This window comes from Budorcas taxicolor, chromosome 22, assembly GCF_023091745.1.
Source record: "Budorcas taxicolor isolate Tak-1 chromosome 22, Takin1.1, whole genome shotgun sequence".
In the NCBI taxonomy this organism is placed as follows: Eukaryota; Metazoa; Chordata; class Mammalia; order Artiodactyla; family Bovidae; genus Budorcas; species Budorcas taxicolor.
In genome coordinates this window covers 570,612-642,700 of record NC_068931.1, presented here as the reverse complement: position 1 = coordinate 642,700, position 72,089 = coordinate 570,612, and the positions used below count along the sequence as shown (strand labels likewise).

The following is a 72,089-nucleotide window of genomic DNA, read 5'->3' as shown; positions in this document are numbered from 1 at the left end:
TAGTCTTTGCAGCCAAAGATGGAGAAGCTCTATACAGTCAGCTAAAACAAGACCAGGAGCTGACTGTGGCTCAGATCATGAACTCTTTATTGCCAAATTCAGGCTTAAATTGAAGAAAGTATGGAAAACCACTAAACCATTCAGGTATGACCCAAATATGACCTAAATCAAATCCCTTACGATTATACAGTGGAAGTGAGAAATAGATTTAAGGGACTAGATCTGATAGACAGGATGCCTGATGAACTATGGACAAAGGTTCATGACATTGTACAGGAGACAGGAATCAAGACCATCCCCAAGAAAAAGAAATGCAGAAAAAGGAAAATGGCTGTCAGAAGAGCTCTTAAAAATAGCTGTGAAGAGAGGCAAAAAGCAAAGGAGAGAAGGAAAGCTATACTCATTTGAATGCAAAGTTCCAAAGAATAACAAGGAGACTTGAAAGCCTTCCTCAGTGATCAGTGCAAAGAAATAGAGGAAAAGAGTAGAATGGGAAAGACTAGAAATCTCTTCAAGAAAATTAGAGATACCAAGGGAGCATTTCATGCAAAGATGGGCTCAATAAAGGACAGAAATGGTATGGACCTAACAGAAGAAGAAGATATTAAGAAAAGGTGGCAAGAAGACACAGAAGAACTATATAAAAAAGATCTTCATGACCCAGATAATCACAATGGTGTGATCACTCACCTAGAGCCAAACATCCTGGAATGCAAAGTCAAGTGGGCCTTAGGAAGCATCAGTATGAACAAAGCTAGGGGAGGTGATGAAATTCCAGTTGAGCTCTTTCAGATCCTGAAAGATGATGCTGTGAAAGTGCTGCACTCAGTATGCCAGCATATATGGAAAACTCAGCAGTGGCCACAGGACTGGAAAGGTCCGTTTTCATTCCAATCCCAAAGAAATGCAATGCCAAAGAATGCTCTAACTACCACACAATTGCACTCATCTCAGACGTCTCACATGCTAGTAAAGTAACAATCAAAATTCTCTAAGCCAGGCTTCAATAATATGTGAACCGTGAACTTCCAGATGTTCAAGCTGGTTTTAGAAAAGCCAGAGGAACCAGAAATCAAAATGCCAACATCCATTGAATCATCGAGAAAGCAAGAGAGTTCCAGAAAAACATCTGTTTTTGATTTATCGACTATGCCAAAGCCTTTGACTGTATGGATCACAACGAACTGTGGAATATTCTGAAAGAGATGGGAATACCAGACCACCTGACCTGCCTCTTGAGATATCTAAATGCAGGTCAGAAAGCAACAGTCTGAACTGGACATGGAACAACAGACTGGTTCCAAATAGGAAAAGGAGTATGTCAAGGCTGTATATTGTCAACCTGCTTATTTAACTTATATGCAGAGTACCTCATGAGAAACGCTGGGCTGGAAGAAGCACAATCTGGAATTAAGATTGCCGGCAAGAATATCAATAACTTCAGATATGCAGATGACACCATCCTTATGGCAGAAAGTGAAGAAGAACTAAAGAGCATCTTGATGGAAGTGAAAGAGGAGTGTGAAAAAGTTGGCTTAAAGCTCAACATTCAGAAAGCTAAGATCATGTCTTCTGGTTCCTTCACTTCATGGGAAATAGATGGGGAAACAGTGGAAACTGTCAGACTTTATTTTTTGGGGTTCCAAAATCATTGCAGATGGTGATTGCAGCCATGAAAATAAGAGACTTACTCTTGGAAGAAAATATGACCAACTTGGCATATTAAAAAGCAGAGACATTACTTTGCCAACAAAGGTCTGTCTAGTCAAGGCTATGGTTTTTCCAGTCGTCATGTATGGTTGTGAGAGTTGGACTATAAAGAAAGCTGAGTGTCGAAGAATTGATGTTTTTGAACTGTGGTGTTGGAGAAGCCTCTTGAGAGTCCCTTTGACTGCAAGGAGATCCAATCAGTCCATCCTAAAGGAAATCATTCCTGAATATTCATTGGATGGACTGATGCTGAAGCTGAAACTTCAATACTTTGGCCACCTCATGCGAAGAGCTGACTCATTTGAAAAGACCCTGATGCTGGGAAAGAGTGAGGGCAGGAGGAGAAGGGGATGACAGAGGATGAGATGGTTGGATGGCACCACCGACTGACTGGACATGGGTTTGGGTTAACTCTGGGAACTGGTGATGGACAGGGAGGCCTCGTGTGCTGTGGTTCATGGGGTTGCAAAGAGTCGGACATGACTGAGCAACTGAACTGGAACTGGAACAAAGCAAAAATAGAATCACACACGTTGCAAACAAACTTAAAGTTACAAAGAGGGAAAGATGGAAGGGAGGGGTAAACTAAGAGACTGGGGTTGAAATATACAAACTAACCTGCCTAAATAGATAGCTAGTAAGAATCTACTGTGTGAAGAAGGAAATGGAAACCCACTCTAGTACTCTTGCTGGAAAATCCCATGGACAGAGGAGCCTGGTAGGCTACAGTCCATGGGGTCGCAAAGAGTTGGACACAACTGAATGACTTCATTAACTAACTAAGAACCTACTGTATAGCACAGGAACCCTCCTCAATACTCTGCAATAATCTATATGGGAATATAATCTTAAAAAGAGTCAAAGTATGCTTATGCATCACTGATTCACTCTACTGTATAGCAGAAGCTATATAACATTGGAAATCAACTGTATTCTCATAAAAATTAATTTAAAAAGAGTAAGTGTAAAGCAATAATACAAAACAAAAGATAAGATTGTCCAAATAGGAGTATTTTATTTTCAGGATCTCAACATTTTGCATATGAAAGTATATAATTTATTTAATGATAAAGATTGTATTAGGCAGATATTTATTTTGCAAACTCTACAGTTACAGCTAAAAATTAATAAGGAACATTGGATTAAAAAAATGGTTCAGTTCAGTCGCTCAGTTGTATCCAATTCTTTGCAACCCCATGTTCTGAAGCATGCCAGGCCTCCCTGTCCATCACCAACTCCCAGAGTTTACTGAAACTAATGTCCATTGAATCGGTGATGCCATCCAACCAGCTCATCCTCTGTCGTCCCCTTCTCCTCCCGCCTTCAATCTTTCCCAGCATCAGGGTCTCTTCAAATGAGTCAGTTCTTTGCGTCAGGTGGCCAAAGTATTAGAGTTTCAACTTCAGCATCAGTCCTTCCAATGAATGTTCAGGACTGATCTTCTTTAGGATGGATTAGTTGGATCTCCTTGCAGTGCAAGGGACTCTCAAGAGTCTTCTCCAACACTATAATTCAAAAGCATCAGTTCTTCAGTGCTCAGATTTCTTTATAGTCCGGCTCTCACACCCATACATGACTACAGGAAAAACCATAGCTTTGACTAGATGGACCTTTGTTGGCAAAGTAATGTCTCTTCTTTTTAATATGATGGCGAAGTGATACATAAATACTAAAAATATATTAAAATCACAAAAAATAATAAGAAAATCAATGAAAATATATATGTATAAGAGAAAATATATGTATAAGAGGAACAAAACACAAACAGCAAGGCAGTAAATTTAAATTTAGTCATATTTATAAAACCGCTATTAAAATGTATAGCAATCCAATCAATGTACAGCATGGTGTTGATGTTGTTCAGTGGCTAAGTCTCATCTGACTCTGCAACCCCATGAACTACAGCACATCAGGCTTCCCTGTCCTTCTCTATCTCCTGGAGTTTGTTCAAACTCAAGTCCATTGAGTCAGTGACACCATCTCATCCTCCATCGTCCCCTTCTCCTTTTGTCAGTGAGCTGGCTCTTCTCATGATGTGACCAGAGTATTGAAGCTTCAGCTCCAGCACCAATCCCCCCAGTGAATGTTCAGGGTTTACTTCCTTTAGGATTAATCAGTTTGATTTCCTTCCTGTTCAAGGGACCCCCCAAAATATTCTCCAACACCACAGTTGGAAGCAGCAATTCTTTGGCACTCAGTCTTCTTTATATTCTAACTCTCATATCCATATGTGACTACTGGAAAAACCATAGCTTTAACTATAAGGAGCTTTGTCAGCAAAGCGATGTCTTTGCTTTTTAATATCCACTCTAGTTTTGTCATAGCTTTTCTTCCAAGAAACAAACGCCTTTTGATTTCATGGCTGCTCACCGTCCACACTGATTTTGGTGCCCAAGAAAATAATATAGAGCATGGTGACTATAGTTAAATAATTTTGCATATTTGAAAGTTGCTAAGAGAAATTTGTAAAAATTCACATCACAAGAAAAAAATGTGTAACTTTGGGTGGTGATGGATATTAACATTGATGGATATTAACATTATACATTGTGACGATTGTTTAAAATATATTTATGTTGTTCAGCAGAAGTTAATATACTGCTATAAGTCAAGTATATCTCAACTAATCACTGAATTTTAACAGTTGTGCTTTATGTTATGTAAATTATGCCTCACCACTGTTGCTAATTTAAGCATCAAAGCCTAATGAAAATAATGATGTTGTATTGTTAGGATCAAATATATCTATAAAACAAATTAATATGCATAAATATGTACCATGAACACTTATTCTGTTATGTGTCATGTTAAGTCATCAGTCTAAAGGTATTCATGTTGCAGCATGCTATAACACCCTTTTTGTGACAAAAAGTGAACTGTGACAGAGTCCTCTTTATGCTTTATGCTCTTCAAATACATCTGTTTTATTGACATACAATGAACATCATTCCTTAACCTTCTCAGAACTACATTGGACCAGGTGATTAGTTTCTGCAATGACATATGGGTAGAAGTAACATGTTTATTACGTATAGAGGCTCTGAATAGTGTATTTGTTTCCTTATGTTCTGTCTGTCTGGTGTCTCAGGTTCCTGTATGCTGAAGATACAGTAGGAAACTTCAAAGAAGTAGAAAGACTGGGACTCCTAGATGGAAACAACCAGAGTTTCTTCTTCACTGACTGCAAACTTGTGCTGTAATATGATTGCAAGATGTTTCTTTATTTTGTTACACTGGTATATTTGAGGTATTGTCTCAGAGTGTAGATGTGTTTTCAGGTGATGATGATATTGAACTGAACACAGAAACAGTCAATTCACTATCTGAACTATAGGATTAGATTCACTATCCTTACTGTAGATTTAAGGATTAGATCAGTTTACTCACATAGGTGATGGGTGACAGACATTCATTTTTTTCCATCCTGTAAGTAAAACTTAGTTGAAACAAATCATCAGTGCAATTCTCATTTGTAAATAAACCTGACACTAAATGACATGGATACAACATCAATTCTAGAAGAGAGTACATAAGTCCAATTTATGAGGAGCATGCTGTAATAAAGAGAACCGAATTTAAAATACAAAAAGGAAACCCAATTTTAGAAACATGAATAGTGTTTCAAATTGTCAAAGAATCTCTAAACAGAAAGAAAAAAGTGTGCTTATCAGCAGAGGTGGATATTGGCCTTGTAAACTCATTCCTGATAATTTTAGCTACATACCTGCCTGGAAGTAGTTGAAATAGAAAAAGCATTTTGTAGGAGGTTTTTTTTTTTTCTGTCTTAAATAATTGGGTGTAAATTTTTGGGTGTAAATTAATTGGAGGATAATTGCTTTACAGTGTTGCATTGGTTTTGCCGTACTACACAGTCATAGGTGTACATACATCCCCTCTGTCTTTAACCTCCCTCCCACACCCCATCCCGTCCCCCACCAGGTTGTCACAGAGCTTCAGGTTGAGCCTCTGTTTTATATATTTAGAAACTTCCCACTAGCTATCTGCTTTACATGTGGTGGTGTGTATGTCTCAATGTTAATCTTCAAATTTGTCCCACTCTCTCCTTCCCTCGCAAGTTTGTTCTCTATGTCTGTGTCTATATTTCTGCCTTGCAAATAGGTTTATCAGTATCATTTTTCTCGAACATATATATGTATATATATATAGTGTTAATATATGATATCTGTCTTTCTCTTTCTGACTTACTTCACTCTGCGTAACAGGCTCTAGGCTATTTTTAAGGTGCCTTTCATTTTGAATCTGCTAAATACCTACGCTGATGACCAACTAGATATCCTAACATGAATAAAACTACCCAGATTTTTGTAAGCAGATACAACATGCTTTAATTTCCCCCAAAGTTGATCTAGGAACAGTGTTCCACTTCTGAAAAGGGATCTAATCCTCTCTGCAGTGTATTGGAAAAAACAACAATATCACATTTGTGTATTAGTAAGTGACACACTTTCCTAAAGATGTGAAAGATGAGATGTGAATGAATTATGGGAATAAAATTAAGGAAGGCAAACTTACAGCCATTACTAATGGTCTGAAATGCAATAAATTGAAAGTTTTAAATTTTTTTTCCAGAAAGTACTATTGATACTAGATAATTGTCATTTTCCCATTATTGATACTAGATAATTAAGTGTCATTTTCCCACAATTGATACTAGATAATTAAGACCATCCCCATGGAAAAGAAATGCAAAAAAGCAAAATGGCTGTCTGGGGAAGCCTTACAAATAGCTGTGAAAAGGAGAGAAGCGAAAAGCCAAGGAGAAAAGGAAAGATATAAGCATCTGAATGCAGAGTTCCAAAGAATAGCAAGAAGAGATAAGGAAGCCTTCTTCAGCGATCAATGCAAAGAAATAGAGGAAAAGAACAGAATGGGAAAGACTAGAGATCTCTTCAAGAAAATTAGAGATACCAAGGGAACATTTCATGCAAAGGTGGGCTCGATAAAGGACAGAAATGGTATGGACGTAACAGAAGCAGAAGATACTAAGAAGAGATGGCAAGAATACACAGAAGAACTGTACAAAAAGGATCTTCACGACCTGGATAATCACGATGGTGTGATCACTCATCTAGAGCCAGACATCTTGGAATGTGAAGTCAAGTGGGCCTTAGAAAGCATCACTACAAACAAAGCCAGTGGTGGTGATGGAATTCCAGTAGAGCTGTTTCAAATCCTGAAAGATGATGCTGTGAAAGTGCAGCACTCAATATGCCAGCAAATTTGGGAAAACTCAGCAGTGGCCACAGGACTGGAAAAGGTCAGTTTTCATTCCAATCCTAAAGAAAGGCAATGCCAAAGAATGCTCAAACTACCACACAATTGCACTCATCTCACACGCTAGTAAAGTAATGCTCAAAATTCTCCAAGCCAGGCTTCAGCAATACGTGAACCGTGAACTTCCTGATGTTCAAGCTGATTTTACAAAAGGCAGAGGAACCAGAGATCAAATTGCCAACATCCGCTGGATCATGGAAAAAGTAAGAGAGTTCCAGAAAGACATCTATTTCTGCTTTATTGACTATGCCAAAACCTTTGACTGTGTGGATCACAATAAACTGTGGAAAATTCTGCAAGAGATGGGAATACCAGACCACCTGACCTGCCTCTTGAGAAATCTGTATGCAGGTCAGGAAGCAACAGTTAGAACTGGACATGGAACAACAGACTGGTTCCAAATAGGAAAAGGAGTACGTCAAGGCTGTATGTTGTCACCCTGCTTATTTAACTTCTATGCAGAGTACATCATGAGAAACGCTGGACTGGAAGAAACAAGCTGAAATCAAGGCTGCTGGGAGAAATATCAATAATCTCAGATATGCAGATGACACCACCCTTATGGCAGGAAGTGAAGAGGAACTAAAAAGCCTCTTGATGAAAGTAAAAGAGGAGAGTGAAAAAGTTGGCTTAAAGCTCAACATTCAGAAAGCGAAGATTATGGCATCCGGTTCCGTCACTCCATGAGAAATAGATGGAGAAACAGTGGAAACAGTGTCAGACTTTATTTTTTGGGGCTCCAAAATCACTGCAGATGGTGATTGCAGCCATGAAATTAAAAGACACTAATTCCTTGGAAGAAAAGTTTTGACCAACCTAGATAGCATATTCAAAAGCAGAGACATTACCTTGCCAACTAAGGTCCGTCTAGTCAAGACTATGTTTTTTCCAGTAGTCATGTATGGATGTGAGAGTTGGCCTGTGAAGAAGGCTGAGCACCGCAGAATTGATGCTTTTGAACTGTGGTGTTGGAGAAGACTCTTGAGAGTCCCTTGGACTGCAAGGAGATCAAACCAGTCCATTCTGAAGGAGATCAGCCCTGGGATTTCTTTGGAAGGGATGATGCTAAAGCTGAAACTCCAGTACTTTGGCCACCTCATGTGAAGAATTGACTCATTGGAAAAGACTCTGATGCTGGGAGGGATTGGGGGCAGGAGAAGAAGGGGACGACTGAGGATGAGATGGCTGGATGACATCACTGACTCGATGAACATGAGTCTGAGTGAACTCCGGGAGTTGGTGATGGACAGGGAAGCCTGGCGTGCTGCAATTCATGGGGTCGCAAAGAGTCGGACACGACTGAGTGACTGAACTGAACTGAACTGAACTGAATTGTCATTTTTCCACCGACACAGAGGGGAACATTTATTCCAAGAAGGAGCTTCAGAAGATAAATCATCTACAGAAAAAGTAGTCTTAAAACATAAACCCAGATGATCACCAAACAGAAACAGTTTTGTAGAAATTAAACTGATATTCAAGAGAAAATGTCCCCCAGCGTGGGCATGACTACTTCCTACATAAGAGGAGCTGATCTTTGAAGAAGACTTCAGAATGACAGTGACTTCCTCATTCAAAAGAATTATAAAAATTTACAGGGTCAAAACATCTATATTCTCATAGATAACTTCATGTAAATTCATGAAGGTAAGATGTTAGACGATTTTATTTAAAAGTAGTTCTGATTTGAGGTTTAAGATAAAAAGGATAAAACAGAAAAATGTGAAATTCTGAGATCTTTATCTGAAAATTAGTTAGCAACTTAAATTAACCAATGTATTTCTTAACTTTTTAAATGATAAAATTAGAAATAAGTGAAATAGCAATAGTAATAATAGTATTTATAATAAAACTTTCACTTAAGGTAATTTTGAAAACTAATTCTAGTGGAAATAGAGAAATATGAGAGAACATTTGTGGACTCAGTTTTTTAAAAAGTCCAAGTATTAATGCAAAAACAATAGTCTGTGGAGCTTGAAGACAGGGACAGACATAGTAGATTTAATGAAATATGAAAACACAGTTAGAAAACAAACATTAATAAAGTGTTATGGAAATTGTCACACAGTGGTGACTGCCTTATAACTGATTACATGATCTTGAAGTGAAGCAAGATAACTGGCCTCTGTGTGTGTGTGTGTGCATTCCTAAAGTAAATAATCATAGGGTTTAAATAAAGTTACATTTATTAGATAAAATTACAAAAGAATTATATAGGAAGTATTTTATTTGGTTGTAAGAGAAGTAGATGACAATGGATCAGAGAATCACATAGGTTAAGAACAGACTATATTAAAATATCATGAAAGTGAAAATCAATCAGTCATGTCTGACTCTTTGTGACCACATGGACAGGCCATAGAATTCTCCAGGCCAGAATACTAGAGTGGGTAGCCTTTACATTCTCCAGGGGATCTTCCCAACCCAGGTATCGAACCCAGGTCTCCCGCTGTGCAGGCAGATTCTTTACCAGCTGAGTCACAAGGGAAGCCAGAGAATACTGGGGTGGGTAGCCTATCCCTTCTCCATTGGATCTTCCCGACCCAGGAATCCAACCAGGGTCTCCTGCATTGCAGGTGGATTCTTTACCAACTGAGCTATCAGGGAACTCCAAATATCATGAAGAATGGGTCATATTTATGGACTGAGTTAAAGGTTAATTGGTATTTGTAATGCAGTATACATTGGGTATTAATAGGGAACATTATTGGGCCCTATGATGTAACATGCTTTCCATGTGTAGCATAACTGATGGGTGAGGTACACAGTAGAGAACAATACGTTTATATGTATCTGTTCCCCCAGTAATAAGGACTGAGTTTAAGAAAGTCAGTTCTCATTGGAGTAGAAATGGGAGGGCTTAAAATGTTATGAATAAAAATTAGGCAAAAGTTTTAAGTGAAAAGCTTTGAATTGAAAGGAAATGGAATAAGTCACTAGGTACAGAAAAAGAAATTGATGAACCCAAAGGAAAACAATAGCAAGCCTGTGTCATATATAATTTCACTTTTAAAAGGGGTGAAATAATTTAATACTATTCCTGTACAATCAGCTCTAAATAAAAATGCATACATCTTATTGTTTCTGGTGTCATTACTGCTGCTGCGCAGTCACTTCTGTCATGTCTGACTCTTTGTGACCCCATGGGCCATAGCCCGCCAGGCTCCTCTGTCCATGGAATTCTCTAGGCAAGAATACTGGAGTGGGTTGCCATCCCCTCCTCCACTGGATCTTCGTTGCCCACAAATCAAACCTACATCTCCTGTATCTCCTGCATTTCAAGCAAATTCTTTTACTGCTGAGATATCAGGGAAGCCCTCTGGTATCACTACATCCAAGTATAAGAAAATGGAGATTTTATTTCTCTAATTGATTTTAACTGCACATCAGTTCGTTGCTGAGGTTTCAAATCTCATTTCTTGGAAACTGAGCAAGGCAAAGGCAGAAATACTTGCATGGATTATGCAAATAGGTTCACGCATCTAATCCAGTTAACTGAAGGGAAATGTTCCTCAAAATCATTAATGAATTAACCACCTTGAATTTATCATATCTACAGATGGAGTACAAATTAAGAACAGAAAAACCAAATATCACTACAATGATGGAATTTATCCTTTTGGGGTTTTCTGATATTCTCAATTTCCAATGGATTCTTTTGGGGATATTTTTAGTCCTCTATCTGACCATTCTGATGTGTAATAGTGTCATTGTACTGATAACAAGAATTGACCCTATTCTCCAGACTCCCATGTACTTTTTCCTCAACCACTTTTCCATTTTAGAAATCTGTTATGTAACTGCCACTATCTCAAGAATGCTCATGGACCTTCTGAACCAGAAAGGGCACATTTCTTTCATTGCCTGCGCTACACAAATGTATTTGGTCCTTCTGTTTGGAGGTTTAGAGTGTCTCCTCCTGGCTGTGATGGCCTATGACAGCTACGTGGCCATTTGTAACCCTCTTCACTATGGTCTGATCAAGAGCCCTCAGGTCTGTGTCCAGCTGGTCACTGCCTCCTGGGTCAGTGGAGTTCCTGTTGTAATTGGGCAAACATGGCCAGTTTTCTCTCTGCCCTTTTGTGGACCTACCACAATTAATCTTTTTTTCTGTGACCCCTCCCCAATATTCAAGCTTGCTTGTGGGGACGCATTTGTGAATGAGATAGCAGTCTATGCAGTTGCAGTGGTGTTCGTCATGGTTCCATTTCTGTTGACTGTAGTCTCCTATGGCAAGATCATCTCCAACATTCTGAAATCACCATCTGCCAGAGGGAGGGCTAAAGTGTTCTCCACTTGCTCGTCTCACCTCACAGTGGTGGTCTTATTCTATGGCACAGCCTCTACCACCTATTTACAGCCCAAACAAAATCCATCTGAAGACACTGGGGAGCTGATCTCTCCTTTCTACACAGTTTGGATCTCAACGTTGAATCCCAGCATATTTACTCTGAGGAACAAAGATATCACTGTAGCACTGAGAAAACTACTAAGTAAATTATCAGCTTGACTCAAAGGCTTGAAATTACAGAAGCAATTTGTTTCTACGTTTCTCATGTAAATACACCAGAAAATATCATCTAGTTTATTTCTATGTTCCTATAAACTGATAGTTAATATCATTACTGCCATCTCACATTATGTGAAAGAACCTCAGTTTCAAAGAGTTAAGGGTTTCCGGGTTATCAAAGCACAAATTATCTCCATGGCAATGATCTATTCTGAAGACCTATCTTTTCTCTCACTGGGAAAGACTGAGGTAAGACATTTCCTGAGCAATAAAATGATAGTTAAATGCGATATAACAAATGATCATGGTCATGTCCTGTAAGAAATTTGCTTGAAACTTTCCATTCCTTCAGGCATATTCACTGTCCTTTTCTGTTCTTACGATTGGATTTAGACGATGAGAAAATAACAACCACATCCAAGTTGGTGGGAGTAGGAGAATCCAAGTGTTTTCTTGCAATTTCTCCTTCTTTCTCTGTTTTGTAACTGTCCATATCCCTTTCAGAGTACAAACCCTGAAAGGATCCTTTGTTACCTCAATGCTGACTGTTCTATAGTGACGTCATTTCCTCTGGCTTGTAGCTTCATGTTTTGCTTTTGTAGTGTCTCCTTAGTATTAGGAATATTAGGAATTTATAAACTGCATCGGGTTGAATGTTGATCCCTTTAAATATATGTCAGGTTACAACCTGCAAACCTGAGTCCAGCTCCAGCCGCCAGGGATTCAACCTGAAGGGAGGGACGGTGTCAGTGAGTAATGACACAGCCTCTCAGTTTTCTTGGACTGCACATTTATTTCAAGTTTAAGATTTTCTTTTTATACTTTTATAAAAGCATTAGGTCAGAGGTTTGACATTTTCAGTTCCTCCTCATCCAGATTTATTATCTCCATAAATCATTTTTGCCCTTCAAACATAGTTCCTGCTTCAGCGATTCTCTTAGAATCAGCTTTACCATCTATTATCTACTTCCTCTTATGTGTCCTATAGTTAACTTGTGATTACATTGTAACTCATGCTACATTCCTCAGTTTATTTCTTATCTTTCTAAATCCTGTTTGCCCCTAACATCCTGAGCTCACTATCTCTTAAAAAGGCTTCTAGCTATTAGTATCTCTAAAATTTCTAACCTATATAAGCTATAGTAAAATATGCTAGCATTACAACATTCCTTAAATCTTTAACTTCTAACTATTTTAATTATTTTGAAGCCCTAAATTCAGTAAACTCCTTTGCCATAAACATTCTCCTCACAGATAGGCTTGAGATATCAATCCCTCCCATGGCCTCAAGCTGCAGCCCATGTGTTCATCCTGGAACACTCTTTTGTAAAAGTCCTTAAACAAATGTCAATGATTAACTATATGAATTATTCTCTGAGCAATGCTGCAGAAGGCTTTGTGCCTTCTCATGCTCCTCTCAAGAACAATAATCACCTTAATATTCCTTTTCAGTCAACTCAGCCTAGGAGAGGAAAAAACAAGTCAGAATCACAAGGCCTAACTCCTTCATCCTGGGTCCGTGCCTGTGGGACAAAGAGAGGGGGGGTTGGGGCCATGCCTCCATTTTGTCAGTAATGCCTAACACTGCTCCCAACACAAACCTGAACTTATTAGGAAACTAAAAGCCTTTGCAAATGTAATTCAGTTAAGGACTTTGAAATAAGATTATCTTAATTTATGGGAAGGGCACTATATCCTATGATCATTGTTCTTAGTTCTTATAAGGTGGGAAGAGAGATTAAGTTAAAAATAGAGATACAGTGACACATAGAAGAATATCATGTGAAGACGGAGGAAGCAACCGGGAGTGATGCAGCCATGAAGCAATGCAGACCAGGGACCACGAAAAGCAGAAAGAGGCAAGGAGTGACTATCCCTTCAGAGCCTGTGGAGGAGAACCCTGCCAGCACTGTGATTTGGGACACTGGCTTTTGAAGATATGAGAAAGTCAACTTTTGTTCCTTAAACCACTCAATTTGTGATAATTTGTTACAATAGATCTAGGAAAGCAATACACTGTGTTAGCAGTCTTTTTATTATGGTGTTTTTATTCTAGTCATCTGGAATAAATTCTGTATCTTTTGGGAACAGTGATTTAAAAAAATATGTAGAATTTTTTTTTTTTTTACTTTAAAAACTATATCTATGCAGCCTCATAAAAATATTTGCCCAAGAATGATGGTTAATTGTGTTTGTTCAGGATGTTTATTAAAAGCTTTTTCAGTACTGCAAAAAATAACACTTGCAAAGCCAAGGTAAGCTGTTCTTATTTGGAACATAGTAGACATGGGCACCCGTTTCCCATGTGATGCTGCCCAGTCTCTCAGGACAATGTTTTAGAGCCACACCAGTGAGGAAATCCCAAGCTTTCCAGGCATGTAAGTAAGTACATAAATACATGTATAAAACATAACTTTTTTTTGTAAAACAAAGGGAGATAGCATCCATATATTCATATATCACTTCACATGTGCATCTTTCTAGTTGGTGTCTATATATGTCAGTGCATTAGAAGAGAGAAAGAACTGCTTTACAGTGACAGGAGTTCAGATAATGTCTGACTTATTTATTTGTTTATACTTTTTTGTAGTATGGATTTATTACAAAGAGAATAATATTCACATCACAAAAATGATAAATTTTATTCAGAAAATAAAAATGACATGTGGAAGAAAATTACTGCATTTCTTCTTTTCTTATTGCCTCCCAACATTTTACAGAATATTCAGTAGCTAACAGAGAAATTTAAATATCAGTCAAATAATATTTGATATTTGAAAGAAATAGCACATTTTTTATGAACTAAACAGAGCCAGAATATATAATGTTTGGTCATGTCATCAAAAAAGGACTAAAATGGCTGTAATAATAGTTACAAACAGAGATAAATTTAAAATTATGATACATATGTATCCTAATATATGTATGGGATACATATGTACATAGGCACTTTTACATATTTATAATATATACTTTATATAATATAAACATATATATTTCAATATTCATTGGAAGGACTGATGCTGGAGCTGAAGCTCCAATACTTTGACCACCTGATGCAAACAGCCGACTCATTAGAAAAGACCCTGATGCTGGGAAACATTGAGGGCAGAAGAGGGCATCAGAAGATGAAATGGTTGAATGGTATCATGGATGCAATGGACATGAACTTGGGCAAACTCTGGAAGATGGTGAGAGACAGGGAGGCCTGGAGTGCTGCAGTCCATAAGGTTGCGAAGAGTCGGACATGACTGAAAGACTGAACAGCAACAATAAATACATATTTATATATAGCTATACTATATAAAATAAAATTACTATAGAAAATAAAAATAAAAATTACTGATTTCACTCTTTTCACAGAGAGAACATTAAACACACCCTCACAGAACCAAGAAGCACATCTTACTTCAGTGATAACACAGGTACTTTTTGATTTTTCTGTGTTCCCAATGTCTCTGTATTCCCAGTGTTTCTCTTTGTAATATTTTCCTTTTTTATGTGATTATCCTGGTGAGAAGCAACAACAATACTCTTATAATCAGAGTAGACTAGGCTGTCAGATTCCTATGTGTTTTTTCCTCAGTAACTTTTCCTTCCTGGAAATCTGTTATGTCACTCTTTCTAGAATATCCATAAACCTTCAGTCAGAATATATATATATTTGCCTGCACTACAAAGATGTATTTTATTTGTATTCTTGGGGACACAGAATACTTGGTCTTGACAGTTATGGCCCGTGACGGCTATGCGGCCATCTGTAACTGCTGCAACTTCCTCTGGTTATAAACTGGGAGCTCTGTGTTCAGCTGATGACGCTTGGCTCTTGGATCAGTGGTGTTACAGCCAGGATAAGGCAAACATGCCAGATTTCCCCTCTGTCATTTTTGGATCTAACTGCAAGGTGGCCTGTGGTGATGTTTTTCTGAATGAGATGTCAGTCTCTACAGCTGTACCATTAGTGAATCATTTGTCATGACCCCTTTTCAGTTGATACTTGGCTCCTACAGTAAAATCCCTTCTCCATCCTATGTTGCCATCAGCAACGGGATGAGCCAAAGTTTTCTCCACCTGCTCACCTCACATCACGTGTGTGCACTAAGTTGCTTCAGTTGTGTCCGACTGTCTGCAACCCTGTGGGCCGTAGCCCAGCTGGCTCCTCTGTCCATGGGATTCTCCAGGCAAGAACACTGGCATGGGCTGCTGTGCCCTTCTCCAGGGGATCTTCCCTACCCAGGGATCGAACCTGCGTCTCTTATGTCTCCTGCATTGACAGGTGGGTTCTTTACCATTAGTGCCACCTGGGAAGCCCCATAGTTGTGCCTTTATTTTGTGGACCCAGAACCATTCCATATTTATGACATGATTCCAAACATTTTTACAGGAAATGTTTTTAATCTTCTTTCTGTACCGTTACCCTGATATTTAATCCCATGATATATACCCTGAGGAATGAGGCTGTTACAACAGCCTTGAGAAAATGACTGCCTTAATGTTTAATGTCTTATCCACTGCTTTGAGCTAGTGATCTTTTTCCCCACTTAGTTCTGCTCTTGTCTTAATCAGACATTATTTCAAATTTTGCTTCCTGTATTAATATTAAATTGATTACCTTCATGAACTTGCCATTTTATGCTTGACTTTCTGATATCAGGATTATCTCCCTAGTGTTTGTATTTATAAGAAATTAATTTTTTTGCTGATCTCATATTTAATGGGCTAGTCTCTGTCAGCAAAAATTCACTGCTTATTTGATTTGTTGTTGTTGTTCAGTTGGTAAGTCATGTCTAACTCTGTGTCTTCATGGACTGTAGCATGCCAGGCTCCTCAGTCACTCACTGTCTCTCAGAATTTGCTCAGATTCATGTCCATTGAGTCAGTGACACTATTAATATCCAGCCGTCTCATCCTCTGCTGTCTCCTCCATTTTGCCTTCATCTTTGCTAGCATCAAGGTCTTTTACATTGAGGTGGCTCTCTGCATCAGGTGATTTGCTCTCAGCAAATTACTAAAACAATATAGCATATTTTATCTACCAATTGGCCTCCCAGTATTTTTATCCAAAATTCATAATGTATATTCTATTTTGTCTCCCTCTGTATTGTTATAACTAAAAAGGAAAAGATTTCAGCTAGCAAAGATTACTGCATATGGAAAGCTTTAGAGAATACTTGTTGAATGACTATAGAACATGGGCACACTTTAATAAGCAAAAGTTCATATTGCAGAAAATGTAGAAAAGATGGCCTTTTAATAAATTATATTAATTTAATTATATATAATGGTGCAAAAAAAAGAGAGTTGACTCTCACTTCACAAAATTTATTTTAAAATGTAATCTCAGATAATTTGTAAACTTAAGTAAAAATGCATGTCTTTTCCAAGATAATGTTTATTAACTTCATGACGTTGGTGCAAGAAAAGTGTTTTTGATAAAATTATTAGACATAATGTAGACAAGCAGAGACATTACTTTGCCAACAAAGGTCCATCTAGTCAAGGCTATGGTTTTTCCAGTAGTCATGTATGGATGTGAGAGTTGGACTGTAAAGAAAGCTAAGCACCGAAGAATTGATGCTTTTGAACTGTGGTGTTGGAGAAGACTCTTGAGAGTCCCTTGGACTTCAAGGAGATCCAACCAGTCCATTCTAAAGGAGATCAGTCCTGGGTGTTCATTGGAAAGACTGATGCTAAAGCTGAAACTCCAATACTTTGGCCACCTCATGCAAAGAGTTGACTCATTGGAAAAGACCCTGAAGCTGGGAAGGATTGGGGGCAGGAGAAGAAGGGACGACAGAGGATGAGATGGCTGGATGGCATCACTGACTCGATGGACATGAATTTGAGTAAACTCCGGGAGTTGGTGATGGACAGGGAGGCCTGGTGTGCTGCAATTCATGGGGTCGCAAAGAGTTGGACACTGATCGACTGAAATGAACTGAACTGAACTGAAGTGAAACATTAATCAGTTGCACTTCCTGGACTAAGAAATACTGCTATTCAGAGTGAAAATTTTCAACATAAAAATTTTAAATACGCTATACTTAAAGGAGTGCTCTAAATAAAAAGCATCAAAAATTCAGGAGAAAAATTGACAACAGACTTAAAGGTGCATTTCACAAGATAGAGTAATCTAAATGCCCAGAAAAAAGAAGAAAATAACTCATTAGAAACCAGTAAATGCAGACTAAAACCAAATGAAATCTATGACACATTCATTACAAGGATGAAATAAACAAAAAGACTCACCCTATCACATACATAAAGGATGTGGAGTAATGGAAGCTCTCACCTGATGCTGTTGTGTGAATTGTACAGCATATTAGCACACAGCCTTCCTTCATCAAGAAAAGCTTACCCTTAGCCACGTACCAGAAGAAATGTATGCACATGTGTGCCAAGGGATGCATCTAAAAATGCTCATTTCACATCATTCATAATGTCAAATCTTTATCAAACTAGAATTGACTGTAATTGTGATAATTTCACACAGAGGAAAACCAAGGAGTTATAGAAATGAATAAAATGCAATTACATACAGCATGGATTAAGCATGTTTTTAAGCAAACCAAATCATAATCATACTGTACATATACTTTTTGTTAAGGTGAAAAGCAGTATTTAGAACACCATTTATCATATGTATATGTATATAATTCCCTCTATTTCTTAAATTTTATTTAATGAGCATATTCTATCATGGAAAAAAGCATAATACTCTCTATTACTTTTGGCTATGCTTCTATTTTTTTTCTGAAACTAATTTAGAAAAATGAATTATCTTTTATTATAAAAAAGTAGTAATCAAGCAACAAAAATATGATTCAAGACTGATGACGCTACAGAATTGCTTTGAAAAATAAATCAACATCTTTATAAAAGGACATACTTAAAGCCAAGTTTAATTTTCCAACCTCTAAAACAATTAAAAACAAATAACTTTCATTTGTGGTTAAGAGGCACTGGGTCACAATAAGCCAGTCTACTTTTAAGCACTAGAAATTTTTGATAAATTATAGAACATATTTTAAAGATATATAACTGTGGCAGAAAAAAAGAATAGATGACAATATAAAAATCAAGGCTCATTAAGTCATAAAATAGTCATACTTTTTCAAGCAAAAATTTGTTGCAATATCATGCTACTGCATATCTTAGTATGTGTGCATGCTTACTGATTAATTCAAAGAGTGAGTACAACTGTGATATTGGTCAATTGGATATTCCTCTCCACACATACACAATGCATAGGAAAATGTGTCAGATTTTTAAACACTGTATCATTGTTCAGATTACAATTTACTTATTGTTATTATTTTAATAAACGAAGCTGTTGTCTGTGTGTTGAAGGAATATTTTTCTTCTGTGAATTGTTAATTCATCTGATTTACCCATTTAAAAAATTTATACTTTGGGCTTTTCCTCTGTATTAAAGAAGGAGGCAAGATCATTTTATTTGAAATCAGTTGTAACAATTTTTTCCATTATATTAATTATATTTGATACTTTTGGGGCTTGCTACTTTTTATCATCTAGAATCATTTACTTTTACACAGTATTTTTGTTTGTGTGTGTGTGTGTGTGTGTGTCCTGCATTCTAAATTTTAATGAGTTAAACTTTCCTTACTCCAAAATTATAAAACCCATTTCTTAGAATACTGTCATCATTTTACTCTAAAATATACAAACTTGTGTATCATTTAGGGTTTATCCTTCTGTGGGATAGTTATCAAAAATACATATACTGTCTTTTTCCCCTCTAAGGCTGCCCAGTTGTCCGAATAACAATTATTTTAAATGCCCACGCTTTACCAATTTGGTAGGCTATTTTTAGTCAATGACAAATTTTCATGTATATTTGAGCCTTTTCTGGAATTTCTGTTCTATTCCAGCAGAAGGCTTCTTTATTTATGCATGATACTGCGCTGAGCTGTGCTCCGTCGCTCAGCTGTGTCGGACTCGTCAGACGCCATGGACGATAGCCACCAGGCTGCCCTGGCCTCTCCTGCCTTGGTAGGCAGATTCTTTACCACTGAGCCACCTGAGAAGCCCATGCATAGTACTGCACTCTGCGAATCACGGGGTCTTGTAACTCCTTCCCAGCACCAGCTATTTCTTGGATGAGCCCCTGCAGGAGCTCAGCCTGGCTGGCCTCTCACTCCCTTTCTGTCCTTTATCACATCCGGTCCCCATGAGAAGCCTGTCCCACCACCGTGATCTTTGCGTGAGGCTCCTGATACTTTTTAAATTAACCTTCCAAATCACTCACACTGCCACATTACTATATGTGTTCCCTCTCGTGTTTTCTCTTCATAATCATAAGCCTTAAGAAATCACTATTTACTAAATAACAGGAAACAATATCCAATTTTTTTGGTTATGAGAAACTGGCTTTAAGCCAAGATATTTAAACACGTCTGAAGTCAGGGACAGCGGCCCAGAGTGCCAGGCTGCGACGGTGCAGGAATGGCCGGGAGGAGCCAGCCTGCGTCCGAGGTCAGGGCGGCGGCCAGGAGGAGCTACCCAGTGTCCAAGGCCAGTGGCGGCCGGGAGGAGACACCCCACATCTGAGGCCAGGGGCAGTGACGCTGAGGAGCCACCCCAAGCCTGAGGCCAGGGGCAGCAGCTGGGAGGAGCCACCCACGCCCGAAGCCAGGGCCGGTGGCTGGAGGAGCAACCCGAGGAGCGGTGGCTGAGCAGGCACAGGAGGGCCTAGAGGAGCTATCCCACGTTGAAGGTCAGGAATGGGGGCGGTAAGGAGATACCACTCGTCCAAGGTAAGGAGCAGTGGCTGTGCTTTGCTGGAGCAGCCGTGAAGAGATACCCCACACCCAAGGTAAGAGGAACCCAAGTAAGATGGTAGGTGTTGCAAGAAGGCATCAGAGGGCAGACACACTGAAACCATACTCACAGAAAACTAGTCAATCTAATCACACTAGGACCACAGCCTTGTCTAACTCAATGAAACCAAGCCATGCCTGTGGGGCAACCCAAGATGGGTGGGTCATGGTGGAGAGGTCTGACAGAATGTGGTCCACTGGAGAAGGGAATGGCAAGCCACTTCAGTATTCTTGCCTTGAGAACCCCATGAACAGCATGAAAAGGCAAAATGATAGGATACTGAAAGAGGAACGCCCCAGGTCATTAGGTGCCCAATATGCTACTGGAGATCAGTGGAGAAATAACTCCACAAAGAATGAAGGGATGGAGCCAAAGCAAAAACAATACCCAGTTGTGGATGTGATTGGTGATAGAACCAAGATCTGATGCTGTAAAGAGCAATATTTCAAAGGAACCTGGAATGTCACGTCCATGAATCAACGCAAATTGGAAGTGGTCAAACAAGAGATGGCAAGGGTGAACATCGACATTCTAGGAATCAGCAAACTAAAATGGACTGGAATGGGTGAATTTAACTCAGATGACCATTATATCTACTACTGTGGGCAGGAATCTCTCAGAAGAAATGGAGTAGCCATGATGGTCAACAAAAGAGTCCAAAATGCAGTATTTGGATGCAATCTCAAAAATGACAGAATGATCTCTGTTCATTTCCAAGGCAAACCATTCAATATCACAGTTATCCAAGTCTATGCCCCAACCAGTAACACTGAAGAAACTGAAGTTAAACGGTTTTCTGAAGACCTACAAGACCTTTTAGACCTAACACCCCCAAAAGATGTCCTTTTCATTATAGGGGACTGGAATGCAAAAGTAGGAAGTCAAGAAACACCTGAAGTAACAGGCAAACTTGGCCTTGGAATGCAGAATGAAGCAGGGCAAAGACTAATAGTTTCGCCAAGAAAATGCACTGGTCATAACAAACACCCTCTTCCAACAACACAAGAGAAGACTCTACACTTGGACATCACCAGATGGTCAACACTGAAATCAGATTGATTATATTCTATGCAGCCAAAGATGGAGAAGCTCTATACAGGCAACAAAAACAAGACCAGGAGCTGACTGTGGCTCAGATCATGAGCTCCTTATTACCAAATTCAGACTCAAATTGAAGAAAGTAGGGAAAACCGCTAGACCATTCAGGTATGACCTAAATCAAATCCCTTATGATATACAGTGGAAGTGAGAAATAGATTTAAGGGCCTAGATCTGATAGATAGAGTGCCTGATGAACTATGGAATGAGGTTTGTGACATTGTACAGGAGACAGGGATCAAGACCATCCCCATGGAAAAGAAATACAAAAAAGCAAAATAGCTGTCTGGGGAGGCCTTACAAATACCTGTGAAAAGAGGAGAGGCGAAAAGCAAAGGAGAAAAGGAAAGATATAAGCATCTGAATGCAGAGTTCCAAAGAATAGCAAGAAGAGATAAGAAAGCCTTTTTCAGCGATCAGTGCAAAGAAATAGAGGACAAGAACAGAATGAGAAAGACTAGAGATCTCTTTAAGAAAATTAGAGATACCAAGGGAACATTTCATGCAAAGATGGGCTCGATAAAGGACAGAAATGGTATGGACCTAACAGAAGCAGAAGATATTAAGAAGAGGTGGCAAGAATACACAGAAGAACTGTACAAAAGAGAGCTTCACGACCCAGATAATCATGATAATGTGATCACTAATCTAGAGCCAGACATCCTGGAATGTGAAGTCAAGTGGGCCTTAGAAAGCATCACTACAAACAAAGCCAGTGGAGGTGATGGAATTCCAGTTGAGCTGTTTCAAATCCTGAAAGATGATGCTGTGAAAGTGCTGCACGCAATATGCCAGCAAATTTGGAAAACTCAGCAGTGGCCACAGGACTGGAAAAGGTCAGTTTTCATTCCAATCCCAAAGAAAGGCAATGCCAAAGAATGCTCAAACTACTGCACAATTGCACTCATCTCACACGCTAGTAAAGTAATGCTCAGAATTCTCCAAGCCAGGTTTCAGCAGTTCGTGAACCGTGAACTCCCTGATGTTCAAGCTGGTTTTCGAAAAGGCAGAGGAACCAGAGATCAAATTGCCAACATCCGCTGGATCATGGAAAAAGTAAGAGAGTTCCAGAAAAACATCCATTTCTGCTTTATTGACTATGCCAAATCCCTTGACTGTGTGGATCACAATAAACTGTGGAAAATTCTGCAAGAGATGGCAATACCAGACCACCTGACCTGCCTCTTGAGAAATCTGTATGCAGGTCAGGAAGCAACAGTTAGAACTGGACATGGAACAACAGACTGGTTCCAAATAGGAAAAGGAGTATGGCAAGGCTGTATATTTTCACCCTGCTTATTTAACTTCTATGCAGAGTACATCATGAGAAAGGCTGGACTGGAAGAAACACAAGCTGGAATCAAGATTGCTGGGAGAAATATCAATAACCTCAGATATGCAGATGACACCACCCTTATGGCAGAGAGTGAAGAGGAACTAAAAAGCCTCTTGATGAAAGTGGAAGAGGAGAGAGAAAAGGTTCACTTAAAGCTCAACATTCAGAAAATGAAGATCATGGCATCCGGTCCCATCACTTCACGGGAAATAGATGGGGAAACAGTGGAAACAGTGTCAGACTTTATTTCTTTGGGCTCCAAAATCACTGCAGATGGTGACTGCAGCCATGAAATGAAAAGACTCTTATTCCTTTTAAGAAAAGTTATGACCAACCTAGATAGTATATTCAAAAGCAGAGACGTTACTTTGCCAACTATGGTCTGTCTAGTCAAGGCTATGGTTTTTCCAGTAGTCATGTATGGATGTGAGAGTTGGCCTGTGAAGAAGGCTGAGCACCGAAGAACTGATTCTTTTGAACTGTGGTTGTTGGAGAAGACTCTTGAGAGTCTCTTGGACTGCAAGGAGATCCAACCAGTCCATTTTGAAGGAGATCAGCCCTGGGATTTCTTTGGAAGGAATGATGCTAAAGCTGAAACTCCAGTACTTTGGCCACCTCATGCGAAGAGTTGACTCATTGGAAAAGACTCTGATGCTGGGAGGGATTGGGGGCAGGAGGAGAAGGGGATGACAGAGGATGAGATGGCTGGATGGCATCATGGACTCGATGGACGTGAGTCTGAGTGAATTCTGGGAGATGGTGAGGGACATGGAGGCCTGGCGTGCTGTGATTCATGGGGTCGCAAAGAGTCGGACACGACTGAGGGACTGAACTGAACTATGTTGGAGAAATTTCTCTACATTTGAAACGTGTAACTCACAAGCTTTTGCTTAGCATCTTTCCCATGATCTCAGCAGAAAAGGCAATTGCTCCCCACTCCAGTACTCTTGCCGGTAGAATCCCATGTACAGAGGAGTGTGGTAGGCTGCAGTCCATGGATTCTCATAGAGTTGGACACGTCTGAGCGACTTCACTTTCACTTTTCACTTTCATGCATTGGAGAAGGAAATGGCAACCCACTCCAATGTTCTTGTCAGGAACGGCGGATCCTGGTGAGCCCCCGTCTACGGGGTCGCACAGAGTCGGATACAACTGAAGTGACTTAGTAGCAGCAGCAGCAGCAGCAGCAAGATCTCAGCTGGACTTATTCCAGAGTCTCATTTTATTGTAACTAGAGTCTGAAAGTATTCATATCTTGAACATATAAAATAAATTTGTGAAAAATTGGTGGTAGGCTGCAAAGGAGAGGAAAAATTTTCTCCCACTATGATTAACCTTGGGTTAAATTTTTAAATTTTGATGTATGTTTAATACATTCATCAGCTAAATCTCAGGTTGCTGAAGAAATCAATAACACACTAATTTTTCACATAAAATCTTTGCCATCAGAATATGTATTATAACTATTACACAGATCTGTCCTCTAACTAGGAATCAAGGAACATATCATACAGAGACTCTATATAATGTCTTCATAATAGTTAAGGTAAGAATTGGATGCATGTCTGTTTTGGATCAACCCAAATAATACTGTGTGAGTGTACGTGCTCAGTCATGTCTGACTCTGTAGCCCACCAGGCTCCTCTGTCCATGGAATTCTCCCGGCAAGGATTCTGGAGTGGGTTGCCATTTCCTACTGCAGGTGAATTTCCTGACCCAGGAATCAAACATGTGTCTCTTGCATCTCCTGCATTGGCCTCTTGCATCTACTGCATTGAAAGGCCAATTCTTTACCCACTATACCATCTGGGTAGCCCACAAATAATATTGCTTAGCACCCTGTTCACATCTAAGGAATAAAATGCACTGTGTCCTCTTCCTGGAGAGGCTGAAGAAAAACATTTTCTGAGTAGAATGAGAGCTATCTGGGAAAATTTTTAAAAAATATAACAAGTCAGAAAATTCATGAAGTGATGATTTTGATTGGAAATTTAAATGTGCCAGGTGGCAGAGATCCCTTGGGTAGAGATAACTACTTTTAAAGAGCACTTTATGTTTAGAAAGAACAGAATATTTAAAAGCCAGTTGAATTACTTTGATGAAACAAGTAATTTCACTTATAGGAACTTAAATATTCTGACTTTCTCTAGTGAGAAAAATCAGCAATGTCTCAAGTAAGAAAGGTAAATATGAAAATAATTATAGTAAGGTTTAATTCTTATTTTAAATTTAAAATTAATAATTTACACATGTTTTAATGTGTAAATTATAAATTTTAACATGGTAGCAAATGCTTTGGCTTATTTAAGCAACTTACATATATTTCTTATTCTATTAAATAAAATTTGCAATTCAATAATAATAATGAATAATGGTACTAAGTCACTTTGAAATGTCAAAAAAAATGTGATAATTAAAGTCTAGGTATAGATAATATTAAAGAAAACTTTATTTGAGTCAACACATTGCAACAAAAAGTTATATGTGTTTATTCAGTTTGATATTATAATAAGAGATTTAAAATGACATAGCACATGAAGTTACAACCGTTGGGGAATTCAAAGAACAATTATTTTGAAGAAAGAAACTGATAAAATTCATAAAATAATAAAAATAGCTTCAAGTCCAGCATTGTTTTAAAATTATTTTCAAGGATTACATTGCTAATTTTTATCAGATATACAAATATACTTGAAATATACCTTGTTCAACTCTTGAAAAATTTGAACTCCAATCTTACCTATTTCATGTCATACAAGATTTGATCACCAAATGTTGTATCTGTACAATTAAAAACTATATTTTATATAGCACTGGAAATAATTTTATTCAAGTAATGAGTGAAATTGCTCATACTAAATGTTTTTACTCATAAAATGATAAAGATTAAAATTCTATTCTTTTGTATATTAATCTTTTCTTCCTTTTCAGATTGACAATTTTAAAAGTGTCTGTTCCTTTTCTCAATTTCAGAATCAAATAATGAACACTATATTAAGTAAACAAGCATTTTCTAGGTTCTATATTGTTCCCAAGTATGAAAATAGTCTCAGTCCTTCGATTCCAGATCATGTAATATCAGTGGGAAAATAAAAGGTAGATGAAAGGAATTAGCCAAATTGCAACACTATATGCTACAAAGTCGTGCGTGTTCTCCCTATTAGTTCTACAGAGTAGAGGTGATAATATTATTGAAATTATTGGCAGAAAATTCTTGGAGAATTCACATCTAAGAGTCAGGGATTTTTATATCACTGTGATGATTGTTTTAATATCTTATTTCATTCCCTCATTAACCATGTGATACAAAGTTAAGGTAAATTAGAGAGCAGTTTTTCATAGTGGTAAAACAGTGAAATTTAGAAGAATAATATTTAGCTTTTAATAGCTAGCTTTCAAATAGATTTTCTATGAATGCCAAAACAACTTTAAGTTTCTTTACATGTGTCAAATGAATTAATTCATGCAGCAGTCCTAACTGTTGGTACAAGCGATATACGGCACAGGGAGTTTAAGTACTTTGCATTGTCACACAGCTGGCAAGTGAACCCATGACTTGATTGCAGGCCATCTTGTCAGGATTGTAGTTTTTGTCCATGACACTATATTTAGACTATGCTTGCATGGAAAAACTCGAAACATAAAGGATGGGGAAATGAGAAGCAGGGCTGGGAGTCATGTTGAGTCAAGTGATGCCTGGAGTGTAATATTTAAGGAGGAAGTCACTTTAACAATGGTGCAATGCAGAGTCAGCCCCAAAACTGAGTGAGTGCTCTGAGATTCTATAGTAGAGGAGTCTCATTCCTTATTTAGGTAAGACTGTATTCTACTCCTGGTTCTAATGATAGGAAAAAAATGAAAAATGAAATCATCAACAAGTAACTCAATAACTCTACCGAAAACAATTTTTCTAGGGAGTGTGTTACAACCCTGGCAACTAAAGATTTAAGAACATTATACCATATTAATAATTATAATTATAGGACCATAACTTAAACATATTAAGAGTGATAGGTAATTTTATCAACAATATCATATTTAATTATATCAAATAAGAAAGCAAACAGAAAATTTAAACAGTTACTAAATATAACAGATGATAAATAGTGGAGTTAGGATTCAAACTTAAGTATGATTTAAAAAATAGGCATTGATTTGCAATCACAGAGCCAATGTGCAAATGATCAATGTATCCGTCATTGCTAAATCTCAATATCCTAGCTCAAGAAAAGTGAGTTTAGAAACTGTTATCTGAATTATTATTATTATTATTTTTGAGGAACAGCAAAGACGTCAGAGAGGCACACAGAGCACAGGGTAAAGCATGACAGGAAGTGTTGAGCACAGCTAGTGAACACAGTCCGGTGACCCCTGTTTTCCCAGAGTGACCCTCTTAATTGCTTCTATCTGTATCTATTCCCACACAACTTTTCCAGAATAAAACCCTCTGATAGCCCCCACATAGTATCTTACTGAAATATATGTATTTTATTCCCCTATGTACAATAAAAAAATAAACTTCCTAATAATGTGAATTGTATATAAGAAAGTGTATGATCAAGATCATCAAATGATGGGAGAGAAATGAAGAGTTGAAATATGTAGCTGAAAATATATAAGGAAGAGAATTTCTGTTATATTAATAGTTCTACTCAAGTATGTAAAGAAAAGCTATAGAGAAATACAATAAAATTCCCCCAAAATGTAAATATTTAAGGGAGTTCCGTAGAAGTCCAGTGATTAAGATTCTATACTTTCACTGCCATGAGCCTGAGGTTCAGTCTCTGGTTGGGGTACTAAGCTCCCATAAGCCATGAGACACGGCCACAGAATAATGTAAGTATTTAAAACTGAGATCATGTGGCAACACTGTGGGTCTCTCTTCAGTGATTGTCAATTGTCCATTACCTGTGCTGATCAGGGGATTTGGGGCTTCCCTGGTGGCTCAGCTGATAAACAATCCACCTGCAATGAGGGAGACCTGGGTTTGATCCCTGGGTGGGGAAGATCCCCTGCAGAAGGGAATGACAACCCACTCCAGTATTCTTGCCTAGGAAATCCTATGGGCAGTGAAGTCTGGTGGGCTACAGTCCATGGGATCAGAGAGTCAGACACGACTGAACGACTAACACTTTAACTTTTTGACTTTGGACTGTATTTGAAAAGAATGCCCTAAAAGATATTTCAAGGGAGAGTGTGTGGTGATAACACGTGGATTATAAACTGAGAAGGGAAGAATGCATAAATAATAAAATTCTTAAATTAGAAACAATTGCATTGATCATGGAAATCAATCTGGATATCCTGATACAATTTATAAAACAGGCACTGATCCCTGATGGTAAAAATAAAAAACAGATAATATATTTCTGCTTTTTCACAAATGGTACACCAAGAAAAAGCACCAGAAGGTAATCTCACCAAACTGATGGAATTTGATTTCTTGGACTTTGTTGGTGTTCCTCATCTCCAGAGGTTTTTATCTGGACTGTTCTTACTCATCTATATAATTATCTTGATGAGCAATGGCATCATATTTCTGATAACAAAACTAGACCCTAGTCTCCAGACCCCCATATATTTTTTCCTTGGCAATTTTTACCTTTTGGAAATCTGCTATGTGTCTGTTACACTCCCCAGAATGCTCACCAGTCTTTGGACACAAAGAAGAACAGTTTTTGTAGTTGCTTGTGCCACACAAATATGCTTCATTCTTATACTTGGGGCCACCGAGTGCTTCCTTCTGGCTGTGATGGCCTAACCGCTACGTGGCCATTTGTAGCCCTCTACTATCCTCTAGTCATGAACTTCAAGGTGTGTATCCAGCTAGTGGCTGGCTCCCGAATCAGTGGAATCCCAATCCAAATAGGCCAGACATGCCACATTTTCTCTCTGCCCTTTTGTGTTTCTAACCCCATCAACCATTTCTTCTGTGACATCCCTCCCATACTCAAGCTGGCCTGTGGGGACACTTTTCTGAATGAAATGTTGGTCTTCACAGTTGCTGTGGTGTTTGTTTTGGTTCCATTTCTGCTGATACTTGTCTCATGGCAAAACCATCTCCACAATCCTTAAACTGCCATCAGCCACAAGTCGGGGCAAAGCATTTTCCACCTGCTTATCTCTTCTTATGGTTGTGGCATTATTCTTCGGATCAGGCCTTGTCACATATTTAAGACCCAAGACCCAAGGCTCCTACACGATTGTGACACCTGTGTTTAACCCCCTGATATAGGATGTCTAAGGAACAAGGATGTCATGATGGCACTGAGAAAATGGCCATGCAAATACCTTAGTTCATTGAAAAAATAAGTTGTATTTCAGAACTTGATGTCTTATATATTTGTTACAAATTTTAAATATTTATTTTAAACTCAATTTATCTGTCTATAAAGTCGTAGTTATTACCAAAATAAAAATTACTTGTAACACTGCAAAACCTTTCTGTCTCCAGTTATATAGTTGTGTATGGGTCAACAAATAGCAAATCATTCACTTGGGAATTCTGTAACCTTATTGTGAAATGTTCTCTTGTAGTAATAACTTTAGACAAGAATTGCTATAATAGATCCAGTTGTAATACAGACTCAGGTATATCACTTATTTGAAAGCACATTATTCAGTTCCATAGAGTTGTCACAGAAATTTTTAAAACTAAGTTAGTAATGGGCATTAATTAAAATGTTATGTATAGTTTGGCCTAGCAATTATTCTACAGAGAAATAATTTCTTGGAGTGAAAAGTACCTCTCATTGGGAATGTAGTTTAATAAATGATGTTGTACAATGATATTAGTAATTATTAGGCATCATTTATGTGTATATCAGATTAAACCCATAATATAATTTTTTGAGTTGAAAAAAGATATTATTGAAACCATTACATATATTAAGATGGACTTGGAAAAAGTGATGGGAACATTCACAAGTCATGGTTTTTTTAAATGTCTTTTCCTAGAGATGATAGTGGGGATAGGAAAGTTAGGGGAAAAGGGAAAGGATTTAAATTTTTGTAAAAGTAAGTATCTGCTATAAAAGCACAAGTATTGTACACCTTAAACTTTACATACATTCACATATTAGAAATGGTCAATACAAAAATAATCATTGTTGTTAATTATGGAAATCACAGAGTAAATCATTCTATTTTCCCTTTGTTTTATTGAAATTGTGCAGTTTATTACAATAAACTTGTGCTATTCAGGTAATCAAAATAACAAAAAATAAATTTGTATTCATTCTGGACAAGGAAAATCACAATTATTAGTTGTGTGTGCTATTTCTGTAGTTATATAATTTTCAAAATTCCATGTATGTGTAATAATCCTTCATATAGACAGGCAACAGATCATTGCAGAAATATGACCTGTCACTGGTACTCAAAGTTAAAAAATATGATGAAGCTTGAACCGTTGCTTTTAAAGTTTATTCCCATAAAAATATATGTCAGTTTTGTTCACATTTATATGGAGCTGGCTATTTCCATATGGATAGGGAGATGAAGTACCACTTTCTCCTTGGGAGAAAACAGATGACATGTGACCAATTCTGATAATAAACTGAAGAAGGAAAAACCAACTCTTCTTGAGAACAAAACAAACAGTGAATCACCAAGATTCTCAGATAATACAGCCATCAAAACCTAGTAAAATCTAATGGAAACAATTGAATACAGGGGAGGTTAAAAGAAAGAGAACTATAATAACAGCAATAACAAAATTCCAGGAAAATTTCTAGGCAGAAGTTGGATAAATCCTGAAACTCTTGTATGTTGAAAAGATTGAGACAGAAATCCTTTCTTTTTTCTCTCCCTCCTGCCTAATTAAAAACAACAACAACAACAACTTTTTAGAGAGAAGAGCTAACTAACGAGTGGGGGGGCAACATTTAAAAATACTGATAGATCGAACAGATGTGACTGGATCTCTCTCCTTTTATAGAGAAGGGCAAATAAGAGTGATATCTTGAAGCATTATGACTTCTTTGGGTACATACTGACGTTCCACAAGCTAAAAATGTCAGTGGACAGCTTCAGAAATTATTTTCTCTTTGGCTTGGCAACTAACAAACCATATCTAAACTAGTTACCACATTCAGTGGTAATAGCTTGCCAAAAATCTGTATCTGTATCACTTGTTTTTAAAACACAATGAATGTGAGCAAATACTACCACTGCTTTGTAAATTATGAATATCTTTATGAGTAAGATAATCCTCTGTTACTACTTTGCATTGTACTGTTTCCAGAACAAGTCACTTATAATTCTGAGAAACTAAGCACACACAATTTTATTGTTTAGAAACACAAAAACAGACATTCATTGATGTAGGTATACATGCGTGTCTGTGTGTGTCCGTGTGTGTACCTTAGGAGAATATTGCTCTTGTGGACTGAAGTCAACTGACAACGAAGGATGGAAAGGTCAATAAATAATATGTGCAGAATCTTTCCAAGATTAATAGCCTGATTCGGGGAAAGTGAAAAGTGAATATGTCTTCATTGTGCATCTGGGTTGTATTAGTAGTTTGGATTCTTTGCTGGAAAAGAATATTCAGGGAATAATGGTAGACATCATCTCTTTCTTTCTTTCTTTTAAAGGTATCTGCATATTTATATAGGTATCATATGTATAATTGTTTCTTGGAATAGTGTTTTTCTATATGTGACCTTTATATCGATAAACTATTTCTTTAGCTGTGACATGAAAGCATGTAAGCTTATTTCACTATCATATAATTATTACAGAGAACATATATGGAAATAGAATAATAGAATTGGAAGATACAGAGAAGGTGAACATATGGTCTAAGGGAAGAGTTGGAAAAAATATAAATTATGAAACAAACTTTTAGAGAGATGATGTTGAAATTTCAAAAAGGAAGATGATTGAGCTTTGCCATAATAAACTTTACACACAAAAGATATACATATTTATATATGTACATTTATATTTTGTGTTTAAAGCATTTAGAGAGATGATAGATACGTAGATAAAAAGTTTGTATATGTGCATGCAATAACACAGATGTGAACTTTTCTAGGTGGATTCATTGAAGTAATTATATTTAGAATGATTAAGGTGGTCATATATGGCCTTCCCCAGTGGCTCAGCTGTAAAGCATCTGCCTGGAGTGCAGGAGCTGCAGGAGACATGGGTTTGATCCCTGGATTGGGAAGACACCCTGGAGAAGGGCATGGCAACCCATTCCAGTATTCTTGCCAGGAGAATCCCATGGATAGAGGAGCCTGGCTGGTTTCAGTCCATAGGGTGGCACAATCAGACACAACTGAAGTGACTTAGCATGCACAAACAAGGTTGTCACATATATATATTGTTGTTGCTATTCAGTCACTCAGTTGTGTCCGACTCTTTGTGAGCCCATGGACTGTAGCATGCCAGGCTTCCCTGTCCTTCACCATCTCCCGGAGCTTGCTTCATTCAAACTCATGTCCATAGAATTGGTGATGCCATCCAACCATCTCATCCTCTGTCGTCCCCTTCTCCTCCTGCCCTCAATCTTTCCCAGCATCAGGGTCTTTTCTAATGAGTCAACTCTTCTCATTAGCTAGCCAAAGTATTGGAGCTTAAGCTTCAGCATCAGTCCCTCCAATGAATATTCAGGACTGATTTCCTTTAGGATTGACTGGTTTGATCTTCTTACAGTCCAAGGTACTCTCAAGACTCTTCTCCAACACCACAGTTTAAAAGCATCAATTCTTCGGCACTCAGCCTTCCTTATAAAATGTGTCTTTGAGGGTCATTATTCTGTGACAGCCAACATACTTGACAATACAGAGAATCAATTAATAACTGCCTCATATATTGGATTCCCATACTGAAAGTATGTGTAAACGTTAGCAAACCAATGAATATCTTAGACCAAATAAAAAGAGAAAGAGCCTTGAGATAATCTCTGTCCTTTTCTTTCAAGTGGGGTCTCATTTAGAATTGTAAGTAAAATCAAATGACTAACAAAAAACTATCTACTCTGTTTCATTGTGATAAAGAATGATAGATGACAATGAAAAACATATTTGGAAAAAATAGTTAATGAATTAAAGAATGTTTCTAGAATCTTGAAAATCAATTGATGAGAATCAAGAAAGGAAAGGAGATAGAAGAATATGTGTTCTATGGAAATTCAGTGCAAAATTAACTGTTCCATGTTAGCAAATAGTGGCAGGTGCTATAAGCCAAGGATAAGAGCAAGTATTTATTCATGCATACATATCATGAGACACCAAGGCAGAATGAACTCTGCCTTAAGGTTTAAGAAGGCAGGGAAGTGTGAACGTTGTTGTAAGAGAATTTGTATTAATAATATTGTTAAAATAATTTCAATATTTAAATGAGTAGCTTTCATTCTATGGAAAACAGATGTTGGCAAATGCTTCCTTCTCCAAGATTTTTAAAATTTCCGAAACTACTCCTTGAATCCAAGATATTATGTTCATTGCTTTGACATAATTAATGATAGTAGGCATTATTGCTATTTTATAGACAGAGAAATTGATACAAAAAGAACAGTTGAGATACTGAGAATGCACAGATTATAATAAATTCAAAACAAAAATCAGTTATCTTAATTATAGGACTGATACTGTTTCATTTCATTACAATTTGCTTATCTAAGAGTTAAGGGAAAGAATTACTATTGTTATTCAGTCTCAAAGTCATGTCCAACTGTTTGTGACCCCATGGACTGTAGTATGCCAGGCTCCTTTGTCCTCCACTGTCTCCCAGAGTTTGCTCAAGTTCATGCCCATTAAGTCCATCATACTATCTAATTATCTCATCCTCAGCCACTTCCTTTTCCTTTTGCCTTCAATCTTCCCCAGCATCAGGGTCTTTTCCAATGAGTTGGTTCTTTGCATCAGGTGGCCAGTATTGGAGCTTCAAATTTAGCATCAGTCCTTCTAATGAATATTGATTTCCCTTAGGACTGACTGGTTTGACCTCCTTGCATCCAAGAGACTTCTTTAGCATCACAGTTTGAAAGGGAAAGACTAGCACTCCCATAACTATTATATCTTCACTTTCTTTATCACCATCAGTAATGTATTTAATTTTTGACACATACGAAAAATAGATGAGGTAAGTTAAGATATTTACACTCATGTGTGCCATGTGTGTGTACTCAGTCACTCAGTCATGTCTGACTCCTGCTAACCCATTGGCTATATAGCCCACCAGGCTCCTCTGTCCATGGAACTTTTCATGCAAGAATATTGCAGTGAGTTGCCATTTACTTCTCCAGGAAATCTTCCCAACCCAGGAACTGAACCTGCATCTCCTTCATTGGTAGGCAAATTCTATGCCAATGCACCACCTAGGAATCCCCACAAGCCCTAAAAAAATAAAAATCCAAATTTATAAATCAAATGTTATAATTAAACTGTTAACTCTTTTAAAGAGAAGTTAACCTGAAGAAACAAAATCTACAAAAGAAATTAAATCTATAAAGTGACATTATCATTAGATAAATAAATGATGTTGCCTATAAGTATTAGCAATAATTTTTAGCTATAGAGACTGAGTATCCCTTGAGTTACACATTCGAAAGAGAGAAGCAGGTGTGTAATGAAGTGCTGATAAATTCTTTTTTCTTTCCTGTTAGGATATTTATGATGGATTAATTCTTGATTTTATCTGTACACTCTGGTTAATTTCATATACATTACTGAAAGATCAACTGGTAAAGATTAGTTATATTTATACTAATTTAAATACAGCAGAAGCAGAAGATATTAAGAAGAGGTGGCAAGAATACACAGAAGAACTGTATAAAAAAGATCATAACGACCCAGATAATCATGATGGTGTGATCACTCACCTAGAGCCATACATCCTGGAATGTGAAGTCAAGTGGACCGTAGAAAGCATCACTTCGAACAAAGCTAGGGGAGGTGATAGAATTCCAGTTGAGCTACTTCAAATCCTGAATGATGATGCTGTGAAAGTGCTGCACTCAATATGCCAGCAAATTTGGAAAGCTCAGCAGTGGCCACAGGACTGGAAAAGGTCAGTTTTCATTCCAATCCCAAAGAAAGGCAATGCCAAAGAATGCTCAAACTACCACACAATTGCACTCATCTCACACGCTAGTAAAGTAATGCTCAAAATTCTCCAAGCCAGGCTTCAGCAATACGTGAACCATGTACTTCCAGATGTTTTAGAAAAAGCAGAGGAACCAGAGATCAAATTGCCAACATCCACTGGATCATGGAAAAAGCAAGAAAGTTCCAGAAAAACATCTATTTCTGCTTTATTGACTATGCCAAAACCTTTGACTGTGTGGATCACAATAAACTGTGGAAAATTCTGCAAGAGATGGGAATATCAGACCATCTGACCTGTCTCTTGAGAAACCTATATGCAGGTGATGAAGCAACAGTTAGAACTGGACATGCGACAACAGACTGGTTCCAAATAGGAAAAGGAGTACGTCAAGGCTGTATATTGTCACCTTGCTTATTTAACTTCTATGCAGAGTACATCATGAGAAACACTGGACTGGAAGAAGCACAAGCTGAAATCAAGATTGCCAGGAGAAATATCAATAACCTCATATACACAGACAACACCACCCTATGGCAGAGAGTGAAGAGGAGCTAAAAAGCCTCTTGATGAAAGTGAAGGAGGAGAGTGAAAAAGTTGGCTTAAAGCTCAACATTCAGGAAACGAAGATCATGGCATCTGGTCCTATCACTTCATGGGAAATAGATGGGGAGACAGCGGAAACAGTGTCAGACTTTATTTTATTTTGGGCTCCAAAATCACTGCAGATGGTGATTGCAGCCATGAGATTAAAAGATGCTTACTCCTTGGAAGGAAAGTTATGACCAACCTAGATAGTATATTTAAAAGCAGAGATGTTACTTTGCCAACAAAGGTCCATCTAGTCAAGGCTATGGTTTTTCCTGTGGTCATGTATGGATGTGAAAGTTGGACTGTGAAGAAAGCTGAGCGCCAAAGAATTGATGCTTTTGAACTGTGGTGTTGGAGAAGACTCTTGAGAGTCCCTTGGACTGCGAGAAGATCCAACCAGTCTATTCTAAAGGAGATCAGTCCTGGGAGTTCATTGGAGAGACTGACACTAAAGCTGAAACTCCAATACTTTGGCCACCTCATGCCAAGAATTTACTCATTGGAAAAGATCCTAATGCTGGGAAGTACTGGGGGCAGGAGGAGAAGGGGACGACAGAGGATAAGATGGCTGGATGGCATCACTAACTCAATGGACATGGGTTTGGGTGGACTCCAGGAGTTGGCGATGGACAGGGAGGCCTGGTGTGCTGCGATTTTTGGGGTTGCAAAGAGTCGGACACGAGTGAGCAACTGAACTGAACTGAACTGAGCTATCGGCAAGCAGTGTCAGGCATTTTTAATGTATATATTCCTATTTGTGATATTAAGTAATTGTGTATGAATCTTTGCTTGGAAAGTGAAAGTCGCTCAGTCGTGTCGTATTCTTTGCAACCCCAAAGACTGTACAGTCCATGGAATTCTCCAGGCCAGAATACTGGATTGGGTTGCTCTTGAGGGGGTAACAGGCAGGAAGTCCAGGGGTCTCCAAATGGAGGAAATAGGGTGCAAGTGTCAGACATTTTTTATCTCTCTTAAGCAGCAGGAGGAAACAAACTAGTGATATTTTTTCCCCTTCTCTATACAAATTTAATAGGAGGTTTCTCTTAAAATACTGTGTTGCCATAATGACACCTGATTTCACCTGAAGTTAACTATTCTCAAACCTTGAGTTAACCAGTGCATTTTTCTTATGGAAATGTTTGTCTTAAGCTATGTTAATGTACTATGCATTTACCCCAGACTTTGTCTTCAAGCCAGTTCCGCCTAATGGCTCAGAACCTACTTGACAAACCAGTCTCAGATATTATTCCCTAATCTATGTAAATGAAACAATTTGTATGGTAATCTGCCCTTCTACAAGATTCAAGTCAATCGTTTTATGGCCCAGGATGAATCATCTGGTGCCAAGATTATCCCAAAATGCATCTTATTATGTGTGAGGGGCCTGGTGCCATTCTAAGTTTTGAGACGTTCCTTTCTTTCATTGACAGACTGCTAGTGACTATATAACTTCCAGCTGAAGACTAGCACGGGGTACTCTTTCTGCCCCCTTCTTATGACTATGTCAGAAGCTTTCTCTATCTCTTTTACACTTTAATAAAACTTTATTACACAAAAGCTCTGAGCGAATCAAGCCTCGTCTCTGGCCCTGGATTGAATTCTTCTCCTCTAGAGGCCAAGAATCCTGGTGTCTTTTTGTTCACCAACAACCTTTCACCCTTCTCTTCATCAGGGGATATTCCCAATGCAGGGATTGAACCCAGGTCTCCCACATTGCGGGCAGATTCTTTATCAGTTGAACCATAAGGGAAGCCCAGGAATACTCGAGTGGGTAGCCTATCCCTTCTCCAGGGTATCTTCCCAACTCTGGAATTGAACTGGGGTCTCCTGAATTGCAGGTGAATTCTTTAACAACTGAGCTATAAGGGAAGCTCCAAATTTTCATCTAAATTACTAATCTGTTCCTTTATATTAAGTGTAAAAAAATAATCCATACATAGACTTTTTTTTCATTGCAACTTTCTTAATTCAAGTAAGTTCTAGCAAAGATTCTAAGTAGGAAATGCATTTTGGAAATTGGTATGAAGCACAGTTATGTCAGACTTTATTTTTTGGAGCCCCAAAATCACTGTATATGGGGATTGCAGCCATGAAATTAAAAGACACTTACTTCTTGGAAGGAAAGTTATGACCAACCTAGATAGCATATTCAAAAGCAGAGATATTACTTTGCCAACAAAGGTCCATCTAGTCAAGGCTATGGCTTTTCCAGTACTCATGTATGGATGTGAGAGTTGGACTGTGAAGAAACCTGAGCACCGAAGAATTGATGCTTTTGAACTGTGGTGTTGGAGAAGACTCTTGAGAGTGCCTTGGACTGCAAGGAGATCCAACTAGTCCATTCTAAAGGAGACCAATCCTGGGTGTTCATTGGAAGGACTGATGTTGAAGCTGAAACTCCAATACTTTGGCTACCTCATGTGAAGAACTGACTCATTGGAAAAGACCCTGAAGCTGGGAGGGATTGGGGGCAGGAGGAGAAGGGGACGACAGAGGATGAGATGGCTGGATAGCATCACTGACTCGATGCACATGAGTTTGAGTGAACTCCAGGAGTTGATGATGGACAGGGAGGCCTGGCATGCTGCGATTCATAGGGTCGCAAAGAGTCAGACATGACTGAGCGACTGAACTGAACTGAACTGAACAGTAATGAAAGCAGTATGACAGTGCTGTGTCAGATGTTTGCTATTCAATTTTTATCACTCTTGGAAGAAGTGGGAACAAAAGATCCAGAAATTCAGCTCCCTCTGTTTACACATGGAACAGTTCAGTTCAGTCGCTCAGTCGTGTCCGACTCTTTGCCACTCCATGAATCGCAGCACACCAGGCCTCCCTGTCCATCAGCAACTCCCAGAGTTCACTCAGACTCATGTCCATCGAGTCGGTGATGCCATCCAGCCATCTCATCCTTTGCTGTCCCCTTCTACTCCTGTCCCCAATCCCTACCAGCATCAGAGTCTTTTCCAATGAGTCAACTCTTAGCATGAGGTGGCCAAAGTACTGGAGCTTCAGCTTTAGCATCATTCCTTCCAAAGAACACCAGGGCTGATCTCCTTTAGAATGGACTGGTTGGATCTCCTTGCAGTCCAAAGGACTCTCAAGAGTCTTCTCTAATACCACAGTTCAAAAGCATCAATTCTTTGGCACTCAGCTTTCTTCACAGTCCAACTCTCACATCCGTACATGACTACTGGAAAAAACATAGCCTTGACTAGATGGACCTTTGTTGGCAAAGTAATGTCTCTGCTTTTGAATAGATGGACCTTTGTTGGCAAAGTAATGTCTCTGCTTTTGAATATGCTGTCTATGTTGGTCATAACTTCCTTCCAAGGAGTACGCGTCTTTTAATTTCATGGCCACAGTCACCATCTGCCTTGATTTTGGAGCCCCCCAAAATAAAGTCTGTCACTGTATCCACTGTTTCCCCATCTATTTCCCATGAAGTGATGGGCCCGGATGCCATGGTCTTCGTTTTCTGAATGTTGAGCTTTAAGCGAACTTTTTCACTCTCCTCTTTCACTTTCATCAAGAGGCTTTTTAGTTCCTCTTCACTTTCTGCCATAAGGGTGGTGTCATCTGCATATCTGAGGTTATTAATATTTCTCCCAGCTATCTTGATTCCAGCTTGTGTTTCTTCCAGTCCAGCGTTTCTCATGATGTACTCTGCATAGAAGTTAAATAAGCAGAGTGACAATAAACAGCCTTGACGTACTCCTTTTCCTATTCAGAACCAGTCTGTTGTTCCATGTCCAGTTCTAACTGTTGCTTCCTGACCTGCATACAGGTTTCTCAAGAGACAGATCAGGTTGTCTGGTATTCCTATCTCTTTCAGAATTTTCCACAGTTTATTGTGATCCACACAGTCAAAGGGTTTGGCATAGTTAATAAAGCCTAAGGACTAATGGCATAGTCCACTGTACACATGGAACAGTTTTCTTAATTTATACTGAGAAAGTGGATGCAATGAAAGGTTTTCATTCTATTTTTAAATTATGATTCACAGACATATGACTTATAATTTACTCTTGTGTTCATTCCTCATCACCTATGTAATAAAAATTCTCCCATGAGAAATGAGTGTGTTGCAAATAGAAATGACAGTACCAGCATATTTGAAAATAATTTACCAGTTATCAAGGCAAAGTTTTTTTTTTCTACACATTTTAAACAAAATTCTAGCAGTTTAGTTATCTGAAAGTGTTAGAGTTGGGTAAATTTAAAATGGCTATGAAAAAGTGAATTTGCCCTAAAGAATAAAACACAATTAATTAATTTTCTTACATAAAATGTAGTCAAACTGGCTTCAGGCAGAAAGCCTCAAAATATGTAATAATAGTAAATGACAACATACTAAGTGGGAATAATTACACTATCAGTCATGTATCTTAGTTCATCAGGCGCTCTATCTATCAATCTAGTCCCTTAAATATATTTCTCACTTCTGCTATATAATCATAAGGGATTTGATTTAGGTCATACATGAGTGGTCTAGTGGTTTTCCCTACTTTCTTCAATTTAAGTCTGAATTTGGCAATAAGGAGTTCATGATCTGAGCCACAGTCAGCTCCTGGTCTTGTTTTTGCGGACTGTATAGAGCTTCTCCATCTTTACCTGGAAAGAATATAGTCAATCTGAGTTCGGTGTTGACCATCTGGTGATATCCATGTGTAGAGTCATCTCTTGTGTTGTTGGAAGAGGGTGTTTGCTATGACCAGTGTGATCTCTTGGCAAAACTTTATTAGCCTTTGCCCTGCTTCATTCCGTATTCCAAGACCAAATTTGCCTGTTACTCCAGGTGTTTCTTGACTTCCTATTTTGCATTCCAGTCCCCTATAATGAAAAGGACATCTTTTTTGGGTGTTAGTTCTAAAAGTCTTGTAGGTCTTCATAGAACCGTTCAACTTCAGCTTCTTCAGCATTACTGGTTGGGGCATAGATGGATTACGGTGATATTGAATGGTTTACCTTGGAAACGAACAGAGATCATTCTGTCGTTTTTGAGATTGCATCCAAGTACTGCATTTTGGACTCTTTTGTTGATGATGATGGCTACTCCATTTCTTCTAAGGGATTCCTGCCCACAGTAGTAGATATAATGGTCATCTGAGTTAAATTCACCCATTCCAGTCCATTTTAGTTTGCTGATTCCTAGAATGTTGGTTTTCACTCTTGCCATCTGCTGTTTAACCACTTCCAATTTGTGTTGATTCATGGACCTAACATTCCAGGTTCCTATGCAATATTGTTCTTTATAGCATCAGACCTTGCTTCTATCACCAGTCACATCCACAACTGGTATTTTTTTTGCTTTGGCTCCATCCCTTCATTTGTGGAGTTATTTCTCTACTGATCTCCAGTAGCATATTGGGCACCTACTGACCTGGGGAGTTCCTCTTTCAGTATCCTATAATTTTGCCTTTTCATACTGTTCATTGGGTTCTCAAGGCAAGAATACTGAAGTGGTTTACCATTCCCTTCTCCAGTGGACCACATTCTGTCAGAAAAACATCTATTTCTGCTTTATTGACTATGCCAAATCCTTTGACTGTGTGGATCACAATAAACTGTGGAAAATTCTGAAAGAGATTGAAATACCAGACCACCTGACCTGCCTCTTGAGAAATCTGTATGCAGGTCAGGAAGCAACAGTTAGAACTGGACATGGAACAACAGACTGGTTCCAAATAGGAAAAGGAGTACGGCAAGGCTGTATATTGTCACTCTGCTTATTTAACTTCTATGCAGAGTACATCATGAGAAACGTTGGGCTTGAAGAAGCATAAGCTGGAATCAAGATTGCTGGGAGAAATATCACTAACCTCAGATATGCAGACAACACCACCCTTATGGCAGAAAGTGAAGAGGAACTAAAAAGCCTCTTGATGAAAGTGAAAGAGGAGAGTGAAAAAGTTCACTTAAAGGTCAACATTCAGAAAACGAAGACCATGGCATCTGGTCCCATCACTTCGTGGCAAATAGGCGGGGAAACAGTGGAAAGAAAGTCAGACTTTATTCTTTTGGGCTCCAAAATCACAGCAGATGGTGACTGCAGCCATGAAATGAAAAGATGCTTACTCCTTGGAAGGAGGGGTATGACCAACCAAGACAGCATATTCAAAAGCGTAGACATTACTTTGCCAACAAAGGTCCATCTAGTCAAGGCTATGTTTTTTCCAGTAGTCATGTATGGATGTGAGTGTTGGACTGTGAAGAAAGCTGAGCACTGAAGAATTGATGCTTTTGAACTGTGGTATTAGAGAAGACTCTTGAGAGTCCCTTGGACTGCAAGGAGATCCAACCAGTCCATTCTGAAGGAGATCAGCCCTGGGTGTTCTTTGGAAGGAATGATGCTAAAACTGAAACTCCAGTACTTTGGCCCCTCATGCGAAGAGTTAACTCATTGGAAAAGACTCTGATGCTGGTAGGGATTGGGGACAGGAGTAGAAGGGGACGACAGAGGATGAGATGCCTGGATGGCATCACCGACTCGATGGATGTGAGCTTGAGCGAAGTCTGGGAGTTGCTGATGGACAGGGTGGCCTGGCGTGCTGTGATTCATGGGGTCGCCGAGTCGGACACGACTGAGCGACTGAATTGAACTGAACTGAACACTATCAGCAAACATGGGAAGAGTGAAATTAAATCATATTTCTGTGAGCCCTCTGAGACAAACATTAAAAAGTGACCTTTCACATCTTCACAGTGTTTTCTTAAGTAATAGTTTTTTCAATGCTGAAGTCACATCCTTATTCCTAAGACTGCATATCAAGGTTTTAAACACTGGCGTCACAGCAGTGTAAGAAACAGAGAGCATTTTGTCGGTTCCTGGGGAATGATTTGATTTGGAGCATAAATAGGTAATAGTCATGGAGCCAAAGAATAAAAGCACAACTGTGAGATGGGAAGAGCAGGTGGAGAAGGCTTTGGACCAGCCTGTAGCTGAGCGCAGCTTTCCGATGGCAGAAATGATTTTGACATCAGAGCCCAGTATTATGAGGAAAGGAATCGTGGCAAACAGCACAGCAACCGCATAGACACACATTTCATTAAGCGCAGGGTCCCCACAGGCCAGGGTGATCAACGGGGGATGTCACAGAAGAAGCGGTCGATCCGGTGTGAAGCACAGAAGGGCAGTGAGGACACCTGGCATGTCTGTGCTGTCGGTACTGGAATCCCCCCACCTAGGCCCCAGCGGCCGACTGCAGGCCCCTCCAGTGATTCCTGAGCAGTGGGCAGTGCAGAGGCTGTACGTGGAGGCACAGGGCACCGGCCTCACCCCCAGGAGGAGCGCCCCGGGGATCCTGGAGCAAGGAAGAGGCGCCTCTGATGGCGCAGCTCAGCTAAGAAACGCTTCTGTCTTGGGTCCAAAGGTTCACTAGAATCCTAGGGAGAGTGACAGATACATAACAGATTTCCAGTGATGAGAAATTTGCAAGGAAAATAATACATGGGTGTCTGGAGCACAGGGTCTACCTTCGTGATTATTATAATAAGACCATTTCCTGTTAAGATGAATATATCGATGAGAGAGAAAATTTCAACTGAAGTCCCTGGAGGTTCGGAAGATCCAAAAATCCCAGGAGAACAAATGCCACGGCTGAAGAGAAATTGCTTTCTGCTGTTTGGTTTCCTTGAAGCATCTGCAAATATATATATATATATATATATATATATATATATATGTGTGTGTGTGTGTATGTGTGTGTATACACACAATATAAAGTCCTCTATCTCTCTGAGTTGCAGTTTGCCAAGTGGTAAAATGTGTACACTGCACTTTCAAAACTCACTAATTTGAGTCCTAGAAAAGCATCTAAATTTGATATTAAGACATAGTTTAAAGAAGTTCATTCTTTCACAAAAAATAATCCATCAGAAAAGAGGAATATCAGGAATTAGGTCTGCTGATCAGTTCAGTTCAGTTCAGTCACTCAGTCATGTCCAACTCTCTGCAACCCCATGAATTGTAGCATGCCAGGCCTCCCTGTCCATCACCAACTCCGGGACTTCACTCAGACTCACGTCCATCGAGTCAGTGATGCCATCCAGCCATCTCATCCTCTGTCGTCCCCTTTTCCTCCTGCCGCCAATCCCTCCCAGCATCAGAGTCATTTCCAATGAGTCAATTCCTCACACGAGGTGGCCAAAGTACTGGAGTTTCAGCTTTAGCATCATTCCTTCCAAAGAACACCCAGGGCTGATCTCCTTCAGAATGGACTGGTTGGATCTCCTTGAAGTCCAAGGGACTCTCAAGAGTCTTCTTCAACGATGGCTGTATTTTCCTGTTTCTGATAATGACATAATCGATGCTGTGTTTTGTTATTCTTTGTGAGACGAATATATAGCAAGAAATCTGACAATTTTATTTAGAATGACGTTTCCAAATTGCAAATAGAACTGCCATATGACCCAGCAATCCCACTGCTGGGCATACACACTGAGGAAACCAGAACTGAAAGAGACACATGTACCCCAATGTTCATTGCAGCACTGTTTATAATAGCCAGGACATGGAAACAACCTAGATGTCCATCAGCAGATGAATGGATAAGAAAGCTGTGGTACATATACACAATGGAGTATTACTCAGCCATTTAAAAGAATACATTTGAATCAGTTCTAATGAGATGGATGAAACTGGAGCCGACTATACAGAGTGAAGTAAGCCAGAAAGAAAAACACCAATACAGTATACTAACACATATATATGGAATTTAGAAAGATGGTAATGATGACCCTGTATGCGAGACAGCAAAAGAGACACAGATGTATAGAATGGACTTTGGACTCTGAGGGAGAGGGCGAGGGTGGGATGATTTGGGAGAATGGCACTGAAACATGTATACTATCATGTAAGAAACGAATTGCCAGTCTATGTTCGATACAGGATACAGGATGCTTGGGGCTGGTGCACGGGGATGACCCAGAGAGATGATATAGGGAGGGAGGTGGGAGGGGAGCTCAGGACTGGGAACTCATGTACACCCGTGGTGGACTCATGTCAATGTATGGCAAAACCAATACAGCATTGTAAAGTAAAAATAAATATTAAAAAAAAATAGAATGACCTTTCCATCAATTCTCCTTTCTCGTGTTATTTCTTTTACATTAATTGCATTTATTTATATTTTGATTTAAGCCATCCAAATATTTTTGAATCATCATGCAACTATAATTAAAAAATAAGCCAGAAAAAGTGATTTGGGGGATGATCTTTGTGATTTTTTTTTGTTATAATAGTTGGTATAGTCAGTTTATTTCAATTGAAAGAGTCATAAGAACTCAGCCAAAGAGGTTTTTATCAAATCTCAAACACTGATTTTGCATTTGAGTGGTAATTCCTACAATTGACAGCCATGCTTTCAATAAATTTCAGCTTAAAAATGTTATATAATTTGACTAAGATCAAAGCAAATAAAAGGTATTATTAAGACTGAATTTTAAGCATGTACAACTCAAAATCCAAGTTACTTTTACTGCAACAGATAATTTCAGGGGAACATAGAATGTATAATTTATATATACTTCTCCTTCCTGGGAATTAACATATATAAATAACCCAATAAGTATTTGATTTATTAATGGATAACAATAGCCAATATTAATTAGATTACCATGGGGCTTCCCTATAGCCTCCACTAAAGATTGGTATGGGATACACTATTCTCATTACTGTGTTTTGTGTTCACCTCTCTCTCTGCCCTTTGAAGTCTTGTCTTAATTCTTTTCCAATATTGTAACAATATCCTTCTTCCATATTTTTCTTAAGTATTTTGGGAAAAACAAATCAGAGAAAAGTAAAAATAACAATCGAAAAACAAATTGGAAATTAGTAATCTACAACTGAGTACTAATTTGCTTGACTAAGATTTGAGACAAGTTCTTAACAAGATGCAATGATAAGTAATTTTTGAAATTTCCACACATATTGTGAATATTAAATAGAAATTGCATGACAAAACCTTTTGAAATGCAGAGAAGTTATTAAGCAATTTCTATCCAATTTCTAATTCCCTCCTTAAATATTATAGTAGCATAAAATCTTTCCTTCATATAGAAATACTGAGGATTTTCTCCATGAATTTGGAATGTTTTCCAGGTGGTGTCAGGGATACCATTCATACATGGCTTTATTATAATACTGAAAAATATTATGTGTTCATCTATGACAGCAAAAGATGTATATACTGATCACACACTGTGTTGGGCTCATATTATTTCTGTTCTAATAACCTAAAACACTGAGAATGGAGTTACAAAGAAAAAGTGTACAAAACCAAACAGTTGGCGACTACAAATTCCATTCTAAGTCCACTATTTATTTCAGACTTTGATTAACAGTTTCTACTTGTGTTAAATGATTTTATGTTTACTTTCCAAAACAGTTTAATTGAAATTACAGTGTTCTGCAATACAAAGGGGTTTCCCACATGGCATTAGTGGTAAACAATCCGCCTGCCAGTGCAGGAGATGCAGGAGTTGCAGATTCGATCCCTGGGTCTGGAAGACCGCCTGGAGGAGGAGATAGCAACCCTCTCCAGCATTCTTGCCTGGAAAATTCAATGGACAGAGGAGCCTGATGGGCTACAATCTAGGAGATTGCAAAGAGTCAGACACAATTGAGCACGCATTCACACATGCAATACAGAGATGGTAGTATTATCCACCACATCTACTAAAAGGCTCTGCACATTTTATTTTGTCAGGTGATACTTAAGCAATAAAACGATTGTGAGCTGGATGAAATTCAAGCAACATAAAGACAGAAAAGGAAGAAGAAGATCAGAGAAAGGGAAGGGGAGAGAGGGGGAAGGAGGAAAGAAAAAGGGAAGAAGGGAGGGAAGGAGAGAGGGAGGGAAAGAAAGAAGGGAGGGAGAGAGAGATGGAAAAGCCACAACCTATGAATTATTCTCAGTATTTCCATAACAAAATATTCACCTTAGTGAATCCCTGGTAGCTCAGCAATAAAGAATTCACCTGTAATGCAGGAGACATGGGTCCAATCTCTGGGTCAGGAAGATCCCTTGGAGAAGGAAATGGCAACCTGCTCCAGTATTCTTGCCTGGGAAATCTCTTGGATGGAGGAGCCTGGTGGGCTGCAGTCCATGGGGATTGCAAGAGTCAGACAGGAGAGTGACTAAACCACCACCAGTGTTTTCAGTCTACGCCTAATACTGGAGATGAGATTAGTATTGTGGTTTGATTGTATACTTATATCCCTTCACCATAGGTAGAGATAGGCAGTGTCACGTCACTACTCTAAAATTAATTCTACTCAAACTTCTCTTTCTCAGAAGTTCTTCCAAGTGAACAGTAATTGAGGCTTTTTGTTTGTTTGTTTGTTTTTCCTTTAGGTTGGCTTCTTTTCTTAGGGACACAGGCCAATTTCTCTTTTACTTAGCTAATGACCTCAGGGCTCTAACTCCCTCTGGATGAGGACAAAGACAGTTATATTTGTAGTCTGATTGTGTAGTATTTGTTTAATCAGAAAAGTATAACATCAATGATTTTTCTTTTAATGCCCTAAAATGTTAGATTCCTTTTCAAGAGGACTTTCCTGTTGGCTCAGATGGTAAAGAGTCTGCCTGCAGTGCAGGAAACCTGGCTTTGACCCCTAGGTCAGGTAGATCCCCTTGAGAAGGAAATGGTTACCGACAACTCCAATATTCTTGTGGGAAAATTCCATGGACAGAGGAGCCTGGCAGGCTACAGTACATGAGAACAAAGAGTTGGACACAACTGAGCAACTAATACTTTTCAAAATAGTGTTTCTTCGGAAATAATACTGCATTTCATTGATGGTAGTATGCAAACACTTTTAAAACATTTAAAAAGAAGCCAATTACTGCCTTCTTCGTAAGTTTTCCTACATCTACAATTTTCTTCAAAACTACCTCAACTATTTTAATAACTTTTGTTACATTAAAATTAACAATTTATTTCAAAATTATTTTAGTCATTTATCTCACTAATTTTCTTTTTTTTCAATACTTTTATTTATTTATTTATTTTTTAAATTTTTATTTTTACTTTATTTTACTTTACAATACTGTATTGGTTTTGCCATACATTGACTTGAATCCACCACGGGTGTACATGCATTCCCAAACATGAACCCCCCTCCCACCTCCCTCCCCATAACATCTCTCTGGGTCATCACTGTGCACCAGCCCCAAGCATGCTGTATCCTGCGTCGGACATAGACTGGCGATTCGATTCTTACATGATAGTATACATGTTTCAATGCCATTCTCCCGAATCATCCCACCCTCTCCCTCTCCCTCTGAGTCCAAAAGTCCGCTATACACATCTGTGTCTTTTTGGTTGTCTTGCATACAGGGTCGTCATTGCCATCTTTCTAAATTCCACATATATGTGTTAGTATACTGTATTGGTGTTTTTCTTTCTGGCTTACTTCACTCTGTATAATCGGCTCCAGTTTCATCCATCTCATCAGAACTGATTCAAATGTATTCTTTTTAACGGCTGCATCTCACTAATTTTCTAACAGAATAATGAAGATGTTGCCTGAAATATAGTCTAGCTTGCCAAATTTAATATATTATCTTAATAGCCTGTAAATATTTGGGCTTTATAAACTTTGATATTTAAGATGTGATTAGCTAAGAAAACCAATCTAAAATGTAAAGAACACTTTTGATGTAAGAGTTCATGGTTACCTTCCTGGATTGGAATGAAGTTATTTCTTTCTTTGATATAGAGTATTTTAAATGTTCTATTGATATTCAGCTTTAAACAATTTGAATGTTAGGTGTTGCAAATGTCTTTCTAAATCATTTTTTCCCTCCAAAGCAAATAGTGCTCTTTAAGTAGAAATAGATTTCTTTCAGCCTTGGGAATTAGTTCTCTCCTGTATCAATGTATAATTGAACCAGCTCATACTAGCCATTCAAATATTTTGGAAAGCAACCAAAAATGCCCCTGGCCATAGCATTCCTTTTCAGTGATGTCTTACTCTATTCTGTAGTGCTTTAAGTAACAAGGCAACTGACTTCAGGATTCTTGCCTGCAGAATCCCATGGACAGAGGAACCTGGCGGCCTACAGTCCACTGGGTCACAAAGAGTCGGACATGACTGAAGCTACTTAGTATGCAAGCACATAAATATCCTGGTGGAATTAGGACATCTAATGTTGATGGAGCAATGGAATCTAAGACATTAAAAAAATTTTCCAACACAAATATGACTAACTGATTTTTGACAAAGGTTCAAAATCATTCAATATATTTAAGAAAAAATATATTGTCTTTAAAAAGTTATTAAAGCACTGCACATGCAAATCCAAAGAAGCAAACAACCATCACCACCACAACAAAAAAAACCCCTGAACATCTATATAAACCATAAAATCTTATTTAAAAATTAACTCAAAATTGATCAAATGAGGGAGAGAAATGGTGATGCCATCCACCCATCTCATCCTCTGTTGCTCCCTTTCCCTCTTGCTCTCAGTCTTTTGTAAACATGCACACATACACACACAAACACACAGAGATGGAAACAGTTTCCAGAAACTGGATGTAGGATTCCTGGCGCTGTGTGTGCGTGTGTGTGTGCTCAATTGCTTCAGTTGTGTCTGATTCTTTGTGATCCTCAGGCTGCCCCAATTGGTTTGCTGTAGTTTCTCATTAAATTTAACAATTGAATATTTTAAAATTAATATAAATTAACAGATACAGGCATAGATTAGATATCTAGATACAGATATAAATATGCCACGGCTTCCCAGGTGGCGCTAGTGGTAAAGAATCCGTCTGCCAATACAGGAGACCTAAAAGATGCAGGTTCAATCCCTGGGTCGGAAAGACCCCCTGATAGTTTGTGAGTTTTGAGGAATCAGTCCATTTCGTCTTATTGGCAATTTTATAGGCACAGAGTTATTAAAAGCATCTTTACTAACCGTTTAATAATATCTATAGATGTCAACGTGCCAACTCTCATTCTTTGTGTTTAATATATGTGATATGTCTTTTTTCATTGTTTATTTAAAAAATCATATCTACTTTATAAAATTTACAAAGTATCAGCTTTTTACTTGATTGCCTTTCTCTATTTTTTTTTTTTTTAGTTTTGATGACTTCTACTCTTTTTGTTTTTTCTTCCTTTTGTTTGATTTGGATTTATTTTACTATGACTTTTAGAATTTTTTGTGGTGAAAATTTAATTTATTGACTTAAGATATTATTTTAATGTTCTAAGTGTTCAGTACTATAATATTTTATCTAAGTACTGCTTTGGCTGCATCTCATGGATTGTGATCTGTTACATTTATACAAAGTAAAAATGTAGATCAATAAGAGGAAGACCTCCATATACTTGAAAAGTTACATAACATATAACCCTTCAATAGTGATAGCTTTCAGTGCATGGACAAAATATTTATAAAATGTATCATTCTCTCTTCTCTTTATTCTTTATACAAGTTTGTTTATTCCTGCTTACATGTGTGCATGCTTAGTCGTCTCCACGACACTTTGGACTGCGGCCCACTGGGCTCCTGCTTTCAGCTTGTACACCTGAAAATAATAAGTGTGTGTTCCCCTTCCCCTTACTCCCCTTTCTGTACCTGGTTAGTGTGAATGCGGAGATGGAAAATTCATGTTGAACATGATCTAATTGTCCTAAGTCTTAGATTTCTTACTTTTGAATTTTTAATGACAAAGACAATTCTCTTCAGGACATTATTCATTTAAATATTTTTCAGAATATCTTTATTTTTATTTTATAGCATCAGTAATATGTAATCATAATTTTCTGATTTTACAATGCTTCCATTTTGTAATAATCACAAAATACAGGAGAGGAGGTAGAAATATTTAAGGAATAATATGGACAGATATGATTTTGGTTGTCATACCAAACTCCTCCAGTGTCAGTCAGACACAAAGGTTTAGTTTAATTAAGAAGTGACATGGGGAATAAGTTGATCCCAAGTGTAAAGAATATTTTCTATTTAAAGAGCACTATTTTTTATGACAAGAAATATATTATAGACTGTGGTTAGCCTCTGTTCCAAATAAATGTAAATTGCCTAACTGCCAAAACAAAAAAGATCTGACTTTTTTTTCTGTATTTTAACTCTATCTATAAAGGTAAGCATTGCATTTAGCTTTAATTCCAACAGGTAAGCATGAATCATTTTTTCCAATAGCAAATTTAGCTTTACAAATATCTATGTATATTTAGCATCAGCAAAAAAGGCATTCACTTCAGAAGAATTGAAAATAGATCCTTTCTCCTTACTGTTAATTAACTGAGAAAACCCTGATTCAGATAATCTTTTTACTTCTGATTCTCATCATTATATTACCAAGTGAGAAATTACAGAGTACTGTATAATACACATGTGTGCTCAGTCGCTTCAGTCTTCCGACTCTTTGGGAACCTATGGACTGTAGTCCACCAGGCTCCTCTGTCCTTGGCTTTCTCCAGGCAAGAGTACCAGAGTGGGCTGTCATGCCCTTCTCCAGGAGACCTTTCTACCCCAGGGATCGAACTCACGTCTCTCATCTCTTACATTCCAGGCAGATTCTTTACCACTGAACCACAGGAAATGTCTTGAATTATATTTGGCCAATATATCAAAGATTACAACCTCATTATCATCAGTCATCTTAAGTATTAAGATTTATAAGTGATTACTACATAGTAAGCATATATTTAAGTAGTTTGCATGTAGTGTTAAATCAGGATATATCACAAAAAAATTAAAAATTATTTAACTAAGTTGTATGATAGTAAAAGGAGTTATTAAAATGTGTTCTCATCTAATACCAAGGGAATCATTTGTTTCTTAAAATTAAATTCTATGCAAATGAATGAGAAAATATTAAAGTAATATTGTCATGTTTTCCTTTTTATCCTAAAGGAAGCAGGCTTCTGAACTGCATTCACCAATTTTAGGTTTTCATTTCCTATCTCAAACTGATTTCATCAGTATTAAATGCATTGTGATATAGCTGATTTACATGATATCATAATAAATCCCTACATCAAAGAAAATTGTGATTTCAGTGGAAATACCAGAGCAATAAACATTAATTATTCGAACAAAAACAAAAGTGGCTCTATTTAGATGAATTATATAGTGATTTTTCTCTTTGAGTTGTATAAAGAGAAGCATTGACAGTTTTCAGAAGTCAGAGAAACCAACAAATATGTCACAATATTTGAGGAAATCTTTGAACCTGAGACTGAGTTTAGAATATAAGTACAGTTTGTATAGAATTTGAATAATTATAATATTTCTTACTTTAGAAATGGTTTTATACTGACAGTTCTATTTACTATTCATAAAAAGTTTCCATTTGACAAATAAAAAGTTGAGATGAAAAACATTTTAATAAATGTGGGACACTCCATTCTTGATATTAAGTTTTGCTTTCTTACTTTTTCTGGCTTTTCTTTGACATCTTAGTTTCAGTATGCTTTTCAAATGTACTGTCCTACCTGAACAGCAAGGAATAATTTACAAAGGGGATCAAAAAATGAGAGAAAATCTTACATACATAAACAGCAGATACAATAAAAAAATAAAGCAGATGGCAATTTCTGTGGGAAATGGATGCACCTAACAAATGTAGGTGCATGCTGCTTGCTAAAAGGATTGATGATTCATTCAACAAGCAATTTTAATCAGTATCCAAGTACTACACTCTACATTGATTTAAGTATGTGAATGAAATTTGGTAAAGGTGTTCAGACAAGGTATTGAAAAAAGGAGGCATGATTGTGTAGACTCATATATGATGCATCTGTCAGCCACTAGCTTCTGACAATTTAAAAGACTCATTCATAGCATTTTTCCATTTCTACCAATCACATTTTTATTGAGAGAATTGTATAAGAATGGAAAAATTTGAATATCTTTAGTACTGTAATGTGTAGTTTAAGATATTGTAGACGGTACATATATAAATAGTGTATGGCTTCCCTGATGGCTCAGACGATTAAGAATCTGCTTGCCATGCAGAAGACCTGGGTTGGACCCCTGGGTAGGGAAAATCCCCTGGAGAAGGGACTGGCAACCCACCCAGTATTCTTGCTTTTGTATGGACTATTGGTTCTACCCCATGTTTGTCTACATTTTTGCAGCAGAAATCTTGACTTTTGTCCTCACTAATACCCTTAGAATATGTAGTTAGTTGTGTATCTTATTTTCGGTGACTTATTTTCTATTGGCTTTCAAATAAGTTAACCAAAAATGTTAGTTACTCAGTCGTGTCCGACTCTTTGTGACCCCATGGACTGTAGCCCACCAGGCTCCTCTGTTTGCGGGATTCTCCAGGCCAGAATACTGGAGTGGGTAGCCATTTCCTTCTCCAGAGGATCCTCCTGACCCAGGGATCAAACCGGGGTCTCCTGCATTGTAGGTAAATTCTTTAACATCTGAGCCACCAGGGTATGGCTAAATAAGTTAACACATAATATGAAAAATACATGTATCACATGTTGAAAACAATGAAGCAATTTACTACTTCTGCAAGAATGAGTGAAAAGAGTATAATTTCTAAATACACACACATACATGCCCCACAAAAAAGGAAGGCGAGATTTACATTTTCAGTGGGAATCCATGTTTGTACTTTGGAAGTGAAGTGAAGTGAAGTGAAGTGAAAGTCTCTAGTTGTGTCTGGCTCTTTGTGACCCCATGGACTATACAGTCCATGGAATTCTCCAGGCCAGAATACTGGAGTGGGTAGCTTTTTCCTTCTCCAGGGGATCTTCCCAACCTAGGGATCAAACCCAGGTCTCCCGCATTGTGGGCAGATTCTTTACCAGCTGAGCCACAAGGGAAGCCTAAGAATACTGGAGTGGGTAGCCTATACCTTCTCCAGCGGATCTTCCCAACCCAGGGATCAAACCGGGGTCTCCTGCATTGCAGGCAGATTCTTTGCCAGTTGAGCTATCAGGGAAGCCCAAAATAACCTCTGCTTGAACATGGACTTGAACCCTGGACCCTCAGACTGATGCTATACTGACTGAGCTATCCAGGTTCTTATACCTTGGAGGAAATTCCAAAGAAGCAATCAAATTGATTCATCTTTAATGTATCCTAGAAGTTAATGAATCACATTTAGTGGAAGAAATGTACTATGCGTTGCCCAAAAAGATCTATAGAAAAAACAAAAGAAGCTAGTAATATAGTTAAAATAATGAGAAAAATGCAAAAAAGATGGGAAATCTCAACCTACCTCATTCACATACATGACTAATACAAACATGCAAAAATGAAAGAATGAAAAAGTTGAATGGGATTATCAGTAAAACAGCAATTGTTGAGAATGTGGGTAATTTAGGAAGATCTCACAGATGATTCATGGGTGGTGTCTCTTTCATGCAGTAAATGAGTGAGAGGTGAACATTCTAGCTAGAACTGCTTTCGTGAACATAAACCTGGATGTACTTGCCTCTTACGTCTCGAGTGTTCCTGGGCCAAAAGAACACCTTAAAATTCCTTTTCTCTCAACTAAGAAATCTGAATAGAACTTATCACTACTGATTTACGGACTTTACACTGAAATACACATGTTTGAAAACTAGTAACATCACATAATATTATATAGTCAGCTCACCAATTTTATTTATAAGAAAAAAATGAAGTATGTAGAATGCCAGTGTCAAATAAGACTTTGGAAATACCACAGGAAAATCAACACTTTAAAAATTAACTATGTTCAACCCTAAAACTATCTTAAGTGACTTACAATTATTTCACCATGCATTGAACCCTCCTACACTGTTGGTGGGAATGCAAACTAGTACAGCCACTATGGAGAACAGTGTGGAGATTCCTTAAAAAATTGCAAATAGAACTCCCTTATGACCCAGCAATCCCACTGCTGGGCATACACACTGAGGAAACCAGAATTGAAAGAGACACATGTACCCCAATGTTCATCGCAGCACTGTTTATAATAGCCAGGACATGGAAACAACCTAGATGTCCATCAACAGATGAATGGATAAGAAAGCTGTGGTACATATACACAATGGAGTATTACTCAGCCGTTAAAAAGAATTCATTTGAATCAGTTCTGATGAGATGGATGAAACTGGAGCCGATTATACAGAGTGAAGTAAGCCAGAGAGAAAAACACCAATACAGTATACTAACACATATATATGGAATTTAGAAAGATGGCAATGACGACCCTGTATGCAAGACAGGAAAAAAGACGCAGCTGTGTATAACGGACTTTTGGACTCAGAGGGAGAGGGAGAGGGTGGGATGATATGGGAGAATGGCATTCTATCATGTATACTATCATGTAAGAATTGAATCGCTAGTCTATGTCTGACGCAGGATACAGCATGCTTGGGGCTGGTGCATGGGGATGACCCAGAGAGATGTTATGGGGAGGGAGGTGGGAGGGGGGTTCATGTTTGGGAACACATGTAAGAATTAAAGATTTTAAAATTAAAAAAAAATTAACTTTCAATTGATAATAATTAAACACAGAATTGAGAGGTGAAGAGAAAAACACAGGCTGAAAAAGCAAAATCACTATGTAAATGAATTTAACTCAAATTTTTGCATTTTGAACATTCAGATGAAGAGCAAAATTATAATTACATATCTTAAGAAAAAGTGATAATTCATGGCAGAAAATAAAGATTAAACGGATAGCTTTTCTTACAGATTGATTTAATAATGATGAAAAATTCACAAGCTGTTAGACACCTAGCAATTAAAGGTTTGTTTTCTAATGGAATTGGAAAAAATGAATGGTGTATCATCTCTTATATATATAAGGAAACAAAAGCCAAAGAAAGTGAAATAACAGTACCTTTGATTGAATCATTCCCACAGATGAAATACGAAGAGATGGAAGTGGAAGACAACATGTCCACAGTGATACAATTTGTACTCCTGGGGTTTTCTGACCTTCCAAATCTTCAAGGGCTATTATTTGGGGTGTTCTCCATCATTTACATCATTATCTTTATTGGAAACAGTCTTATAATAATAATAACTACGCTTGATGCTGCACTGCACAAACCCATGTATTTCTTCCTGGCAACCTTTTCCTCCTTGGAAATCTGTTACGTGTCCGTCACTCTCCCTAGGATTCTGGTGAACCTTTGGACTCAGGACAGGACCATTTCTGTGCTGGACTGTGTTGCCCAAATGTGCTTCTTCCTTATCCTCGGAGCCACTGAGTGCTTCCTCCTGGTGGTGATGGCCTATGACTGCTGTGTGGCCATCTGTAACCCTCTGCACTATCCCCTGATCATGACCCCAAAGGTGTGCCTCCAGCTGGCTGTGGGCTTCTGGGTTAGTGGAATCCCAGTGCAGATAGGGCAAGTGTGCCAGATCTTCCCTATGCATTTCTGTCATTCGAACGAGATTAACCACTTCTTCTGTGACATTCCCCCATTCTGAAGCTGGCCTGCGGAGACACTTTTGCACGTGAGCTCTCAGTCTATGCAGTAGCTCTGTTTGTTGCTGTACCTTCTATATTGATCCTTGCCTCTTACAGCAAAATCATTTCCACTGTTCTGAGGTTGCCAACGGCCAGAGGACAGGCTAAAACCTTCTCCACATGCTCTTTTCACCTGTTGGTTGTGGTGTTATTCTTCGGATCTGCTCCCATTGCCTACAAGACCAAAATCCAGTCATTCTGCAGGAACTGACTGTTCTCTCTGTTCCACGCCATAGTTACTCCGACGTTCAATCCCATGATATACAGCCTTCAGAACAAGGATGTGATTGAAGCACTGAGAAAATTATTACTTAAAAAATAATGTGATGATTTTAATTATAAATGTTTTAACTGTTTGCTAAACAGTTAACAGAGAAACATTTTCAGCTTCTATCTTCCTCTTTTAAGGAGTTAGCCACTTCTATTCTCAGATGCACTTATGAATAGCTTTAGAAAACTAATCCACAATTTACTGGGCTTGGATATATACCAGATAAATAAGTCGTCAATCCTCCATGCCTAAGGAATAATCCTGTCTCATGAATTACATAGTAATTTACATATTAAAAAAGCTAAAACAAAATTGAATCAGTTAAGTTTTTTGGCTTAAGTATACTGGAAAATATTTATTTATTTATCTAAATAATTATCTCTATTTCCACACTTGTATTTGATTGCATTCTTTGATTCTACAGGACAGAAAATGACTACTAGCAGTTGAAAATTGGATGTTTGAAGGAAGGATTGAATGAGTGAATGGGTAAATGATATTGCTAGTGCCAACATCAGACTGCTAGCAAAAAAATCTAGATTTTTCAGAGAACCAATAATATTGGGAGCATATTTGCTTATCCACTATAAACTCACGTGAAATTACTGCAATCATAAAACCAAAAGAACAGCATTCATAGACTTTGTTCTCTTCCTAAGTGCATGATAAAAGAGTACCTTCCTACTCATCTTAGCTGGTTTACTTTGCACATATTTGCATGTTCTACTTAGCAAATTTGATCCAAAATAATTTGATTTGCATTATTTCATCCTTTACATAACTGCATTCTAACAGCTAAATCTATGTCAATTTGATTTTTTTATTTAAATTTTTATTTTTACTTTATTTTACTTTACAGTACTGTATTGGTTTTGCCATACATTGACATGAATTCACCACGGGTGTACATGCGATCCCAAACATGAACCCCCCTCCCACCTCCCTCCCCACAACATCCCTCTGGGTCATCCCCGTGCACCAGCCCCAAGCATGCTGTATCCTGCATCGGACATAGATTGGTGATTCGATTTTTACGTGAGAGTATACATGTTTCAATGCCATTCTCCCAAATCGTCCCACCCTCTCCCTTTCCCTCTGAGTCCAAAAGTCTGCTATACACATCTGTGTCTTTTTGAATTTTTAAAAGAAAATATATATGGATGTAAAAGTGAAGAAAATTTTAGACGTTATTTTCAGAATTACCCACAGTCTGTACAATTGCATTATATTAGTGTGTCTGGACTAACCTCCCATGTCTTTATCCCCTCTTTTAGTGTTGAAAACTTTAAATCATTGACTGATATAATCAAGGAAAGTGAACATATCTCACTAGGATTATTAATGCCCATCTTCCCAATTCCATCCTCAAATCAGCAACATTAAGAGATGGTTTGTTGTAGCTGTCCCTGAGAACTTCTGCTACAGTTCTTTTGACAATTATTCCACCTAGTTTTCATTTTAATTATAACCTAACTGGCTTTATCCTGGGATGTACTATCATATGGTGTATCAGAGAATAATTTATGGAAGTTAATGGTTCAATCAAATGAAGATCACATAAGCCAGTCATGCTATTTCATTGGGAGATTGTGATAGATATCTCTCTAGGTGAGATGAATTAGAATCCCTGGAAACAGGTACACTACATTAGTTGACAAAATGGACTTTATAGATATGATTCATATCATAAATCATTGAGATGGGGAGATTATTCAGGTAGAACCAATCTGATCACATTAGCCTTAAAAACAAGGAGAGAAAGAAAAGCAATATTCAAAAAATGGATTATCACAGATGGAACAGAGAAAAGGAAGGCTCATTTTGTCAATGCTGGCTCCAAAGTCTGTTGGGACAAAGAGCAAGGATAGTGCTGATCTCTAGAAAGTGAGCATGGCATTTGACCAGTTGCCAGCAAGGAATCAGTCCTCTGTCTGACAACCTCAAGGAAGAAAATTCTGCCAATAATTTAATTGAAAAAGAAAGATGGAATACTCACTAGAGAATAAAAAATGAATGTGGCCCTCCTAATACTTTTGACCTATCATCTACAGACCTCCAAGATAATAAATTTTAAGGCACTCAGTTTGTGGTAATTTACTAAAACTGCAAGAGACAACTAATACACAGAAGATAATGATATTTACAGAAAATAATATAAGAGATGGTGTAGTACTGCTCAGGATATACAAATTCAAAACTTCAACCTCATAACCAATTTAACTGTACTATGAGGATTTGAAATATTCAATTTCTCAGCCTCCATTCCAGCTGAGTGCGAAGCAATGACTCAATTTTTGTTAATAACATGAAGATAGGTGTCAACAAGTGTTCAGTCTTTTGTTTCCACTACTTTCATCCTCAGTGTTAGTCACTCAGTCATGCCCAACTCTTTGCGACCCCATGGACTGCAGCCCAACAGGCTCCTCTGTCCATGGGATTTTCCAGGCAAGGATACTGGAGTGGGTTGCCATTTCCTTCTCCATCTTTCATCCTTGGAAGGGTGCAGAAGTCATATCTAAGAATGGGAAAGCAGGAAAGCATAAGGAACCTGACACTCCAATGTCTTTATTTTAAAATATAAGACTAGTCAGACCATCCCACCAGAAGGGCTCTGTGAAGCAAATAAATGTTTTATCTCAAGGGCTTAAATAAAATTCTAAAGGAGAATATATCTGCATACATATCAATGTTTCACAATATTTGGTGGTAGTAGGTAGTACTTCTTTTGTATGTTCATCTGGTGAAAAGCTGAAATGTTTCTCAGGAATGTAGATTTTGGTGCTTTTTTATTTTTATTTTTTTAATTGGAGGATAAGTGCTTTACAATGTTGTATTGTTTTCTGCCACACAACAAGGTGGATCAACCCTAAGGATACATGTGTCCCCTTTCTCTTGAACCTCCCTCCCATTCTGCACCCCATCCCACCTCTCTAGGTTGTCTAGAGTACTGGGCTGAGCTGTGTTATACAGCAACTTCCCATTAGACCTGCTTTGCACATGGTAATGTAAATGTTTCAGTGCTACTCTCTGTTTTCTCCACCCTCTGCTTCCCCAGCTGTGTTCACAAGTCTGTTCTCCATGTCTGCTTCTCTAATCCTACCCTGCAAATAGATTAATCAGTACGAATTTTCTAGAGTCCATTTTATTTGCATTAACATCAATATTTATTTTTCTCTTTCTGACTTCCTTCACTCTATATAGCATGCTCTAGATTCATCCACCTAATTAGAACTGACACAAACTCATTACTTTCTATGACTGAGCAATATTCCATTATATATATGTACCACTACTTCTTTATCCATTCATCGTCAGTGTACATCTAGGTTGCTCCAAAGTCCTGGCTATTGTAAATAGTGCTGCATATCTCTGAATTATGGTTTTCTCAGGGTATATACCCAGGAGTAGGATCACTGGGTCTTATGGAAGTTTTCATGGGGATGATTTTGATCACTGCCTCCTTTACAACATAACAGACCTCCATTTATAGTTCTTTAGGCACTCTGTCTATCAGATCTAGTCCCTTGATTTGATTTGGAACTTCCACTGTATAATCATAAAGGATTAGGTCATACCTGAATGACCTTGTGGTTTCGTACTTCTTCTTTCTGTCTGAAGAAACAGACTTTCTTCAGTTTAAGTCTGAATTTTGCAATAAAGAGTTCGTGATTTGAGCCACAGTCAGCTCCCAATCTTGTTTCTGATGACTATATAGAGCTTCTCCATCTTTGGCTGAAAAGAATATAATCAATCTGATTTTGGTATTGACCATCTGGTGATGTCCACGTGTAGAGTTCTCTCTTGTGTTGTTGGAAGAAGGTGTTTGCTATGACCACTGCATTCTTTTGGCAAAACTCTGTTAGACTTTGCCCTGTTTCATTTTGTATTCAATGGCCTATCTTACCTGTTACTCCAGGTATCTCCTGACTTCCTATTTTTGCATTCCAGACCCCTATTATGAAAAGGACATATATTGGGTGTGTTAGTTCTAGAAAGTCTTGGAGGTCATAATAGAACCATTCAATTTCAGCTTGTTTGGCATTAGTGGTTGGACCATAGCCTTGGATGACTGTGATATTGAATGGTTTGCCTTGGAAACAAACAGAGATCTGTCATTTTTGAGAGTGCACCCAAGTACTGCATTTCAGACTCTTTTGTTGACTATGAGGGCTACTCCATTTCTTCTAAGGGATTCTTGCCCACAGTAATAGATACAATGATCATCTGAATTAAATTTACCAATTCCCATCCATTTTAGTTCACTGATTCCTAAAATGTCAGTGTTCACTCTTGCCATCTCCCGTTTGACCACTTCTAATTTACCTTGATTTATGGACCTAACATTCCAGGTTCCTATGCAGTGTTGTTCTTTACAGCATCGGGTTTTACTTTTACCACCAGACACACCCACAGGTGAGTGTTGTTTCCACTTTGGCTCAGCCTCTTCATTCCTTCTGGAGCTATTTCTTCACTCTTCAGTAGCATATTGGGCACCTACCAACCTGGGAAATTCATCTTTCAGTGTCATATCTTTTTTCCTTTCCATACTGTTCATGTGGTTCTCAAGATAAGAATGCTGAAGTGGTTTCCATTCCCTTCTCCAGTGGACCACACTTTGTCAGAACTCTCCACCATAACCTATTCATTTTAGGTGGCCCTACGAGGCATGGCTCATAGTTTCATTAAGTGAGAAAAGGCTGTCAGCTATGTGATAAGTTTGGTTAGTATTCTGTGATTGTGGTTTTCATTCTGTCTTCCCTCTGATGGATAAGGTAAGAGGCTTGTGGAAGCTTCTTGTTGGGAGGTACTGGCTGTGGGGAAATCTGGATCTTGCTCTGATGGGCAGGGCCATGCTCTTCAGTTCAGTTCAGTCGCTCAGTCGTGTCCGACTCTTTGTGACCCCATGAATCGCAGCACGCCAGGCCTCCCTGTCTATCACAATCTCCCAGAGTTCACTCAAACTCATGTCCATCGAGTCGGTGATGCCATCCAGCCATCTCATCCTCTGTCGTCCCCTTTTCCTCCTGCCCCCAATCCCTCCCAGCATCAGAGTCTTTTCCAATTGGTAAACCTTTTAAATGAGGTGGCCAAAGTACTGGAGTTTCAGCTTTAGCATTAGTCCTTCCAAAGATCACCCAGGACTGATCTCCTTTAGAATGGACTGGTTGGATCTCCTTGCAGTCCAAGGGACTCTCAAGAGTCTTCTCCAACACCACAGTTCAAAAGCATCAATTCTTCAGTGCTCAGCTTTCTTCACAGTCCAACTCTCACATCCATACATGACCACTGGAAAAACCATAGCATTAACTAGATGGACCTTTGTTGGCAAAGTAATGCCTCTGCTTTTCAATATGCTATCTAGGTTGGTCATAACTTTCCTTCCAAGGAGTAAACGTCTTTTAATTTCATGGCTACAATCACCATCTGCAGTGATTTTGGAGCCCCCTAAAATGAAGTCTGCCACTGTTTCCACTGTTTCCCCATCTCTTTCCCATGAAGTGATGGGACCAGATGCCATGATCTTTGTTTTCTGAATGTTGAGCTTTAAGCCAAATTTTTCACTCACCACTTTCACTCTCATCAAGAGGCTTTTCCTCTTCACTTTCTGCCATAGGGTGGTGTCATCTGCATATCTGAGGCTATTGATATTTCTCTGGTCAATGTTGATTCAAGCTTGTGCTTCTTCCAGCCCAGCGTTCCTCATGATGTACTCTGCATATAAGTTAAATAAGCAGGGTGACAATATACAGCCTTGACGTACTCCTTTCCCTATTTGGAACCAGTCTGTTGTTTCATGTCCAGTTCTAACTGTTGCTTCCTGACCTGCATATAGGTTTCTCAAGACGCAGGTCAGGTGGTCTGGTATTCCCATCTTTCAGAATATTCCACAGTCAAAAGCTTTGGCATACTCAACAAAGCAGAAATAGAGGTTTTTCTGGAACTCTCTTGCTTTTTCCATGATCCAGCAGATGTTGGCAATTTGATCTCTGGTTCCTCTGCCTTTCCTAAAACCAGCTTGAACATCTGGAAGTACACGGTTCACGTATTGCTGAAGCCTGGCTTGGAGAATTTTGAGCATTACTTTACTAGCGTGTGAGATGAGTGCAATTGTGTGGTAGTTTGAGCATTCTTTGGCATTGCCTTTCTTTGGGATTGGAATGAAAACTGCCCTTTTCCAGTCCTGTGGTCACTGCTGAGTTTTCCAAATTTGCTGGCATATTGAGAGCAGCACTTTCACAGCATCATCTTTCAGGATTTGAAATAGCTCCACTGGAATTCCATCACCTCCACTAGCTTTGTTCATAGTGATGCTTTCTAAGGCCCGCTTGACTTCACATTCCAGGGTATCTGGCTCTAGGTGAGTGATCATACCATCATGATTATCTGGGTTGTGAAGATCTTTTTTGTACAGTTCTTCTGTGTATTCTTGCCACCTCTTCTTAATATCTTCTGCTTCTGTTAGGTCCATACCATTTCTGTCCTTTATCGAGCCCATCTTTGCATGAAATGTTCCCTTGGTATCTCTAATTTTCTTGAAGAGATCTCTAGTCTTTCCCATTCTGTTGTTTGCCTCTATGTCTTTGCACTGATCACTGAGGGAGGCTTTCTTATCTCTTCTTGCTATTCTTTTGAACTCTGCATTCAGATGCTTATATCTTTCCTTTTCTCCTTTGGTTTTCGCTTCTCTTCTTTTCACAACTATTTGTAAGGCCCCCCCCCCCCCCCCCCCGCCCCGACAGCCATTTTGCTTTTTTGCATTTCTTTTCCATGGGGATGGTCTTGATCCCTGTCTCCTGTACAATGTCACAAACCTCAGTCCATAGTTCATCAGGTGCTCTATCAGATCTCATCCCTTAAATCTATTCCTCACTTCCACTGTATAATCATAAGGGATTTGATTTAGGTCATACCTGAATGGTCTAGTGGTTTTCCCTACTTTCTTCAATTTAAGTCTGAATTGGGTTCCCTTTTCTCCACACCCTCTCCAGCATTTATTGCTTGTAGACTTTTGGATAGTAGCCATTCTGACTGGTGTGAAATGGTTCGTCATTGTGGTTTTGATTTGCATTTCTCTGATAATGAGTGATGTTGAGCATCTTTTCATGTGTTTGTTAGCCATCTGTATGTCTTCTTTGGAGAATGTCTGCCTAGTTCTTTGGCCCACTTTTTGATTGGGTCATTTATTTTTCTGGAATTGAGCTGCAGGAGTTACTTGTGTATTTTTGAGATTAATTCTTTCTTGCTTCATTTGCCATTATTTTCTCCTATTCTAGAGGCTGTCTTTTCACCTTGCTTATAGTTTCCTTTGTTGTGCAGAAGCTTTTTATTCTAGTTGGGTCCCATTTGTTTATTTCTGCTTTTATTTCCAATACTCTAGGAGGTGGGCCATAGAGGATCCTGCTGTGGTTTATGTTGGAGAGTGTTTAGCCTATGTTTTCCTCTAGGAGTTTTATAGTTTCTGGTCTTATATTTAGATCTTTAATCCATTTTGAGTTTATTTTTGTGTATGGTGTTAGAAAGTGTTCTAGTTTCATTGTTTTACAAGTTGTTGAAGAGTTTTCCCAGCACCACTTGTTAAAGAGATTGTCTTTTCTCCATTGTATATTCTTGCCTTCTTTGTTGAAGATAAAGTGTCCCTAGGTGCGTGGATTTATCTCTGGGCTTTCTATTTTGTTCCATTGATCTATATTTTGTCTTTGTGCCAGTACCATACTGTCTTGATGACGGTGGCTTTGTAGTAGAGCCTGAAGACAGGCAGGTTGATTCCTCCAGTTCCATTCTTCTTTCTCAAGATTGCTTTGGATATTCGAGGTTTTTCATATTTCTATACAAATTGTGGAATTATTTGTTCTAGTTCTCTGAAAAATACCAATTGTAGTTTGATAGGGATTGCACTGAATCTGTAGATTGCTTTGGGTAGTATATTCATTTTCACTATATTGGTTCTTCCAATCCATGAACACGGTATATTTCTCCATCTATGTGTCCTGTTTGATTTCTTTCACCAGTGTTTTATAGTTTTCTATATATAGGTCTTTAGTTTCTTTAGGTAGATATATTCCTGAGTATTTTATTCTTTTCGTTGCAATGGTGAATGGAATTGTTTCCTTAATTTCTCTTTCTGTTTTCTCACTGTTAGTGTATAGGAATGCAAGGGATTTCTGTGTGTTGATTATATATCTTGCACCTTTACTATATTCATTGATTAACTCTAGTAATTTTCTGGTGGAGTCTTTAGGGTTTTCTGTGTAGAGGGTCATGTCATCTGCAAAGAGTGAGAGTTTTACTTCTTTTCCAATCTGGATTCCTTTTATTTCTTTTTCTGCTCTGATGCTGTGGCCAAAACTTCCAAAACTATGTTGAATAGTAGTGGTGAGAGTGGGCACCCTCTCTTGTTCGTGACTTTAGGTGAAATGCTTTCTATTTTTCACCATTGAGGATAATGTTTGCTGTGGATTTGTCATATATAACTTTTATTATGTTGAGGTATGTTCCTTCTATTCCTGCTTTCTGGAGAGTTTTTATCATAAATAGATGTTGAATTTTGTCCAAGGCTTTCTCTGCATCTATTGAGATAATCATATGGTTTTTATTTTTTCAATTTGTTAGTGTGGTGTATTACATTGATTGATTTGCAGATATTGAAGAATCCTTGCATCCCTGGGATAAAGCCCACTTGGTCATGATGTATGATCTTTTTAATATTTTGTTAGATTCTGTTTACTAGGATTTTTTAAAAGACTTTTGCATCTATGTTCATCAGTGATATTGGCCTGTAGTTTTCTTTTTTTGTGGCATCTTTGTCAGGTTTTGGTATTAGGGTGATGGTGGCCTCATATAATGAGTTTGGAAGTTTACCTTCCTCTGCAATTTTCTGGAAGAGTTTGAGTAGGATAGGTGTTAGCTCTTCTCTAAATTTTTGGTAGAATTCAGCGTGAAGCTGTCTGGTCCTGGGCATTTGTTTGCTGGAAGATTTCTGATTAGTTTCAATTTCCGTGCTTGTGATGGGTCTGTTAAGATTTTCTATTTCTTCCTGGATCAGTTTTGGAAAGTTGTACTTTTCTAAGAATTTGTCCATTTCTTCCAAGTTGTCCATTTTATTGGCATAGTTACTGATAGTAGAATTTTATGATCCTTTGTATTTCTGTGTTATCTGTTGTGATCTTTCCATTTTCATTTCTAATTTTGTTGATTTGATTTTTCTCCCTTTGTTTCTTGATGAGTCTGGCTAATGGTTTGTCAATTTTATTTATCTTCTCAAAGAACAAACTTTTGGCTTGTATCTCTAATTTTCTCGAAGAGATCTCTAGTCTTTCCCATTCTGACGTTTTCCTCTATTTCTTTGCATTGATTGCTGAAGAAGGCTTTCTTATCTCTTCTTGCTATTCTTTGGAACTCTGCATTCAGATGCTTATATCTTTCCTTTTCTCCTTTGCTTTTCGCCTCTCTTCTTTTCACAGCTATTTGTAAGGCCTCCCCTTGACCCCTGTCTCCTGTACAATGTCACGAACCTCATTCCATAGTTCATCAGGCACTCTATCTATCAGATGTAGGCCCTTAAATCTATTTCTCACTTCCACTGTATAATCATAAGGGATTTGATTTAGGTCATACCTGAATGGTCTACAAAGCCTGAATGATGAAAAAATAGTAAATGTGAATAGACCAATTACTAGTAAGGAGATTTAATCAATTATCCAAAGCTTCCTCAAAAGATAGTTCAGGACCACATCGCTTCATTGGTGAATTCTAACATTTAAAGAATTAATACTTTTTAAACTTTTCCAAAAAAATAGAAGCATAGGCAGTACCTCCAAACTCATTTTATGAGTCCAGCATTACCTTGACTCAATACCAGACAAAACACAGCAAGGAATGAAAATTAAGGGTCAATATTCCTGATGAACATGAATGCAAGTCTCTAACAAAATAATTTAAAAAAAGAGAACAAATTCAAAACTGTATTAACAGGATTATACACTATGATCAAGTGTTATTTGGTCCAAGCATGCAAGGACCGTTCAACATGTGCAAGTCAATTAATGTGATATACCACATTAACAAACACAAGAAAAAGTAATATAATCATCTCAATAAATGCATAAAACAAATGACAAAAATAAAAAATTTTTCATGATAAAATTCTCAGCAAACCAGTTAGAGAGGGAAACTATCTCAGTAAAAATAAAGGACATATATGACAAACTCAGCTTATATCACATTAAACAGTGAAAAGGTAAAATCTTTCCTTCAAAGATGAAGAACAAGACAAGAATTCCAATCCTTGCAAATTGCATTTAACATTTTCTTGAAAGTCCTAGCCAGAACAAATAGGACAGAAAAGAAATAAAAGGCATTCAGGTGGAAAAAGAAGTGAAAGTGTCTCTTTGCAGGTAGCATCATATAGTATATAGAAAATGTTAAAATTTTCACCATAAACAACACTAATAAATAAATTCAGTAAATTTCAGGTATAAAATAAATACAAAACAGTTGCATTTCTATACACTTAACAATTATTTATCAGAAATAGGAATTAAGCAAAAAAAATCTCATAAAAAATAATTAAAATAAACTTAACCGAGAGGTGAATGAACAATACACTGAAATTGTATTGATGAAATACAGGAACATTGTACTCCTGAAAGAAACTGAAGAAGACATAAATAAATGGAAAGGTATTTCATTCTTATGCATCTGAATAGTTATTATTGCTAGAATACCTGTATCACTCAAAGTAAGCTACATATTCAATATAAACCCTATTAATATTTCACAAATGAAAAAAAATCCTCTAGAGACATGGAACCAAAAGATGCTTAATAGCCAATCAATCTTGGGAAAGCAAAACAAACCTGAGGCATCACATTTCCTGATTTCAAACTATATTGTGAAGACATAGTAAACAAAAGAGTATGGTATTGGAATAAAACAACACATAGATCAATGGAACAAATAAACCACCTTATACATGTTTCATAAATGTACACTTATGGATCCAATAATATACAATGGGGAAGACAGTCTTTTTTAATAAATGGTGCTGGAAGGACTAGATAGCTGCAGGTGAAATACTGAAACTGTTGGGTTACTCAGTCGTGCAACACCATGGGCTGTAACCTGACAGGCTCCTCCATCCATGGCATTCTCCAGGCAACAATACTGGAGGGGGCTGCCATTTCTTTCTCCAGAGGATCTTGCCTACCCAGGGATCCCACCAGGATCTCTTATGTCTCCGAAATTTGCAAGCGGGTTCTTTACCACCTGTACTCCTTATTCCATACACAAAAATCAACTCAGAATGAGTTAAAGACTTGAACATAAGAATGGAAACCATAAAACTTCTAAGCAAAATGCAGGACATAAACTTGACATCAGTCTTGGAAATTAGTTTTTGGTTTGACACTGAAATAAATAATCATTTAAATAAATAATCATTTTAATTAATGTATTAATTTAAGAATTAACAGGATGAGTGATAACATAAAGTAATTAAATAGAAAAATTTGTTTCACTTTCATTAAATGTCTAATTTGAGTGGAAGATGGTGTATACTTAGGGTAACAATGAATCATACTATTAAAATCATTTTACCTTTCTAATATTTATCAATTTGAAGCAAGTGCAAAGAACTAAAGTTTGGGCATCACTGAAGTGGTTTCATCAATCAGGGGAAAATACAGAATTAGACATTTAATTAACCACATGTTTGCATAACACAAAAGCTTGAGGGTAAAAACTTTAGAGATGTACTCCCAAATGTCACTATGAAAAATGAAATGTGGTTTGCATATGTTGTTCCGTTACCAGCAGCAAGCACCAAAAGACTTGCTGATCACAGGTAGGTTTCTACATAACCAAATATGAGAGTGAAAAATAAAATACTTTATATTTGAAAAAATAAGGAATAAATTATTTAGAAAAGTGTAGATAAATTTTTTTTGCTTATTTTCTTTAGTCATAGTCTGCAATCTCTTTGCAAAAAAATGATGTTTCTTTTAAATCAAGGGAAAAAATGATTCATTTTGATTAGATAAGTAAAAGTTATATTAATTTAGTTAATAATGAAAATTAAGAAGATAATATTCATATTTTTAACCACTGTGAAATGATATATGTATACTTAAGACTTTTTTCAATATTTCATCAGTCACCACTGATATATCCCAATACAAATACAAATTCGTATAAATTCAGCCTGGTATAAACCACATATTATATTTACTTGTTTAAAGCAAAATCAAACTATCACTCATATTCCAGTTTTCATGTATTAACAGGGAAACAAAAATACATACACACACAAATACATACAAATAGTAGGCAATATATCAAAAATATGTTTATTGCTCCTTTTTTAAATCTCTATTTTTAATGGATGTGTGTTCATGCTAAGTTGCTTCAAGTTGTGTCCAACTCTTTGTGACCCTATGGACTGTAGACCACCAGGCTCCTCTGTCCATGGGATTCTCAAGCAAGAACACTGGAGTGGATGGTCATGCCCTCCTATAGAGGATCTTCGCAACCCAGGTATGGAACCCCTATCTCAGGCATCTCCTACCTTAGCAGCTGCCTGGAATAAATGAGGCTAAAATCTAAAAGGCTGTGTTGATCCCACTAGTCGTTAGAATTTGTTTGGCTGATCAAGAGACAGATCTTTTGACCCCACACCACTCCTGCATGTAAATAACAATAATGTGGAATATATCTAGATAAAACCTTATGAAATATCTAATGTCTCTAAAATACGAACACCAATTTAGACCAAGAATAGTAATATCATATTGTTCATTTTAAATTCCAAGATATGCTCATTGTGCAAGTTTAATACACAATCTTAAGCAAATTATGATTCCTTTTTAAGTTTTATTTTTCATTGGAAGATAATTGCTTTACAACATTGTGTTTGTTTCTGGCATATGATTCTTAAATAACTCAAGAAGTATAACCACTTTTATGCTCAACTGGATATTTATCTTATAAATACAAGTTTGTATATTCCAGTTTTGTCTCTTTAATTTGGGTGTTGCTTTCATATCATATTAACCTCTAGTGATCTCTAATCTCATGACTGATTGCTGAGATTAAGCAGTGAAGTTTCACACAATTCACATACTTCACAGATGACATCCAAATTGAGGATCAAACTGTCAAAATCCTATCCTAGACACTTCAACTTTTGTCAACAATATACAATGAGACATCTGTAAGCTATGTTATGAGGATAAAGGATATAAAAATATAATGCACTGTAATAAATCTTCTTATTTACAGATTATATTTTTCCAAGTGTCAAGAAGAGTTAAACCTCTGATCTCACACTTTTTAAAAAATGATTTCTGGATCATTTTAGAAGAATAAAGAATGGATGGAGAAAATTGCTCTTCCTTGAATGAATTCATTTTCTTGGGAATTAGTAATGACCCTAGAATCAAAGTGACACTTACCACATTTCTGGTTGTTTATCTCATTATTCTTGTTGCAAATCTTGGGATAATCATTTTGATAAACATGAACTTCCAGCTTCACATGCCAATGTACTTTTTCCTCGGTCACCTCTCCTTCAGTGACCTCTGCTATTCCACAGCAATTGGACCCAAGATGTTGATAGATCTCCTTGCCAAGAACAAACCAATTCCCTTTTATGGCTGTGCTCTGCAGTCATTGATCTTCTGTACCTTTGCAGATTCTGAGTGTCTCCTGCTGGCAGTCATGGCCTATGACTGATGCAAGGCCGTCAGCAGCCCCTTGCTCTATGCGGTCAGCATGTCCAGCAGGGTGTGCTCCCTGCCCGTGGTTGCGATTTACATGATCAGCATTGTGGATGCTTTAATTAATACAATATTAATATTCCACATGTGTTTCTGTGAGTCAAATGAGATTAATCATTTCTTCTGTGATGTCCCCCCTCTACTTTCTCTATCTTGGTCACATGCACTGGTCAATGAATTAGTGATATTTATAATTTTGGGCCTCATTGAACTGACTACGCTTTCAGGTCTTTTTGTGTCTTACTGTTACATCATCCTAGCACTGATAAAGATCCACTCTGCTGAAGGGAGGTTCAAGGCTTTCTCTACCTGCACCTTCCACCTAACTGCTATGGCAATTTTCCAGGGAACTCTACTGTTCAAGTATTTCCAGGCAACTTCATCCTACTCTCTTGAAGAAGACAAAATGACTTCCTTGTTTTATATCCTTGATTCCCATGTTAAACCCCCTGATTTATAGCTTAAGAAACAAGGATGTGAAAGAGGCTCTGAAGAAACTTAAAAATAGAAAGTGGTTCCATTGTAAAGCTCTAGCTATATGTTTTTCTCCCACTGTTATACTATGATTTAAGTCAAAATTGTTTTGATCCATTTGGTTTGATCGATAAGTATTTTTAAATTATGTTCAAGTCATTCCAAAATGTGTTGTTTCCTATATACTCCACGCTTCCATTTTATGTCTTGAACTTATATTTAAGACTCCTTATTTGTGGAAAAGTTCTAAACTGTTAGTTTGCCAAATTTTTGTTTCCTCTGAATTTAATGGTAAATCTAGCAGTTTTTACACAAATTAATCTTTTCTAATGGAAGTGATAGGTGTTAATTAGATAATTATTCACATTATTTATAATTAACTATATTTGCACCGTAATGTAAAAAGACTGGACAACATAAACCCAAAGCACATTGTTCAAATGTAGTGCAGCAAGTTAAAAATTGCTTCCTGAAAACGAACACAACTAGTTTGGTATCTAAGAGATAAGTAGGAAGTAACAGAGATGCAAGTCAGCAGAGAAAGCATTTTGTGCAGATGGTTGGACAGTTAGAGTGACTGTGAGGTGGACAAGACCATGTCATTTAAGGAAACTCAGTGTGTCCAGGTTGGAGTGCTGCAATTTACAACCCAGTCACCTCCTCCAGGAATTTTCCATCTGTCCTGCAAGCTCTGAGTTTGATTTGCACACCAGCCTGTGCTTCAGATCATTGTTGTATCTGTTTTCTAAATCATTTCCTACAATGTGGGGTTATGAACATCCTGATTTTAAGGACTGTTACCCAGAAGATATATAACAAGTGGGTAAATGAAAGAATGAGAGAGAAAAAGAGAAAGAAAGAAGTTAGTTTTATTGAATGTTTATTCATAATAAAGCAAAAAAAAGTTACTGATAGCTTTAAATGCATGTGCCTTAGACACATGTTTTGTACTTTATGTCTGCTTCCCAGATGGCACAGTGGTGAAGAATATACCTGCCAATGCAGGAGATGCAGGAAGTGCAGGTTTGATCCCTAAGTTAGGAAGATCCCTTGGAAAAGGGAAAGGGAACTCACTCCAGTATTCCTACCTGGATAATTCCATGGACAGAGGAACTGAAGGCTACAGCTTAGGGGGTCACAAAGAGTCAGACACGACTGAGCACAAACTCACACACGCATCTTATAGCTAAGTACATAAACTGGTTCTGAATACTAAAAGTTATGGAGAGTTAAAGACATACAGATGATTTTTTTAAAAAATAATTAAACCAAAGAACTCTTCTCTGGTTAGAAGATATTTGAAAACTTCACATAGCTCTACTATAGTTTGCTGGTGATTGAATCGCTGAAAGTGACATAAGTGAACAGAGACATAAGCATTCATTTGAAGGACCCTATAAAAATCAAGTGCATTCTTGAGTGTTTGCTACAGTAAAATAAGCCAAAAATAATTCGGTAGCTAAGTCTATCCAAGTGCCTTCATAAGACGCCTTTGAGTGAAAACATTTTATTTACTTTTTTTTTTTTCAGTTTTATTTATTTATTTTACTTTACAATATTGTAAAGTAAATACTGGTGTTGCTAAAGCCCAAATAGGAGAATGAGACTCCAGAGTAATAGCTTTTCTAGAATTCTGAGACAGGTAGTGGGATGTGTCGAGGATTAGGAAAATGAGGGGGTGTT

General features: G+C 37.8%; 1 protein-coding gene and 4 pseudogenes across 1 annotated transcript; 4 read left to right on the top strand and 1 right to left on the bottom strand.

Moving 5' to 3' along the window:
- The first annotated feature begins 10,540 nt into the window (after nucleotides 1-10,540).
- On the top strand, nucleotides 10,541-11,515 carry LOC128067246 (olfactory receptor 10AG1-like). The gene has a single exon (XM_052660201.1). The coding sequence runs from the start codon at nucleotides 10,565-10,567 to the stop codon at nucleotides 11,513-11,515; it is 951 nt and encodes a 316-aa protein (XP_052516161.1). The 5' UTR covers nucleotides 10,541-10,564.
- Nucleotides 11,516-28,173: 16,658 nt separating this feature from the next.
- Nucleotides 28,174-29,102, top strand: LOC128067245 (olfactory receptor 10AG1-like; annotated as a pseudogene).
- Nucleotides 29,103-42,138: 13,036 nt separating this feature from the next.
- On the bottom strand, nucleotides 42,139-43,081 carry LOC128067244 (olfactory receptor 10AG1-like; annotated as a pseudogene).
- A 12,186-nt stretch (nucleotides 43,082-55,267) lies between these two features.
- Nucleotides 55,268-56,211, top strand: LOC128067521 (olfactory receptor 10AG1-like; annotated as a pseudogene).
- Nucleotides 56,212-69,525: 13,314 nt separating this feature from the next.
- LOC128067243 (olfactory receptor-like protein OLF2) lies at nucleotides 69,526-70,498 on the top strand (annotated as a pseudogene).
- The last annotated feature ends 1,591 nt before the right edge of the window (nucleotides 70,499-72,089 follow it).

What these genes read in the sequence shown, in the direction of transcription:
- LOC128067246 (XM_052660201.1), top strand. Translation starts at nt 10,565, where the DNA reads ATGGAGTACAAATTAAGAACAGAAAAACCAAATATCACTACAATGATG.